The sequence below is a fragment of the Lolium perenne genome, chromosome 2, assembly GCF_019359855.2.
Source record: "Lolium perenne isolate Kyuss_39 chromosome 2, Kyuss_2.0, whole genome shotgun sequence".
In the NCBI taxonomy this organism is placed as follows: Eukaryota; Viridiplantae; Streptophyta; class Magnoliopsida; order Poales; family Poaceae; genus Lolium; species Lolium perenne.
Window position 1 is genome coordinate 232,904,491 of NC_067245.2, and position 72,089 is coordinate 232,976,579.

Here is a 72,089-nt window from a genome sequence, read left to right on the forward strand (position 1 = left end):
GGACCAAGGTGGATTCAAATTTTTTGAGTACTAACCCCTCTAATGAAGTTTATGAGAAGTTTGGTGTGAAGGAAGTTTTCAAGGGTCAAGAGAGGAGAATGATATATGATCAAGAAGAGTGAAACGTCTAAGCTTGGGGATGCCCCCGTGGTTCATCCCTGCATATTTTAAGAAGACTCAAGCGTCTAAGCTTGGGGATGCCCAAGGCATCCCCTTCTTCATCAACTTATCAGGTTTCTTCTATTGAAACTATATTTTTATTCGGTCACATCATATGTGCTTTACTTGGAGCGTCTGTATGATTTTATTTTTATTTTTGTTTGAATAAATTCGGATCCTAGCAATCCTTGTTTGGGAGAGATACACGCTCCGCTTTTTCATATGAACACTTGTTCTTCGTTTTACTTTTAATGTTCAATGATAAAAGTTGAAAGCTACAACACTTATGGTTATTTGGTTGGAAACAGAAAATGCCTCATATGTCTTGGATAATTTGATACTTGGCAATTGTTTTGAGCTCTCAAGTAGATCATGATTAAGTTTTTTTTCATGTAGTTTAAACCTATTAGTGGAGAACTACTGTAAAGCTTGTTGAAATTGGTTTGCATAATTGATCTCTCTTAAGGTCTAGATATTTTCTGGTAAAAGAGTTTGAGCAACAAGGAAGACAGTGTAGAGTATTATAATGCTTGCAATATGTTCTTATGTAAGTTTTGCTGTACCGGTTTATACTTGTGTTTGCTTCAAATAACCTTGCTAGCCCAAAGCCTTGTACTGAGAGGAAATGCTTCTCGTGCATCCAAAACCTTGAGCCAAAACCTATGCCATTTGTGTCCACCATACCTACCTACTACGTGGTATTTCTCCGCCATTCCAAAGTAAATTGCTTGAGTGCTACCTTTAAACAATTCAAAATTTATTACCTCAGATTTGTGTCAATGTTTTATAGCTCATGAGGAAGTATGTGGTGTTTATCTTTCAATCTTGTTGGGCAACTTTCACCAATGGACTAGTGGCTTCATCCACTTATCCAATAATTTTGCAAAAAGAGCTGGCAATGGGATTCCCAGTCCCAAATTAATTAACCAAAATAGACACTCCTCCATGGTATGTGATTGTTGGACGGCACCCGAAGGATTCGGTTAGCCATGGCTTGAGAAAGCAAAGGTGGGGAGGAGTGTCATCATAATGAAACTAAAATAAAAAGGCACTCCTTCATGGTATGAGATTGTTGGCAGGCACCCGAAGGATTTGGTTAGCCATGGTTTGTGAAAGAAAGGTTGGAAGGAGTGCCACCCAAAAATAAAAATAAAATGGGAGCCGCTCTTTGAAGGTTTGTCTGGCAAGGGGGTTAGAGTGCCCACTACCATTCGTTGACAACAACAAACACCTCTCAAAATTTTACTTTTATGCTCTCTTTATGTTTTCAAAACCAAAGCTCTAGCACAAATATAGCAATCAATGCGTCCCTCTGCGAAGGGCCATTCTTTTACTTTATGTTGAGTCAGTTTACCTACTTCCTTCCATCTTAGAAGCAAACACTTGTGTTAACTGTGCATTGATTCTTACATACTTGTATATTTGCATTCATCATATTACTTTATGTTGACAATTATCCATGAGATATGCATGTTGAAAGTTGAAAGCAACTGCTGAAACTTAAATCTTCCTTTGTGTTGCTTCGATACCTTTACTTTGAATCTATTGCTTTATGAGTTAATTCTTGTGCAAGGTTTTTGATACTTTTCTTGAAAGTACTATCCATGAAAAGTTTTGCTATATGTTATCTATTTGTTAGCAACTATAGATCATTGCCTTGAGTCACTTCATTCATTTCATGTGCCTTATAATAGTATGATCAAGGTTATGTAAGTAGCATGTCACTGCAGAAATTATTCTTTTTATCGTTTACCTGCTCGGGACGAGCAGGAACTAAGCTTGGGGATGCTGATACGTCTCCAACGTATCCATAATTTCTGACGTTCCATGCTTGTTTTATGACAATACTTACATGTTTTGCTTGCACTTTATAATGTTTTCATGTGTTTTCCGGAACTAACCTATTAACAAGATGCCACAGTGCCAGTTCCTGTTTTCTGCTGTTTTTGGTTCCAGAAAGGCTGTTCGGGCAATATTCTCGGAATTGGACGAAATCAACGCTAAACATCCTATTTTTCCCGGAAGCATCCAGAACACCGAAGAAGAGTCGGAGAAGAGCCAGGGGGCCACCAGGGGGGTGGGCCGCACGGGCCAGACCCTGGCCGCGCCCCCCTATGGGGAGGCCACCCTGTCGACCCTCCTGCGCCGCCTCTTCGCCTATATAACCCCTTTCGACCTAAAAATGCAGTACCAATTGACGAAACTCCAGAAAGACTCCAGGGGCGCCGCCGCCATCGCGAAACTCCAATTCGGGGGACAGAAGTCTCTGTTCCGGCACCCTGCCGGGACGGGGAAGTGCCCCCGGAAGCCATCTCCATCAACGCCACCGCCTCCATCATGCTCCGTGAGTAGTTCCCCCATGGACTACGGGTTCTAGCAGTAGCTAGTTGGTATACTCTCCTCCATGTACTTCAATACAATGGTCTCATGAGCTGCCTTACATGATTGAGATCTATCTGATGTAATCGGTATTGTGTTTGTTGGGATCCGATGGATGATACATTATGATTAGTCTATCTATAAAGTTTGTGAAGTTATTGTTGCTGCAATCTTGTTATGCTTAATGCTTGTCACTAGGGCCCGAGTGGCATGATCTTAGATTTAAGCTCTATATGAATTGCTTAGATTGTATCTACAAGTTGTATGCACATGTCATTGTCCGAAACCAAAGGCCCCGAAGTGACAGAAATCGGGACAACCGGAGGGGATGGCGGTGATGTGAGGGACACATGTTTTCACCAAGTGTTAATGCTTTGCTCCGGTACTCTATTAAAAGGAGTACCTTAATATCCAGTAGATTCCCTTGAGGCCCGGCTGCCACCGGCTGGTAGGACAAAAGATGTTGTGCAAGTTTCTCATTGCGAGCACGTACGACTATATATGGAAAACATGCCTACATGATTAATGATCTTGATATTCTATCTTAATGCTTTGAATCCTATCAATTGCCCAACTGTAATTTGTTCACCCAACACCTGTCACTTGTTATTGGAGAGTTGCCACTAGTGTAGATCGCTGGGAACCCCGGTCCATATCTCATCATCATATACTCGTTCTACATGTCATTGGAAGTAGTATCAACTATTTTCTGGTGCCATTGCTCTCATATTGCTATTACTGCTGTTGTGTTACTGTTACTACTGCTCTCATATTACTGCTACTTTCACATCACCCCTGTTACTAGTGCTTTTCCAGGTGCAGCTGAATTGAAAACTCAGTTGTTAAGGCTTATAAGTATTCTTTACCTCCCCTTGTGTCGAATCAATAAATTTGGGTTTTACTTCCCTCGAAGACTGCCGCGATCCCCTATACTTGTGGGTTATCAGTCCCTGGGGTTTTCCCGATACAAGGAATAAATAGGCGGAAGGGCGGAGCAATCGAGGCGACGAGGCGCCAGTACATGGGCCAGGCGCGGCCAAGGGTGGGGCCTCGCCTGCCCTATGTACTGCCACGTGGCAGCTCTCCTGCGCGTGTCCTTCTGGCTCCATTTTCGTCCCGGGAAAATAAGACTCTGGGATTTTGTTTCGTCCAATTTCGAGAAACTTTCATGTACAACTTTTCTGAAACACAAAAAACACCAGAAAACAGGAACTGACACTGCTGCACTGCGTTAATAGGTTAGTCCCATAAAATGCTAAAAAGTGTGGAAAAGTGCACATAAAACATATAAGAATTGTAACAAAACAAGCATGGAGCATCAAAAATTATAGATACGTTTGGGACGTATCACGCCACAAGGCGGCCAGACCACCCCATGGTGCGGCCTGTATGTGGCCTGTGCCTAGGGGTGGTGCGAGCCCCCCACGCACCCCACCGACCTAAATCCCCCACCTATTTATTCAGGATCTCGGAAAAAAACTATGGATACCCGAGCCTCCTTCCACGAAAAGTTCCAGTGTGGTCGCCATTGCAGAACCCATCTCGGGGGTTCTGAAGCTCTTCCCGGCACCCTGCACGAGGGGGAAATCATCGACGGAGGTGTCCACATCGCCATGCACGCCTTCGAAGTGATGCGTGAGTAGTTCATCCCTGGACTATGGGTCCATAGCAGTAGCTAGATGGTTGTCTACTCAAATTTGTGCTTCATGTATAGATCTTGTGAGTTGCCCTACATGATCAAGATCATCCTTATGTAATCCTACATGTTCTATTTGCTGGGATTCGATGAATATTGTATACTATGTTGAGGTCGATTATATATTCATGTCATATGTTATTTGTGATCTTGCATGCTCTCGTTGCTAGTAGATATTCTAGCCAAGTAGATGCTTGTGACTCCAAGAGGTGGTATTTATGCTCGATAGTAGGTTCATGACTTTAGTAATTTGAGAGAGTGACAGTAACGTCTAAGATTGTAGATGTGATGTTGTACTAGGAAGAAAACTTATTGTAGATGTGATGTTGTACTAGGAAGAAAACAACAATATTTTATCCAAGGGTAATTCTACTGTTTACTTTACACACATTGCTTAATACGATAATATGTTGCTTGTAACTTAATACTCCAAGGGGTTCGGATGATAACCGAAAGGTGGATTATTAGTCATAGACGCAGTTGGATTACGGTCTATGTATTATGTTGTAATGCCCAAACAAATCTCATAGTAATCATCTTGTCATGTATGATCGATATTCTTTCAATTGCCCAGCTGTAATTTTTTCACCTAACATGCTATTTATCTTTATGGAGAGACACCTCTAGTGAACCGTGGACCTGGTTCTTTCCTTTACATTGATAAATTCAACCACTGCAATCATGTTCTGTTTACTTAATGCAATTCATGTTTTTTTTAATTACTGCAAACATCTCTTTCCACTTGATAAGTCTAATCATTTGTGTTCAGCGAACCGGTGAGATTGACAACCTCGCTGTAAGTTGGGGCAAAGTACTTTGGTTGTGTTATGTGCAGGTTCCACGTTGTTGCTGACGCCGGTAGTGCGCCCTGCCACTAGTCAACCAGCAACACCTTCAGAAGTCACGCCTTTCTCCTACTGATCGATTAAACCTTGGTTTCATACCGAGGGAAAACTTGCTGTTGTGCTCATCACACCTTCCTCTTGGGGTTTCCTAACCGCTTCCACAACAACGCTCATCAAGATTGTTTTGCGCCCCCTGCCCTAGACTCCCTTCGCTCGTATGTGCCCCTATATCCTACTTCCAATCAACACCAGCCCATGGCGGCCATCGTTCCCAAGGAGTCAAGGACGAGCACCTCAACCCACACTTCCTATGCCTCGACCCTACGATCGGCAGGGCGATGGAAAACTCTAGCAGTTGCTGCAAGACTAGATCCCCTCACCATATCCTCATTTTTCCTCCTCTAGGAAGGCTTGCTCGATGTACTATGTACGAGCCTAGTGGTAGTTGTGCTCATTTATTTTCTTTTCAATTTTTTTTTGCATAGTTGGGCTCTTGGTTGCATGTTCATAGCTCGATAACGTAGACTTGGTGGAGATTAAGGGCCGAGATCGGAGAAGATCTCTTTTACCTTGGTCTCCCTGCCGGAGTGCATATAACAAATCATGGAGCTTGACCTACATTATGCAAATCTACTCGAGAAACTATTTCCTTCCGCAACACCTCATATGTTGTTGATTGCATGAAGTGTATGCAAAACACACAGGATGACTGGCTTGCCGCAGAGATGTTTGTTAGAAAGATTTGCTACTCCCTCCCATCCAAAAGAAGAGTAGTCTAACACAATTACATTTTACCATTATACCCTTATAAATTTAGGAAAAGAAGCTAGCGATATTCCTCCTTTCACACCATCAAAATTCAAAAAAGCTTTAGCTCGCTGGTGTCCGCTCTTGCCCGCCTCCATGTTGGAGAACCCGATGTGGATCGGTCTGCACCTCCGCCTAGCTGATCTATTTGCATCTCCGCGAGCAGCTAATCAGCTGCACCTCCTCAATCCTCATAGCTGATCGATTAGCACCTCCGCGCAATAAATCCAACTGACCTCTTGGAAGTTGACCAATTTGTCACATGGAGATGAGGACCATTGTTGAGTTACAAAGTCAACTTATGGATATAAACAGTTATATTACAAATTTCTGGGAGGATTTAAACTCTTGAGTTAACCTGCAAGATGTAGCCTTGTTGTGTTAGTTTGTACCACTCTTAGACAGTCTGTCTTGTACAGTTTTTCCTCCTACTATAATAAATTGCCATAGCTCCTAACTTTAACCGTCAATTTTTATTGCAAATTTCCACATTTATTTTATTTTTGTAAGACATTTTAGCAAGCTAATGAATACGGAACATATTGAGTACTTCTAGTGTATTTTTAAAATTTGTATCCGTATGAAATGTCCGCTTTTGTACATATCCCACCCTAGAATGTATTTAAATGGAAATTTTGATATTTTTTATTCAAAAATCATAACATGTGACTTTCAAAGAAAACATGAATCTCAATGCATAAAAAATAGACCGACGTACAAGATTCGGATGCCCGTCACAAATTACACTCTATTAAAGAAGATCGTGAAAACATTATTTATCAGTACTAATTTACTAAAACTAAAGACAACGTGACATGAAATCTAATCATCAGTGGTGAACTATTAATGACAAGCAACAAATAATTAGGCTATCACTGACAAGATACTAATGATAATTCATACGGAACGAAGTCAGACACAGGAACACTAGAATTGATGGAGTCATGATGTTGTTGTATTGTTTATTGTTACCAGATCTGTAGCACTGCTAACATAAGTAACATTTTTTTATCGCCACTAGAATGTCGCGCCGTTGTGCCCCGATTGCCAGATAAGAAACTACCAGAGTTGGCCGAAACTCTATTCTATCGTCGGCACTGCATCCTACTCATGACGTATCTGGCGCCCGTCAGTGGTGTACATTACCAGTGGATGTATATTGATGATGTCGGACTCTACCTCAGCAGTGCAGTAAACACGTCGGTCACTGGTAAGCCTTTTTTCCTGTATTGACACAAGAGAAATTGGATCAACTTAATAGGAAAAACCCCAAGTCCATGGAGAGAACAGCTCCCTTCTCACGGTGAAGAGCGAAGTGGAGGCGTTGGTGAAGGACGAGAGGCCACCGGAGGCGATTTTGGCAGTGGCTCCCAATCTTCCTCCGACGGCGATTTGTTGTCTCTCTGTTTTGATGTTTTGTATCTCCACGTCCGTACACCGTAAAATAAAATCCGTGAAAGTATATGTATATATATGGGCTTTTAGGGAAAAACAAATCTGATGGCAATGGAATCAACGACATCCGAGCTTAGAGGCTCCAGATCCATGTATGGCGTGCCTAGGGTGGGGGGAGGAGGCAGGCCACGTCATGGCTGGCTTCTAGGCCTTACCTCGAGCATTTTCTCCCCTTCAAGCTCTGTACTTTATCTGCAAAAAGTGATGTGGCAGATACCCTAGCTCTGTTTGAGTTTGAGAAGGTCACTAAAGTTTAAAAATACACAAAACAACGTTTTATGTGCGACAGAGTTAAATCCCATAACTTAGTGAGCACTTTGTAGAAAATCCCCAAAATCAATATAAAACATGTTGGAAACATAATATACCATGCAAATATCATATAAAATCATACTAATATCACGAAAGTTGATGGATACATTTTTTATGTATCATGCCTCCAAAGTAGGGTTTTCCGTCAATATATAGTGTTGGACATTGCCTCTTGACCATGGGATCTAAACCCTTTTGATCCAAGGGTTCTAGGGAACCTCTAGAATCTTCATAGTGCTCCTCTCTTTCCCCACAAGTGCATAGAGTCGTAGCCTAGTTGAATCCGTCATGTATGGCCAGAGTTGCAGTGTCACCAGCTTTTGAAATTCTGAAACTGTTCCATTACTCTTTAGTAAAAAACGTGATTGTGTGAGCGTACGAACACCGATTGGGGCCTTCTTTATATCAAAATGTTGGCCTTGAAATTCCCCACAACTTTCGTCATTAAACCTTGTCCATCTTGGTGCATTTGGCATCTTTAAAAATAATTCTGCATGGACAATTTTTTGGAAACTCCAAATTTCACCACAATGAGGGATTTCTTTCCATATTTACGTAGTTCTTACACAACAAAGTGTAAAAAAAAGAAATTTTGCAATTTTGCAACTACTAATACAAGGTTAATCTCAATAAATATAATAAAATTTCTTAACAATAGGGATTTTAACATAATAAAGACCTAAGTGCATAGATACATTTTATGTGTATCAATGACCACGCACTGCAACAACTTCGAGACGGCGTGAGGTCAAAAAATTTAAATATGGTGAACCGGTAAATTAGAGGTAAATGGGGGAATTGTTATCACCAGAATTTGACCGAGTCAGAGGTGGGCCGCGATCAAGATGGATTTGAAGAATATACATGGTAGAATTACGTGAATCGGCCTGTTATGCTGAGTTTGGGCTAGTTTGCCCTTGTATCTGTAACATATTAGGATATGTGTCGATTAGTTAGAGTTTTGCCCGTGCACGGTTAGGTGCACGCCTACGTTAGAAAGTCCCCTGGACTATAAATATGTATCTAGGGTTTATGGAATAAACAACAACCAACGTTCAACCAAACAAATCAATCTCGGCGCATCGCCAACTCCTTCGTCTCGAGGGTTTCTACCGGTAAGCGACATGCTGCCTAGATCGCATCTTGCGATCTAGGCAGAACAAGCTCCACGTTGTTCATGCGTTGCTCGTACTGAAGCCTTGTTGATGGCGAGCAACGTAGTTATCATAGATGTGTTAGGGTTAGCATAGTTCTTCGCGTAACATGCTATCGTAGTGCAACCCTTGCATGTCTAGCCGCCCTCACACCTATCTTAGGTGTGGGGGCGGCACCCCGCTTGATCATTATTTAGTAGATCTGATCCGTTACGATTGCTCCTTGTTCTACAAGGATTAGTTTAATATCTGCAATAGTTAGGCCTTACAAAGGGGGGAGGATCCAGCGGCGCGTAGGGTGTCGTTCGCTAGTCCTAAACAGGATGTTCCGGGGATCAACTTCGTGTTGTTTTTTAGGCCTTGTTTAGGATCGGCTTACGATCACCGTGCGTGGCCGCGAGGCCCAACCTGGAGTAGGATGATCCGATTATGCGGTGAAAACCCTAAATCGTCGTAGATCTAATTAGCTTTATCTTGATCAAGCAGGACCACCATATATTCGTGCACCCCGTACGAATCATGGGTGGATCGGCTCCTTGAGCCGATTCACAGGATAACCTGAGAGCCGATCGAGGCTCGTATTTAATGTTTACGTGTATGCCATGCAGGAAACTAAGCGAGGCATCTCCATCACCTTCCTGACCAGGTATAGGTCAGGTGGCACGCCCTTGCAATCAGCATCGGACGTGTGACCAGAAGGCTTTGCGGGCCGTCGCTCGGAGGGACCTCAGCCAGCCGCAGCTCTAGGTTGTTCCCGGCTCTACCGTGTTGACCGTCGCTGCCCGCCGGTGGGTTTTGACAGTCAACACATTCTGGCACGTCCGGTGGGACAAGCTTCTACATCAACCACATCGCCATCTACATCTGAGATGGCGGACGGCACGCCAGTCACCTACGAGGAGCTGCCCGGCGAGCTCAAGAAGAGGTAGTGACGAGATCAAAGTCACCCTCGAAGCCGACCTCATCGGCTCTTTTCAGAGAACCCGTTCACATGGCATCAGATGGAAGGGGTTCTCACCGCAAGGTGCACTCGATGGGATAGACCTCTCTGCCCCGTCGGAGGAACGCACCAGGTCCCTGCGGCAGGAGATCAACTACTTGGTGGCTCACTCGCTACACCGTCACTCTGAGAACCTGGTCAACACGTTGGAGCGTGTCGCTCTTCGCGTGATCCAGGAGATCATGAGGCACCAGTACTCGCCGTCAGGACCAGCTCTCGGGACGCATCAAGGAGAGTTGCCACTCCAGTCCCGTCCACCGCTGCCATATGCGTTGGCAGCACCAGAAGTGCCGGCTACACCGGCATTCGTCGTCTACAAGATTGGTGGTGACCCTAGTGACTACCAGTTCTTGCCTGAGGCGCCTAAGGAGATCCCTCACGGGTACACGTGCACGTATGTGCCAGATTGTGGCAACTGGGCACTCACAAACCAGGCCACAACATCAGGGACTTCTGGGAAAACAGCAGGAACGTCAGCGACAGAGATTGAGAGCACACGGGGCTAACTAAGTACGCCACCCCGACGAACCTCCAGAGCTCAGCTCCTGCAGCTGGCACAGAGCTGGAAAAGCAAACATGGCTGGCTAAGTACGCCACCCCGACGAATCTTCGTAGTTCAACTCCTGCAGCCAAGACAATGGATCAGATCAGTACCATACTGAGAGACCAGTTCGGCATAGTGCCGAAAAGGAGGGCCATCGGCTATTCCAAGCCGTACCCCGACGACTACGAGATGATCCCGCTGCCACCTAAATATCGGCTCCCTGATTTCTCCAAATTCAGTGGATCAGATGGTTCCAGCTCCATCGAGCACGTGGGCCGATATTTGGCGCAACTAGGACCGGCTTCAGTGTCGGATCAACTACGCGTGAGGCTCTTCTCACGGTCCCTCACGGGATCGGCTTTCGGATGGTATACCTCTTTGCCACCAGACTCCATCCGGACTTGGAAGCAGCTTGGAAGAGCAGTTCCATATGCAGTACCATTCGTAGGCTTCCGAGTCCGGCATTGCCGATCTAGCACAACTACGTCGAAGCGCGGAGAAACCGTGACAGAATACATCCAGCGCTTCAGAATCTTAGGAACCGATGTTATTCGGTTCGTATAACTGAAAAAGAAGCGATCGAGTTGGCAGTAGCAGGCCTTGCAACACAGCTCAAGGACATGGCCTCCCAAGCAGATTATCCCTCATCAAGCGCACATGGTTCAGAAACTATCGGCATATGAACAGCGCCACCCGGACCTGTACCAAGACAAGTTCAAGCGTGCAGTAGTCCTGGTCGATGCAGAGGAAGACGAAGTTCCTGCGGGAGACCAAGAAGTAGCAGTGGCTGAATGGACTCGGGGAGGAACCCCCGTGTCCTGCAAATGGGTAAAGCCACCAGGCCCACCCAGGGGGTTTGATTTTGACGTGACCAAGACTGAGCAAATCTTCGACCTCCTGCTCAAGGAGAAACAGTTGACGATTCCTGAAGGTCTCAAATTCCCCACGGTGCAAGAGCTGAACGGAAAGCCATACTGCAAATGGCACAACTCGCTCTCCCATGCCACCAACGACTGCAGGGTATGGCGTCAGCACATCCAAGCGGCGATAGAAAAAGGGCGTCTAATTTTCAACCAGTACGCCATGAAGGTCGACACCCAGCCCTTTCCCGCCGTTAACATGGTGGAGTGCACTTACCCTGAAGGTTGCCAGCCAGGATCCTCGTTCAGCATCAACATGGTAGGATCTGGGAACCACTCTGGCAAAGATGGAGACGAGGGTAGCTGCTCTCGTAGCAAGGACACAGAGGAGGCCGCTCCACGTGATCGGCTCCATCATGATGGCAAGCGCTACGTCACAGAGGGAGAGGTGAAGAACATAAGATATCAGCGACCCCTCTCTGATCACCTCCTCAACAAATATGTGAGTCAGTATGACCAACAACGACGGTCTAGCTATGATGATGAAGGAGATCGTCTGGCTAGAGAAGCCAGAAGACATCGTCGGCACGATCGCGATGAGGAGGAGCACGAGCGCCGTGCCACGGAAAAATCAAGGGAGCAAGATGACAACGCCAGGCACTGGGACTGCCCCTTCTTCAGACACTGCTGGGATTCAGGAATGAGCCGATTGCCCACAATCGGCAATTGCCCAGAATGCAACCAGAAGAAGAAGGAGGCAGCCAACGTGTCTGTGTTCAGGCGCTTAGGGCCTCTCCCGCCACAGAGCAAACGCGCTGAGTCCCCTCGCTGGGCAGATCTCGAGGATTCAGAAGACGAGGGACAAGAAGAGGAAGAAGACAGGTACCACCGTCCAAGGTGGTGCCCTGACGGACTCAGCCGTTCACAAAAGCGCAGGGTTCAGCGATTGCGCGGCCTGGAGGAAGCCGAAAGGTTATACCTGCATACTTTAAGGAAGGCACGACCTGATCTGGCTGCGAAAGTTCAGCGGACCCTGAATGAAGAGGGTCGCCCACGGAAAATGGAGTGGCGCCCCAAACAAAGGAAAGCCGATGATGAAACATCGGCTGGCACAAACATGGTGTTCATCCTCCCTTCGGAGTTCAGTGCTCCAGGATTAGACGAGGCACCTGTTGCACAACTTGACTGCGGCCCGAGGCTGGTTATCTTTGAGAAGCCACGAGAAAGAAGCTACAGACATCTGAAGGCCTTGTATTTGCGAGGTTATATCGATGGGAGGCCTGTAAATAAGATGCTGGTGGACACCGGAGCGGCAGTCAACATCATGCCGTACTCTATGCTACGTCGGCTGGGACGCTCTAGCTCAGATCTAATCAAGACCAACGTGACATTGAGCGATTTCAACGGCCAAGCGTCTGACGCACAAGGTGTTCTGAACGTGGATCTGACCGTAGGAAGGAAAACTATCCCTACAACGTTCTTCATCGTCGATAGCACGAGCACTTATGCTGTTCTGCTAGGAAGAGATTGGATCCACGCCAACTGCTGCATTCCCTCCACGATGCACCAATGCATAATACAAAGGATGGAGATGAGGTAGAAGTCGTCCAGGCCGATGATTCAGCCGAAATTTCAACGGCTGGCATGAACGCATGGGAAGCAGTAGGCCAAGAACCCCTCTCAGGTATCAATTTGGACGACTGCGAGCGCATCGACGTGACGAAGGGAAGGGTTAAGCTGGTTTTATCCACTGGCCTGACCATGTAGCTGAGGCAAAGCAATGAGCAAACGGGGCGAGGCTGATCCTTGTGATCGGCCCCAAAAAAATTATGAAGGAGCATTACAGAACCTTCAGACAACACTTCAATAGATATGGAGGCCGATTCCAGCGATCGGCCAAAATTATCCTCACCACATGTTCTGCTTGTGTTCGTCCTTGATCCTATCAGGAGCCGACGTGCGAATTACAGAGCCGATATCTGCCATTCCCTGACAGAATCGGCTCGGGGGGCACCTAAACACGATGAACATGGGAACAGGTGCAGGAGGACATGTATGCAGTGAAATATTGGGGCCGATAGGAGAAAATCGGCCAGTAAAAAAAATTTTAGACAGCCGATGCAAGGGCATCGACTTTAGAATTGAGAAGCAGCCGATGCTCAGCCATCGACTCTAGTGAAATTATGCGAGGTTTACCGAATCTCCACCAAATCCAGGCCAACTGTGGTGCCTTCTGCTTCCTCGCGGGAGTAAAACAATGGGAATTCCTTCAGTTGCTTCGAGCTGATCCGGGTTCCTGAACCTTCTTATCGAGGATTTCCAACCTTTAAATACTAGTTCAGCCGTGTTGACAGAAGGGGTATATCGGCTGTCTAAGGAAGAAAGGGGATCGGCTTTGGCGCGTCCTCTCTGACATTCTCGCCTTGAGTAAGGCTCGGGGGGCAGCAGGCCTGGTGGATGCTCTGTTTTGCTCTGTTCAAGGAGCCGATTGGGATACCATCGGCTGATCTTTCGTTGTAACCTTCTTCACAAATGATGAGTATTAAAGAGGACCATTGGGCTTGGTTGGAAGAATTCGAAGGTTTTCCTGAAGATTCTACATTATCCACCAGATTTAAAAAAAATCATCAGTTGAAGAAGGGAAGGGTGAATTTCAAAGGACCGATGCGTTGCTATCGGCTCATTACGCATTGGCAAAGGGGGTGAATCAGCAAGGTCAGTAGAAGAGGGAATCGGCTAAATTAAACTCAGAGGAAATCGGCAAAATCAAATTGGGAAAGTTCTTCATTGATAGGCGCGATTTCTTACATAAAGAGCTGATTGCTCTCAAAAGGAAGTATCAGGGGATACATTGCCCCATCTACTACTACTGGACCTATACTAGAGGTCCTATCTACGGGCCGTCGCTGCCCTCGTCGTCGCCGTCGTCGCCGCTGTCGGCGCTGCTCCCGGCGGGCTCGTCGTCGCTCCAATGGCCGCCGACTGGGCCCTCATTGTCCTCGTCCTCTTCGTCAGCATCGTCGTCGTCGCTGTCGAAGTCGCTGAGGTTGCCCGGCCAGGGGCAGAACCGCTTGGCCGGCGACTCGTCGGAGGAGGTGTTGTCCTCCTCCTCCTCCTCCTCTTCTTCCTCCTCCTCCTCCTCGGGGGAGGAGAAGTCGCAGGAGAAGCGATCGTCGTCGCTCTCCTCCTCTGTTCCCCCGTCGGCGAGGAAGCAGAGGTCACTCTCCCCGTCGGTCAGGGACTGGTCGTCCTCCGACCAGATGGAGAAGTCATGGCTAGACTCCTCCCCGGCCTCAATGGCGCGGCGGGTGTTGGCTGCGTGGACCTCCGCCGGGTTCGGCTCCGGCGTCGGCTCGCGAGAGGGGGAGGACTGGGTGGAAAGATCCGATGAAGCAGAGGAGGAGGAAGACATGGTAGCACAGGAGGGCTTTTGGAGTGCTAATGCGAAGAAGATGCAGAAATAAACTGTGCGGAACGGTTAAATAAAAGGGGATATAGTGGAAATTCAATGCCACAGCAGTTTCCGAGGAAGTGGTGCCTAAGAAAAAAAAAACTGCCAGGTCACGCGGAGAAGTTGAGAAGGCAAGGCATCATGATGACGGATACTGCAGCGGTTCTGCCACGACATGACCCAACGAAGGGAAAGCAGAGTGATTTTGGAATTACCAATTCCAAAACCAGGGGGGCATGTGTTATCACCAGAATTTGACCGAGTCAGAGGTGGACCGCGATCAAGATGGATTTGAAGAATATACATGGTAGAATTACGTGAATCGGCCTGTTATGCTGAGTTTGGGCTAGTTTGCCCTTGTATCTGTAACATATTAGGATATGTGTCGATTAGTTAGAGTTTTGCCCGTGCACGGTTAGGTGCACGCCTACGTTAGAAAGTCCCCTGGACTATAAATATGTATCTAGGGTTTATGGAATAAACAACAACCAACGTTCAACCAAACAAATCAATCTCGGCGCATCGCCAACTCCTTCGTCTCGAGGGTTTCTACCGGTAAGCGACATGCTGCCTAGATCGCATCTTGCGATCTAGGCCGCACAAGCTCCACGAGGTTCAACCGTTGCTCGTACAGACGCCTTGTTGAGGGCGAGCAACGTAGTTATCATAGATGTGTTAGGGTTAGCATAGTTCTTCGCGTAACATGCTATCGTAGTGCAACCCTTGCATGTCTAGCCGCCCTCACACCTATCTTAGGTGTGGGGGCGGCACCCCGCTTGATCATTATTTAGTAGATCTGATCCGTTACGATTGCTCCTTGTTCTACAAGGATTAGTTTAATATCTGCAATAGTTAGGCCTTACAAAGGGGGGGAGGATCCAGCGGCGCGTAGGGTGTCGTTCGCTAGTCCTAAACAGGATGTTCCGGGGATCAACTTCGTGTTGGTTTTTAGGCCTTGTTTAGGATCGGCTTACGATCACCGTGCGTGGCCGCGAGGCCCAACCTGGAGTAGGATGATCCGATTATGCGGTGAAAACCCTAAATCGTCGTAGATCTAATTAGCTTTATCTTGATCAAGCAGGACCACCATATATTCGTGCACCCCGTACGAATCATGGGTGGATCGGCTCCTTGAGCCGATTCACAGGATAACCTGAGAGCCGATCGAGGCTCGTATTTAATGTTTACGTGTATGCCATGCAGGAAACTAAGCGAGGCATCTCCATCACCTTCCTGACCAGGTATAGGTCAGGTGGCACGCCCTTGCAATCAGCATCGGACGTGTGACCAGAAGGCTTTGCGGGCCGTCGCTCGGAGGGACCTCAGCCAGCCGCAGCTCTAGGTTGTTCCCGGCTCTACCGTGTTGACCGTCGCTGCCCGCCGGTGGGTTTTGACGGTCAACAGGAATTCACTATAACTTTTTGATCACTGATATTTGTGAAAAATTTAGTGACTGGTTAATATATATAGAAAATGAATGTATAATTTTAGACATGCAAGTTTGGACTAAGTGAGGTCAAATATTTAGTGACTATTAGATGATCTTTACGAGTAAATTTTGAATAGTTGCGCATTAGGAAAAGCAGAGCTTCTTCTTCTATAGAATCGGATAAAATTAAACTAGAAGTGTCAGGCCCAAGAGGTACAAATTGATCTGGATAAACTATTCTTGGAATAGGTATTTTACATGGATCTTTGCAGCAAAGACAGTCTATGTAGCGCCATTTATATGTGTTGTACAGTCCGGTTACACTCTTGATATGAGGCTGCTACTTTATTTGACGATCCTTGTACCCAAGAACACCAAGCTTAGGGTCCGCAATTCCAAGAACCCATCGGATCATGTTCTTTCCACCATTTCAGTAATATCAACCGCACAGACGCATGGTTTAAGCATGCTCGGTACTACTACTGACCAAGCAGTGCACGACAGAATTCATCACATTCTTTCCAAGTAATTTGGCAATCTAACATGATGTGTAGTACTACATGCTTCAATCCAATGCAGGAGCCAGAAGGAAGGCACTGAAAACGGTGTGCCATTCCCCGATCGATCCTGCTGTGCAAGAATACAACAACATGCCTGTGTACTCCGTTGTTCATCACCACACCACGGAGGGAGAAAACTAATACTCCCCGTCCCAGATCACATACACGGTAGTGACGTCCATCACAATTTACACTAGAAAAGAAATCTAGAAGAAGAATCTCTCCTGAATGTACATATACTAGCCTAGCTTCTGGCTGATGACGCCCTGGACGGAGCCGACGAGCGCGAAGGCGCTGACGAGGAGGCAGAGGGCGCTGAAGCCCTGGAGGACGACCCAGCGCGTGGACCAGCGGGGCACCTTCCGCTGGATGAAGTACATCTCGACGGGGAAGTAGATGGCGAGCGGCCAGAAGTTGAGCGCGCCCAGCAGCGCCAGCACCTCGTTGAAGTAGGGGACGAAGAGCGCCACGGCCGTGGTGCTCGCCACATAGAGCGTGCGGAAGCAGACGCGCAGCAGGTTCACCCTGAATGCCGGCAGCAGCGGCAGCTTGACGGTGTGGAAATCGTTGACGAAGCCGCTCTCCGGGTACCGCTCCGCGAAGTACCTGTCCGCGAACTGGTAGATCGGCTGGCTGTACACCTGCATTTTGTTTTGTTTTCAGAGCATGCGCCGGTGTCTGCTAGGGGTTATGCATTCTGTGACCACTCGGACTGAACAAGTTTCAGGGTTTTTTGGGAGTACCTGGTAGCCACCCAGGAGGTGGATGATGATGCAGGCGTTGGCGAAGTCGATGAGCCAGTAGGGCTCGTAGAAGCCGAAGCCGGTGAGGAGGTTGCCTGGCGCGTCGCTCCCGAAGGCGGCGTAGCCGAAGCAGCCGCAGCAGAGGTAGAAGAAGGTGGTGACCATGATGGAGATGATGGACGCCTTCTTCATCGTCTTGTTCTCGGCCGGTGGCGACTTGAGGGTGTCCTATGATATTGGCACACACAGGTGAAACAGTGAAGATTCAGTTTATGAATTCAAAAGATACGGGATGCTGCAGCTGGTTGGGCGTACCTGAATTTCCAATAGGATCAAGGAGTACGGGTAGGCGAACGCGATGTCGCCGATGGCCTGCGAGACGCGCCATACCTTGGCGACAGGAGTTTTCATAGGCACACCCGTTATGCTTCCTTTGATAACACCATTAGCTGACGAACAGGAACAGACGTGTGAGCTCAATTATGTGACCTCAAAGTGCATACTATGTCACTCTCAAGCCACACCGCGCTATAATCCAAGTATACATGGCCTGGGAAATGGTCTACTGTTGGTGTACCAGTGTACGACTGACAAGACAATTTCTGTTCACTAGTCACACACGACATGACTTAAATTCAGTGAGTCTAGCTAAGAGCAGAAACCCAAGAAATAAGGAGGACAGCATACGTACAGATGGTGTTGGCGAGGCCAAGCCCGAGGCCGATGAAGGCGTAGGAGAAGGACATGATGGCGGCGACGACGGAGAGCCATGCCATGTCGTGGAAGTCCGGTATGAAGGAGAGGAGGAGCTGCATCCCGCCGAACATGAGCATGTAGTAGCTGCCGTCGTAGGTGCACGGAGCCTGGTGCCCGCGCGCGTGGTAGCAGTTTGCCTTGAGAATCGCCCTGCAGCATGCAAGATGACCGAATTAGAAAAGGAAGGCAGGATCATCTTCATCCAAGGAGTCACATGATACTTGGTCGATCTGGCGCTTCACTGCAGCTAAAGAATGGCTGGCGCGGGGCGGCGACTACCTCATGCTAGTGGCGGTGGTGATGGTGTAGGCGACGCCGCAGCCGTAGAGGCTGAGGAACTGCAGCGAGCCGCACGCCCAGGTGTGCTTCCTGCCTGAGGACGTTATCACAGCACAGTGAAGCGATGATGTACATAGATACAACGCCGATCAAATCACAGCACCAGAGCAGCACAAGCAGAGTACACGTAGCAGCTCAACCATGCCGATGGAATTGCTGATACTAGTAGGTTTCTAGTACGATAGTATACCGAGGTAGAAGCGGACGGCGTCCATGTAGGAGCGGTTCCTGGGACCCTTCTCGGCGTCCTGGGAGCGGTAGCAGTAGGAGAGGAGGGAGGCGGAGACGTAGGTGACGACCGCGAAGCAGATCAGGGTCGCCGGGCCTGCCACCCACCCTAGCTGCGCCACGCTCCACGCCAGCGACAGCACCCCGGACCCGATCACCGCCGTGATGATGTGCGCCGCGCACGTCCACGCCGTCCCTGAAGCAAGCAACGCGATTCGACCCGTCGGCGACAGCACTAGCAACAACGTTGAGGAAACGAAACAACAACGGTGTGTCGAGCCGCCCACGACGCGCGCAAAGATCGGACTCAGAACGTGTACCGGTGCGTGGCGGGCTGCCATCGTCGTCGTCGCAGCGGCCGTCGACCACCTCGAGGGAGTGGTGCACCGCCATTGTCACCAGCACAGAGCTAACCCGTGCCCAAGATTGGCCGCTTTCGAGGAACACAGGAGTGGCAGGGGCAGGCGCGATTTAAGGCCTATACGGCGGCACACGACATCTGCCGCGGGCCCCGCGGCGACGTCTTTCCGTCGGTTTTGACTGTTTGGTTTGCCCGGCGCGCGGGTGGGTCGGCCGGAGACGACGACTACGAGAGGTAACACCGCCGTACCCATGTGTTGCTGCGCGCGCGTGAATCTCTCGAGTTTTTGGCTGTTGCCATCGCGGTTTCGTCCGCTTCCTGTCAACTTTTTCCCTGGGGCGAGAAGCGCGGCCGGGTTCACGCCCCCCTTCCCTCGCGCTGAATTAGTGAGGCTGGACCGCAGGAGATCGCTGGTCAGCTGAGGGAGAAAAATATTTGTGAATCTCAAAAGAGTTTGTCTTCTATCTTTATGATAGAACAAACATGCGGCGGAAATGTGGATGCGGATATGACTAGTTAAAAGTCGGCATCTTGACGGGTGCCTTTGATCACGTTTGGATTTGAAGATAAACAGTGGATTTTGTTTGTAACAGCATCTCCAGAGTGAACTGATTTCCAATCCCAAAAAACTACCACCGTCTCCAAAAATCGTGCTCCAGCAAATTCTCAAAATGGTTCCAAATTCGTTTTTTGGGAGGGAAAAAAACAAATCGAAGAATTCACTCTGTGTTGACCGCCGAGCACGAGCCCTATCGGCGGCAGGGAAAGGAAGCAGTAGTGCGGTGGAGTTAATGTTGGTCGGCCGCCCATATCCTCTGTTGCCGCGGCCGCGAGAAACGCGCGAGTAGCCAGCCACTAGGGTAGCAAAGTGGTCTTGCTCTCGAACCGCGAGTTTGCGGCAAAGCGGTCGTGCCCAAGCGTCGACGCTAGTCCATGGACTAGACGACACGAGTTGCGTTTGTCAACGAATGCGGCCTCCTCCACGCGCAAGGGAGGCGATGGAAAGGGGTAGCTAACGGTGCCGAGCTCTAGCACGAGGCAACGTGGAGGCCTCCGCTTGCAATGGTCTCCTCAGATTCATCGAAGGGAGAGAGATTGGACAAGAAGACGAAAAGATTGAGAGAGAGGGAATGTGAGAGGAGACAAATAGGGGAAACGACTTACATGTGGAGCCACCTCTCACTAAGACAGTGAGTAAGGGAGAGAATGAGAGCAGTGAGAGGTGCCAAAACTGGAAACATACTTTCACCTTCTGCTTAAGCCGAGGAATTGCAGATGGGTTGTTGGAATGAAGGATCCTTGACCGGAAAACTACAGGAGTTAGTGGATGATACGAATACGAGACATGTAAATACTCTTTGCGTACATGAGACTAGATGGGCAGGTCAAAAGGCGAGGAAAGTTGAGAATACCGGTTTTAAGCTTTGGTATTCAGGGTCAGTCGGCACTAAGAACGATATAGGCTTCCTCACAGGCAAGACCCTATGGATTAGTGGACGTTCGGACACAGGGGATAGGATTATCCTAGTCAAGCTACTTGTTGAGAATCTTGTCCTGAACGTTACTAGTGCTTATACCCCACAAGTTGGGCTCGACATGAGCGCTAAGAGACAATTTGTGGACGACTTGGAGAACGTCGTTCGAAGTGTGTCGACAAACAAGAAGCTTTTTATTGGAGAAGATATCAATGAACGTGTGTGTACAACTAACATAGGGTTTGAGGATGTGCATGGAGGCTTCGGGTATGGCGACAGAAACCAGGAGGGTAAAGGCATGTACCGTCGGACAAGATATCAATGGACATGTGTGCACAACTAACATATGGTTTGAGGTGTGCATGGAGGCTTCGGTTATGGAGACAGAAACCAGGAGGTTATGGCGATAGAAACCAGGAGGGTAGAGGCTTTTTATCGGAGAAGATATCAATGGACATGTGTGTACAACTAACATAGGGTTTGAGGGTGTGCATGAAGGCTTCCCTAGACTCTGCACTTGCCTACCACTTATTGGTAGCAAACACCTTATTTGGGAAGAGGCAATCTCACTTAGTGACCATTAGTGCCCAACACTCTAGCCAGATTGACTTTGTCCTTACTAGAGGAATGGATATGAGGGCTTGTATGGATTGCAAGGTGATCTTGGGAAGTGTGTTGTGGCGCAACATAAGCTTGTGGTGGCCTACTTTTGCTTTCACGCTCGTGTAACACGACACAAATGCGACGAAATCACAAGAACAAAGAGGTGGAAGCTCAAAGGCGATGCTCGACAGACCATTAGGAAGAGGATGATCACGGTAATACCATGGGACGAAGAGGGAGCTGCAGATAGCATGTGGTTGAATATGGCAACTTCCATTCGGAAGGTAGCTAGGGAGGTTCTTTGAGTGACAAAGGGGAAGATGCATGAAGCTAAGGACACATGCTGGTGGAACATGGATGTCCAAAATGACATTAAGGAGAAGAAGCAATGCTACAAGAGTTGCACCAACATAGAAGCACAAGCCACATTGTGAAGTACAAAGAGGCAAATAAAAATGCAAGGCGAGACGTGACGTGAGTGAAGCAAGAGCTGGGCCTATGATGATCTATATGAGATACCATGAACAAAGGAAGGCGATAATGATATGTACAAGATGGCGAAAATTGCAAGAGGGAGATGAGGGACCTCAACCAAGTTAAATGCTTCAAGGACGAGGCAAATCGACTTCTAGTGAAAGATGAAGAGATCAAGAATATATGGAGAAAGTACTTTGATGGATTATTCAATGATAGGAATGGGACTAACATGACTGAGCTGGATGACTCCTTTGATGCACCAATAGGCATTTCATGCGGAGGATCCCAGAGCTTGAGGTTAAGGAGGCCTTTAAAAGGATGAAAGGAGGAGAGGTCATGGGTCATGATGATGTCCAAATTGAGGTGTGGAGAAACCTTGTAGACATGGCAATAGTATGGCTAACTAGTATATTCAACCACATTTTTTTAGTCAAACAAGATGCCCAAAGAGTGAAGAAAGAGCATTATTAGTACATATCTTCAAGAATAAAAGAGATATTCAAAGTTATATTAATTACCGATGAATCAAACTTATTAGCCATACTATGAAACTTTGAGAGATTCATTGAGCATCGCTTGAGGATAGTGACAAATGTCACTAAAAACCAATTCGGTTTTATGCCCGGAAGATCAACTAGAAAGGAAATTTTCTTACTTCACCAACTTATGGAGAGATATAGGGAGTAGAAGGAGGACCTACATATGACCTTCATGGACTTGGGGAAGGCATATGACAAGATACCAACGATAGTCATGTGGTCAGCGCAGGAGAAACACAAAGTTCCAACAAAGTACATTACCCATCACAAGAGATATGTACGATAATGTTGTGACAAGTGTTCGCGCAGATGATAGTGATATCGATACCTTTCTAATCACGATAGGATTACATCAAGGGTCAGCCATGAACCCATACATGTTTTCCTCGGTGAATGATGATGGATGAGGTCACAAGGGGTATACAAGGAGATATTCCTTGGTGTATGCTCTTTGCTGATGATGTGGAGCTAGTAGATGAGACCGGGGTTGGGGTAATAGTTGGACCAGGACCGATTACTTGCGATGCGACTTTAGTGGTGTTAGGTGCGAAGACAAAGATGTTAGTTTACAAGGATAAATAGTGCCTAAGAGGGACACCGTCCGGTACTTGCGATCAATGCTGCAAAGCAATGACGATATCGATAAGGATGTTTGCCACAAGATCGAAGTGGGATGGATGAAGTGGCAACAAGTATCTGGCATCCTATGCGAGAAGAAGGTCCCACAAAACATAAAATTTAAGTATTATAGGGAAGCAATCAGATCGTTGATGCTATACGATGCACAATGGTGTCCCACTAAAAGACAACACATCCAACATATGAGTATTGTGGAGATGTGCATGCTATAGTGGATGTGTGGCCATACAAGAAAGGACTGGATTAGGAACGAGGTAAAACGGGAAAAGCTAGTCCAACACTGACTAAGGTGGTTTGTTCATATCCAACAAAGCCGTCCAAAATCATCGGTTAACAATGGAATTTTAAGAAGTATGTAAAATACAAAGAGGGGCAGAGGATGACCAAGTTTAACATAGGTGGAGGCGGTAAAACATACGTAAGGGATTAGAATGTCCCAACAAAATTAGCTCTTGATAGGAACATATAGAAATCAACGATCAATGTGTCGGAATCTTAGTTTACTAGTTTTCTTTTTCTCGTTCTGTTGGGTTTTATGTCTAGCATGCCGGCGACGCAACTTGCTTGAAAAAAAAGGTTTTGATTTTCTTCTTGTTGGTGAAGCTTAGGAAAAACATGCTCCAATATTTTCTTTCCCCTCTCCCAAAATATGTTTTCGAGTCATTTTTTTCTCTTGAGCATGATGTGAGGTCATGCCACTTTGACACTAAAGGCAAGTGGGCTGGCAATGCCCATGGAGATGGTTGAGACATTGGACCTACCGAGCGTAGTACCATGTTAGAACATTGAAGGACTGCAAGTACCAATTCCCATTGGAGCTGGTTGGGCCATTGATTGATCCTAACAAGCGTAGGACCATAGTATACAACATGGAATGATGTTTCGGCCTGGGATTGGATGGCCGACCAACTTGGCAACAACAACAACTGCCCATCCCCCAATCGTTTTTGATCTTTGTCTCCACGCTCGATAGGAAATCTGTCAATTATTGACTGGGTATGACCAAGGAAATACAGCAATGGTGGGCGACATTACAGCGTACCATGAAATGATATTCTCCTGAATTGCTTCGCTTTTGGACACTCGCTCTCTTGCAAGTAGCCTGCTCGGGTACCGGCCAGTGGGGGTGTTTTGGTCAAGAGGAGGCGTCACCTTTAGGCCTCGTTCGTTTACTCCCTGCGAGCCATGGATTGTGGCCGCCTCCTTCTGGTTTTCTAGCCCGGCGTGCTAATTTTTCCAGCCCACTAGAATTAGGTCTTCGTTTATTCCAGATGGGAATATTAGCCCAATTTTTCCCGTTCATCTTGTACTGAGATGGTCTAGAATTTTTTTTACCCCCATCCAACGTGTGGAAAATTTTCCACAACGCGAGACACACCAAAGAACAAGCGAAGGGGTACAGCAACTCGGTGATCCATGTGGTTTAAACGAATATATACATTTGGAAGGGGATAAAGCGGAATTGGTGTTGCATGGATTGGGTGATGGTATGAGATTAACCTAATCCAAGCCTGGATTGGTTCCGTCCTTGGATTGAATCCCGAAGAAACGAACAAGCCCTTAGCCAGATCGAGTTGGAGTTTTTGGTCTTTCGGGAATCTACCTAGAGCAACTTTAGCGGACCCTTTTGAAGTGGTCAAGCCCTTAAATTACATACTTTTACTGTACTGGTAGGAAAAACTGATCCAAACAGACTCCTTAAAATTGCCTGGCCCTTAATTTTTAAAATTGGCGCTATAAGTTCACACCCGAGATCCTTGTATTCTCAGTTTAGGAGGCACAAATGACGGTGCTCTGTATAGCGGTCAATGCTGACGGTTGGGGAGTTTAAGCTTGCGCCTTTGCCCTTCCGCTACAGAACTTGCCGGATCTGGCCAAATTCTGCCGCACCGCCGCAATAACTGACGAACTCTGCTAATTTCCAGTGATTCGTGGAGACTGTATGAATTTGTAGATGTCGTGGAACAACGGCATGGACTTGGCAGCGGCGCATAGTCGCCGGTCATGGATCCTGGAGGTCCCCGAGGTAAGGCAGAACACCTCACAGATGTGGACCACAGAGGTGCCCAAGGTGAGGCGCAACACCTTGTAGACATCGAGGTCAGGCGGGGCGGCACCGGTGAGTTGGGCGCGCGGGGGTGGGGCGGAGCGTGGCGGGAAGAGGCACCACTGTGCGGGACAGGTGTGGGGAAGAAGAGTGGGGTCCCATGTAATTTAAGAGCCAATTTAGCAACTCAAAATACACGTGTTGGGCTGGCGCTGGTAGGCGAGGCTGTGCTGTACGTGATAGGTGTGGAAATCAAGAGGGGGAAAGGAAAGTAATAACATCTGGGTCCTATGTTATACAAGATCCAGTTTTACATTATTTGTAGCTAATCTAGCACGTCAAAATACAATTGCAAGTGCTTTTATTCGTGTTTTTACGGTTCTAGAGTTGCTCTTACGCTAGTGCTGGCTTGCAGCCGGTAGCTCTCTATGAGAGCTGCTTTGTTGACTTGAGACGTTCCTGCTAGCGCGGCTCGAGAAAGGAAAATAATTGAGACCAAATTCGGTACGACATTCTCGCGCATGCTAAGCACCAAGCAGACGATGACAACCCGGAGCCGGAGGCAAACAAGTTGACAATGGCATCTGATCCAGGATCCGAGGGCACAACAGTGATGGCTACGTTAATTTGATATAGTCCAATAGACCGTCACGGACAAATGAAAAGGGAAACATGATATATGACGTCGAATTTTCCCCTAAAAAGGATATATGACGTCGAATTTGGGCAGATATATATTTGGTGACGAGACAGGTTCCCACGTTTTTGTTTTTTTTTAGCAGTAGCCAGGTTCCCACGTCCTATTGGGCCTGGAGGCAGATCCAAGTTTTGGGAACAGCTGGCCTGGGCTGGGCTGGTGCGTAGGGAGAAATTATTGTGGCCTGCATGCGTAGGCCGGGTAAGGAACGGTAACGGCCTTTGCGGGGCAACGAGGCGGCCAGCCAGGAGCCCAGGATTGAACACTCCGCTAGATTACTTCTTTTATTTTCTGGAACATGAAAACACTCCACTAGAAAAAACCAGCGTCTGAACAACACTTGAGCTGAGCTGAGCTGAGTCAGTCTTGTTAACACAAGTCAAAACGGACAGTAATTTCTCGGGAACATTGGAACCATGCGATTCCCCTAGAGAGAGAACTGGTGCAGTTTCGCAGGTTGAAAAAAGGATGCATGTAATGTTACCTGAAGCTGGTGGAGGCAGTGATGGTGTAGGCGATCCCGTAGCCGAACAGTGCCGTTTGCTGCAACAACTGGCACACCCACGCGCTGCTGCTACCTGGCAATAATCATTTTATTTTATTTTTTCAGAAACGATCGGACACTGATAGAGCAGGAGCAAAATAAACATGTTGTTACAATAAAAGAAAATCGTGCAGGCATTTCGCAGCTTAAAATAAGCAGGGTCAGTCCCTCTGTTTTTTTTTAAATCTGCGTTCTAAGATTTATCAAAGTTAGTTGTTGCAATTTTTGATTAAAAAATATAGAAATAATATATCAAAATTATTAATATCAAATATATAAAATATAAAAATATACTTTATGACGATACTAATGCTAGCTCTCTCGAGTTATCTGCTGAGCACATCTCACAATTTTTTGCTCTTTGGGGGAAGATTGACCATGTTCAACTCAACCATGACGAGACATACACTATTGAGTGGAAGTTTATGGGTGATGGTTCCTACTCTTCCAAGCGGTGTCTGCGGTGCAATTTATGGCCCTCACCACCTCGGCCATGCCAAGGTGGGTTTGGAAGCAATGGGCGCCTCCCAAATGCCAATTGTTCGCTTGGTTAATCATTCAAAATAGGGTGTGGATGGCGAATAGGCTCGAGAAAAGAGGGTGGGACAATTGTGGGTGGTGCATGCTTTGCAACCAAGTTCATGAGTCCTCGCGCATCTCCTCTTCAAATGTAGGTTCACTTTAAGAGTGTGGTCAAAGGTCAAGGAGTGGTTTGGCAATCATGACATTAACCCTTCGAATTGGCATACCGCCCGTTCGGTGAGAGCTTGGTGGGCAGATTTTATTCATAGATGAAGTCCTACGAGGAAAGTGATTGCCTCTTTGACAATGCTAATCTCTTGGGATATTCGAAAGGAGAGAAATGCGAGGGTGTTTTGTAACACCTTCTCCGCTTCGATGGTTGTGTTAGAAAATATAAAGACTGGGGCAACATTATGGTCTTTAGCCGGGGCTAAGGCTTTGAGTGTTGTTATGGCGCGAGAGTAGACTTGGTCTTAGCCTTAGGCTTTTTGCCTAGCTATTTGGTTTGTAATATTTCTAAGTCCTTCTTCTTTATCAATGAAAATGACAAGTCTTTTGTCTTGTTACAAATATATATTACCTCTGTTCGTAAAAAGATGTGCATTGTTCGTCTAAATTTAGATGTATCTAGACACTATTTAGTCTATAGATACATTAAAATTTGCACAGAGCTCGAACATTCTTTTATAAAGGGAGGGAGTACAATATATACTAGTCCCTCCGTCCCAGGGAGGTTGTCATCTAGATACATCCAAATTTTGATAAATCTCAGACAACATTCATTGGATGGAGGGAATATATTGAAAATATTAATATTTTGTAAATATTTAATTAAAATCTATAAAGTTTGAGTTTAATCAAACTAAGTACGCGAAGTTATCGTAAATGGATGGAGTATCCAGTACTAAAATGTGTCTAGGTAATTGGGAATCTATAAAATCAGCGACACTTATTTCTAAACGAAGAGAATACCTTTTTTTAATGCTTGTTGAACGTACTGAAAAGTAAGATACAAGTATGTACACGTATGGTGTGTGCGCCACAAATTTTATTTAGAAAGGAAAGTTTTCGGGTCAAATAAATGATTTTATTTCTTTTATACAACCATAAATTTCTTTTTTATTTGCAATCCAAAAATAGAACTTTGTTTTTACCGAAACTTTATATGGAAACCTATGTCTCGAATTACCCTGCATTGCGGGTTTCGTCAAAGCTAAAATTTGTAAAATTTTACTAGGCGTATAAAAACACATCAATATTCGTGATAGTGGATACATATAATCTGAAATTATCTTTTTATGATAATTCCAATACCAATATTTGTTACTTCCTCCGATCCAAATTAATTGACTCCTTTTTGTGTGGATGCGGATGTAACTAGATGCATTTGTTGACTAGATACATCTGGATTCAGATAAAGTAAAGTCAATTGATTTGAATCGGAGGGAGTACATATTATGGATGTTGATATTTTTCTAAACGTTTAGTAAGAGTTTGCTAAATTTTAGTTTTACCAATCTTTTTAAAAATAAAAAAAGAATTATTACAAGCGTCTCGAATACTTTTCTGGAGCGACGTCGAGCTGAAACGAATCAGCTGCTGACCAGTGCCCCTTGCTTGCTTGTCACTCCCGCTAGCCATGGCCAGCTGTCTGTCTACTAATTCTCCGGTGCCAAACACCAACTGGTGTACAAGGACCAGCTGATCAAATTAGCGGCTCTCATCAGTGAGAGAGAGATCGAGTCGGAACGTGCGTGCGTGCGTGCCCACCACGTACCCTCAACCTATTTGACGTGTTCTGCTTCACCTCCACAAAATGCTCGGTCGAGCCGTACTGAACGTGCCGCCGGATTCACGAGCCTTCCATCTCGTGTGTCGCAGTTGTGCTCGTACTATCCATGTGTGTGTGACGACAGACGGACAATCTATATTTTTTCTCATTTGCAATGTAGTGTATGTGCAGAAGTTGCTTCTGTGTTTTTCCAGTTACTTGCACATTATTTTAGCACTACGAACGATCATGATCGGAAACCGTAATTGGAGCTCGAGCTTCATGGTGGCCATGTTTTCGAAAAATTCGAAATCAATATTTGTAAATTTCCAAAAATTTAGTTATATTGCATAATGTTGAACTCTGCCGGTATGCAAAAAATCTCAGTTCAAAGTGAATTGTATTTTAGGCTAAAAAAATGTACTGTAACACATTTCTAAAAATGTGTGTGGTTCGATCACTGCGCCCTGACTTTTTGTCAACCTAAAAAATACAACGAATTTTGGAATGATTTTTTTGCACACTAGTAGATTCATCGTTATCTACATCTAGGGTTTTTGCTTACGATTTTTAAAACTTCGCAATGTTGTTTACGATATTTCTCAGAAAAAAAAACTCCCTGCATGAGCCATTTGTCCACTCTCCTTGATAGATCATCTTCCCAGAAGTAATGAAGCAAGTGTGACAGAGATGTCTGTGGATAAGTACCCTTATACTAGCATAAAAAAGGCAGAACATAAGCGTAATTCTAAATACTACTTCATTTTTCCATTATCGTTATTTTGTTTAGCGACTTGATGCCAAACATCTGACTACTTGTTTGTAGCAGCACTGCTAGAGTATCCCAATTGTACCTGTCACTCAATCGGGTGAACGGATACGAACACTTCTTTTAATTAATTAAAAAGCATATCTTGTGAAGATTACGATCAGGGACAGTCGAACAGAAAAAATGACAAAAATTCTAAAGCGAGGGGAGACGTGGATGCGCGTACCTAGGTTGCGCTCGACGGCGTTGGCGTAGGTGCGGTTGCGGTGCGGGCCGTGCTCGGGGTCCGGCGAGCGGTAGCAGTCGGCGAAGATGGTGGACTGCAGCGCCGTGACGGAGGCGAACACCACCATGGTGCCAGGCCCGGCCACCCACCCCAGCTGCGCCATGCTCCACGCCAGCGACAGCACCCCGGACCCGATCACCGCCGTGATCACGTGCGCCGACGCCGTCCACTCGTTCCCTTCCGTTCCATCGAAATCGCAGAGACAGTCAGGATTCAGGAGGAACACGTCGGTACCAGGAGGAAGACGAAGATCCGAACGAATCGAGAATGGGGAAAAAGAGAGTGGTGCTCACCGTTCCTGACGATCTTCGAGCCATCGGAAGAGATGAGAGGGGCCGAGGCGTCGCCGCCGCCTTGGCCGAACGCCATAGTCGCCTCGTCGGAGGGATTCTACTCTACCTTCTTCCCGGCCCCGGCCCGCCGGACGGTGAAGTGGTTAATCGTGTTCCGGCCGGGGATCGACTCTCTGCACTGGATGGAGTTACTTGGCAAATGGTGGATTGGTGGCTGATAATTCAGAGCCGTGATTCGTCGAGGTAATGATGCGGCGGTGGATTGAGCGGCCGAGAAAGAGGCTTATTTCAATGGTGGACTCGCATCGGGTCTGGCGGCTCTGTTGTGACTGGCTTCCCCCAGCGTGTGCCGCGTGGAAGCCTGCTGCAGACTGGCGAGGTGCTACTTGGCGCTGTCTGATTGAGGAGTGGTCAATTCACAAGAGGTACAGCGGTGCACTGCGCGTAATTGCCGCATATCTTCAGGGCCACAGACTGTATATGCAATCAATTTGCCTTTCGAAATGTTGTGCAATCATTGCACTATGGATATGTTTTGTTCTTCGAACATTCCGGAGAGGGCTAGGGGCTGGGTCCAAGTACAGTATCATGGATCTCCTCTGTAGAAAGGGCCATGGGCACCTGGCCAGGTTGGCCTGACCAAGCCTGGCCCTAAAATCCTGGGCCAAAGCATGCCACTAGGATGGGCCTCGCAAATGGTTGAGATAACACTAAGGCTCGTCCCGAGGCCCGAAGCCCCACGAGCTTTTAACTCTGTGGGTTGGGCCCGGTCCTAAAATTTGAGCATGTCGATCAGGCCGAGCTAGGCCTAGCCCTATTTGGATATGTTTTTTTTTTTGCTAAGGTCTTTATTTAGCCCGGCTTGAGGTATCGCTAGGTATACTCGTGACGAATCTAGATTTCCTTTTAAAGGATAAAAACACATTTACCTCTTTATTAAAATATAATGTTTTTTAATCAAACGAGAATGTAAATTACCACTTTCTGAAGACGCGTGATTTGTTAACAAAAAAGTGTGAACTCTATAATGTGGTGCACAACCATATCACACTTAACTTTTCTGGGGAAAAAAACATTTTAGTTTTCGCTAGAAAGCAAACTAGTAGTAGTCCATGATAAAAGAAAAACTGAGTTCAAAAGTACCAAAACATCGAACTTAAAACAACAGGTGTGATGATGGTGTATTTGGTCAAGTATTTTCCTAGATACTAAATTCATGGTACCCAGTTTTGGAAAATTGCCTTAAGGAAACGGCGGGGTCATAACGCTCCTTTTTGAGTCAGCACCTGACGGGGGCATACCTTATCGGGTACCCACTATAACTATACCTAGTGCAATCCAACTGAAGGCCCACAAAACCCATGACGCATTGGCAACCGAAGCTCGGGAACCTGGCCTGCAACACAAGAACTTGCCGATACAAGGGTATCCTAACATGTAACTGACCCGGAGTCCAGAGACCTGGCCTCCTTTATAAGGACTAGGAGGGATCGATGGGAAGGAGAACTTACAACCTAGCAGATACGGAAGTCCACTGTAGCCATCACGACAAACTTTGAACCCTAATAATCCTCAATCAAGAACAAACAAGCAGCACATAGGGTTTTCCCTCCAGGGCTTAAAACTGGGTAAATTGTGTCCCTCGTGTTGTGTTTTTTGTACATCCACCAGTGCATCCTCTTCCCTAAAACACAAATCCATAACTCATGGGTGTTGCCATGGTACCTCCATGTTAGCACCCGACTGGAATTTTATCCTGAGTCGCGTGAGTCGATTTTTTCTATGGTGGCCTCGATCGTCTATTCGGGACAAACCTTACTATGGCGAGAGTCGCAACAACCACATCATACCATGGTTTTCCTATGAGTAGCATGTAAAGCTAGCTCATTGACAACCTAGTAGCATGAACGGGGGACTCTCCTATTGATGCGACTACCCAGCCCCAAAGTGAGCCGCACTCCTCCTGCTCCTATGTCAATACAACGATGGTGTGGTAGGATACCTTGTATGGCCCTAGTCGGTGAAGACGCGTCGACTTGGCAGGGTCAATGTAGGGGTTGTAGAGAGGTTACAGAGTGGATGAAAACATGATGTCTTGCGCTGGTAGGCAAGGCTCCTAGATGTCATGTCGTAGTGAGTGAGGCGGCCGGGAAAGATAGCACACAAGGTGGTCGATTAGGGTTGGACAAGGCGCTGTGCAAGGTGGTCAACGAGGACCAGGCTTTTAGTTGATCATTTTCTTCCTCCGCCTCTCTTTTTTGTTCCTCGTTCTCTTCATGGAGTTCTTCTTTTGTTATTTATTCTCTTCCTCTATTTTTCTCCCTTTTCACTTTCTAAGAACTACTTTCCTCGATAGCATATTTTTATTCATTCAAAACATTACTAGTATGAAGAGAGATATCACAAGTACTAATGTCACTAGTTTTAAAATATCTCAACAAGGGATGACAGATAGAGATAAGTCCATTCAGAGGCATATCAAATGTTTTTTCTCCTTACTTGGGGTATGTTTGGTTGGTGCCCAAGTTCGCCCTATCAAAATTTTGGCAGCCAATGCTAATATGGCCTTTGTTTGGTTCACTACACGAAAACGACGATGCCGAGGGCCAAAGCTACAACATAGGCCTTCCTTGCCTACAACATTTTTTGTATGCCAAAATTAGCATCGTCTAATATATTAACATTAATCAGGAAAATATTGCATAATCATCCAATAATTTTTTTTTGAGATAATCGTCCAATAATCTAAAAATCTAGTTGTAGTTAATTTCCTGCATCAACGATTTCCTGCCATTTCTTCGCATTTCATGCCTTCATTTATTGTGTATGCCTTGTAAACGTAACTAGGGAAAGAGAGATTGCGCTGACCCGACGTGCCTCGTTGGGTAGGGATCGTTTTATTATATATGAGGTACAAGTACAGAGTCCTATACCTATACGTACACAAGTCATACGTATATTCTAACATCCTCCATCAATCTCAACTAGTGAAAGATTGAGATTGCGTTTACAATGTTCAAACAATGGTAACGGGAGAGGTTTAGTAAAAATGTCAGCAACTTGATCCTTTGAAGAGATGAACCGAATCTGAAGTTGCTTACGAGAAACACGCTCACGGACAAAGTGAAAGTCCACTTCAATATGCTTCGTCCGAGCATGAAAAACTGGATTGGCTGACAAGTATGTAGCACCAATATTGTCACACCACAAAACTGGAGGCCGACCTTGAGGAACACCAAGTTCACGAAGCAAAGACTGTACCCAAACAAGCTCAGCAGTAGCATTAGCAAGGGCCTTGTACTCAGACTCAGTGCTTGACCTGGAAACTGTAGATTGCTTACGAGCACTCCAGGCAATAAGATTTCCTCCATAAAAGATAGCATGTCCCCCGGTGGATCGCCGATCATCAATATTTCCAGCCCAGTCAGCATCAGAGAAGGCTGAAAGTAGAGTAGAGGAGGAGGATCGGAGATGCAATCCAGTGTCCACAGTATACCGCACATAGCGTAGAACATGCTTGACAGCAGACCAATGAGGTGTACGAGGCTCATGAAGATACTGACACACCTTGTTCACCACAAATGACAGATCAGGACGTGTGACTGTAAGATACTGTAGACCACCAACAATACTACGGTACTGAGTAGCCTCCTCAGAAGAGAGTGGATCACCATCAGTGCTGCATAAACGCTCAGAAGACGCCATGGGAGTAGTCACATGTGTACACTTCAACATACCAGCTCGTGCAAGAAGATCAAGAGCATACTTGCGTTGTCGAAGAACCAGACTACCAGAAGTAGGCGAAGATACCTCAATCCCAAGAAAATAGTGCAGAACACCGAGATCCTTGACAGAGAACTCAGACCGGAGTTGACTGATCAGGCGAGGAATAGCAACTGACAGAGAACTGAGAACAATGATGTCATCAACATAGACCAAGAGATAGATCGTAACCTCCTTGCGGCGCAGAATAAACAAAGACGTATCGGCCACTGAAGGAGAGAACCCCAAAGAGACTAACACAGAACTGAGACGAGCATTCCAAGCACGAGGTGCCTGCTTCAGTCCATATAAGGATCTAACAAGCTTGCAGTAATGACCAGGCTTATCAGAATCAACAAAACCAGGAGGTTGTCTCATGTATACCTCCTCATCCAAGAAGCCATTCAGAAAGGCATTCTAAATATCAAGCTGTCGAATGTGCCAGCGCCGAGAGAGAGCCATAGAGAGAAACAAACGAATAGTAGCAGGCTTGACCACGGGGCTGAAAGTCTCATCATAATCCAGACCATAGCGCTGTTTGAAGCCTTTAGCAACAAGTCTTGCTTTGTATCTCTCAACAGAACCATCCGCATGAAGTTTCACCTTGAACACCCACCATGAATCAATCAGGTTAACACCCGCAATAGGAGGTACAAGATTCCATGTACCATTAGCCTGTAACGCAGAAAACTCAGCTTCCATAGCTTCACGCCAATGAGGAGTATGCAGAGCTTCCTTGTAGTCACGAGGTTCATGTGTATGCTTAAGAGCAGCATGAGCAGCAAGTACACAAGACCAGGGCACTGTACCATCAGTTCGTTGTTTAGGTTGCGAAATACCGCGACGCAAACGAGTGATAGGACCAGCTTGAGGAGCTGGTGGTGGCGGCGGAGGTGCTGATGTCGAAGGCGGTGACATAGGCATCCCAAATGGGCCTGCCGAAGATAGTACCCGGGGTTTACTGAAGGCCCACTACCCGAAGAATAAGAAGATTCGGGAGCCCAAGATGTATTTAAGGAAAGATAGAATTGTAATAGGAAGTGTTATTTGTAATCTTGCGGGATGAGTTAGAAACCTTCCCGGACTATGTAACTTGTATTACACGAATCCCTCGGCTCCGCCTCCTATATAAGGGGGAGTCGAGGGACACAGAGATCATCGAATCATTGTTTACAAACCCTAGTTTTCATAATCATCGAGTACTTTTCAGCTGAAACCTTCGAGATCTACTTGCCCTCTACTTCCAACTAAACCCTAGCCTACAATCCATAGGCATTGACAAGTTAATACCTTGTCAATTGGCGCCGACCGTGGGGACTAGAGGCGTAAGGATCTAATCTCGATGGCACGTTCAAGATCTTCGACATCATCAACTGCAAGCAACGCAATGGATCGAGGTAAACAGATCGCTGCTGGTCCTGTCGATTTTGTTCCTCACCCACCCTCCCGTTTGGATGCATATGCGTATCTGGAGGAGCCTATGGAGATGACGTTCGGAAGGTTTCGCTTTCGCGTCGAGAAGGAAGGATCGTATCGTGTCGAAATTCCGATTTCGTCGGGATCGTCGGCGGTCGATTCTGATTTTTCAAGCTATACATCGTCAACCGAATCAGGAGAAGAAGAAACTTCGTCGACACGCTACGTCAGCACCAGGGCAAGAGAGAAACTCGCCAAGATCTTCAGCGACATGTCGTTTGAGTCATCTGCGGACTCATATATAAGCGATGGCTCAAGCGATGTCGACAGTTATGACTTCATCGACAAATCTATTACAGTGGGCAAGGTCTTCATCAATCTCAACGATGGTGTCACCAAACCCAACATAGATCTGAATACAAAATATCATCAGATTTATGCCATTGAAGATCAAGAGGAAACATCTGAGGCTTTCGACGATCTGGGAAATCCATACGTCGATCCCTCCGATCTGCGACGAGGCCTGGGCAATAAATACGTCGGGCCACAGCCGCGACACAGAGTTCAACTCTCGCAAGCAGCGTGGGATAGGGCTGCGAGAGCTATGGACGGCTCAGAACCAATGGCCACCACAGCTACGCCAGAGGAATTGCAAGCATATCAATATAGGCTCGCACGAGCTGCAAGAGAACTGGAAAAACAGACAGCTGAGTTAAACAGAAGAAAGGAGGCAGCTTCGGCATCCAGCAGGAGAAGGGCAGATCTGAGTCGACAATCTAGAACTTCGGGTGATAGCCACAGGGAGGCTCGGAACAGAGCAAGATCAAGGTTACAACGCATACCCGAAGCAGAAAGAGAGGACTTGGTCCAAAACCTCGACATGTCTTTTATGTCGATAGATACAAGAGGAAATATCATCCCTAAGACACCAGAGGCTGGGTATATGGCGACACACGCTTTTATCCTCGCATCTAAACCACCTCCAGGCGATCCAAGGGAAACACTATACAATATGGCGGTAGCAGGAGTTGGAGCTATGGGGACAGCGTTTGTATCAACGCCTCCCGAAGGAGCGGCAAGGCAAAATAGTCCACGACCTGCAGCAGCAACAGCGGCAGCCCCTGAAGGACCAAGCGGAGCAAGAGACACGGCAGCACAAGCAAGGGTCGACAGAGCGCGGCAAAGCAGAAGGGAACATCGGCAATCCCCGGAGCTTAACGACGAAGATATGTGCGGTTTGCCATGCTTCACGAGGAGAGTCCGAAAAACTCGAGTTCCTTCAGGATTCAAGTTACCCGACAACTTCAAGAAATTCGATGGCCTTCAAGATCCAGAGGATTGGCTAGTTGATTATCTCGAGACAGTAAAGCTCACAGGAGGAACCAGAGCAACAGCTATGCAAAGCATCCAGGTGCATCTGAGTGGAGCCGCACGATCTTGGATAAAGAAACTTACCCCAAGATCTATCGACAGCTGGGAAAGCTTCGAGGATGTGTTCGTCAAGAACTTCTGGTCCACATGCAAGAAACCTGCGTCGTTGGAGGAGTTGAGAGCATGTCGACAAAAGCCAGATGAGCCAATGAGAAAATACATCCAAAGGTGGAACATCATCAAAAACTCGGCAGAAAATATATCTGACGAGAGAGCGATAGATGCGTTTGTCGCAGGAATCAGGCGTGGAGATTTCGTCGAGGACTTGGGAAGGACCAACCCAAAGACAGTATCCGCGTTAATGGAAATAGCAAACAGATGGGCAGATGGAGAAGATGCTGTCCACAACAAAAGGCACAGGTCGCCAGAGGAGGATCGTGGTCGAAATTATCAACCGAGGCGACGATTTCCTCGGCAGTACCCGAACTATGACGCTCCAGGACAAATTTCGGCAGGTTTTCGGGCAAACACAGGAGGAAACAATAGAGATGATTATCAGAGAAGCAGTGAGCAGCGAGGCGATAACAGGGACGATTCTCGCAACAACAGGCAAAATAGCGGGCCTAGGTTCTCGAGGCCTTTCGTTTCCCCCGAAGAAATGATGAATGGGCCGTGTCAGATGCACTTTTTCCTCGACAGCAACGGAAAAAGACAGTCAGGGCACCTGCAGAAAGAATGTCGCAATTTCCAGGGAATGCTAAGGTATGTAGAGCACGCTAACGCTCGGGCAGCACAGAGAAATCCTCGAGAACCCAGGAGCGAGATTCACCTGCCACCACCTCCCGCGATTACAGAAGACAATCGACATCAACTCAGAATAGCGGCAGCACCTCCACCACCACCTTATGTTGATCCTAACTCTGACGGAGCAGTGTCGATGATTCAGAAGGGAAGGCCATCCAATAGAGCTCAGAAAGTAATCTCACGACAGGTGTTTATGGCAGAAAAAATGCCTCCACCAACTGTCGAGTATCTTAATTGGTCAGGGCAAGATATTGGCTTCACCATAGCAGATCATCCGCAGCAAGTTCCTCGACCAGGGCAGTCAAGACTTATTTTGCCGCTATTATTGCGGGATTTGATGTCTCTCGAGTGTTCATAGACGGCGGCAGCAGCTTAAACCTTATGTATGCAGATACATTGAGGAAGATGAACATATCCTTAGCAAACTTGAAGCCAACAGACACAAGGTTCCACGGTATCACACCGGAGAAACCAAGTTATCCATTGGGGAAGATCAATCTCGACGTTCAGTTTGGAACCCGAGAGAATTATAGAATCGAGCGGCTGGAATTTGAAGTCGTGGATTTTCCGTCGCAATATCACGCTCTGTTGGGACGACCAGCATATGCTAGATTTATGGCGGTGCCACATTATACATACCTGTTGTGGAGGTTGCCTGGACCAAAGGGACCAATCACAGTCAAAGGAAGCTTCGCCTTAGCCGATAAATGCGATAAAGATTTTCACCGGATATCAGAAACTTTCGGGATGCAAGCTGAGTATCAGCGCCAAGGAGTATGACCGACTATGACGTGCTGCCGACGTTGGAAGGCCAAACAAAGAATCAACTTTCAACACCGAGAAAAATTCTAAGGAGGTGCAGATTCACCCGACAGACCCGAAAAAGACGACATCCATCGCAAACGACATGGACCTCGCATAGGAAAGCGCGCTCGTCGAGTTCCTCCGTGAGAACTGGAAAATCTTCGCATGGTGTCCAGCTGACATGCCAGGAGTACCCAGGGAACTTGCCGAGCACCACCTAAACTTGGATCCATTAGCGAGACCAATCAAACAACCTCTGCGGCGTTTTTCGGAACCAAACCGCAAAGCTATGCTATCAGAAGTAAATCGACTTAAGGATGCTGGTTTTATCAAAGAGATATCTACAGAAGCCACATGGGTAGCTAACCCAGTGATGGTGCCGAAGAAACACACGACAGTCCTTCGCATGTGCGTCGACTTTACGTGTCTCAATAAACATTGTCCTAAGGATCACTTTCCCCTCCCAAGGATCGATCAAATCATCGACTCCACGGCAGGATGTGAACGTCTTTCCTTCTTGGATGCATACTCTGGTTATAACCAGATCAGACTAAAATAAGACGATGAGGCCAAAACAGCGTTCATAACACCTTACGGCGTGTTTTGCTACAGAACAATGCCTTTTGGTTTAAAAAACGCGGGAGCAACATATCAGAGGATGATGCAGAAGTGTTTAGCGACACAGATTGGGAAAAACGTGCAAGTATACATCGACGATGTCGTCATAACGTCAAAAAAGGGGGCAACGCTGATCGAGGATCTCAAAGAAACCTTTGACAACCTCAACAAATTCTGCCTCAAGCTGAACCCGACGAAGTGTTCCTTTGGCGTCCCAAATAGAGAACTTCTCGGGGTTTCTAGTTTCAGCAAGAGGGATTGAAGCAAATCCCGACAAAATACAAGCTATCGTCACAATGAGGAAGCCAACAAAGTTGAAAGAAATACAGCAGCTTAATCAAGCGAGTCGCAGCTTTGAGCAGATTCGTAGCCAGGCTGGGAGAAAAAGCGTTACCATTTTACGCACTGATAAAGCAAGAAGATAAATTCCAATGGAACGAAGAGGCCGACAGAGCTTTCGAGGATTTGAAACGCACAATCTCGACACCACCAATTTTAGTGGCGCCGAAGGAAAAGGAACCGCTCCTGCTGTATATTGCAGCCACGCCCCAAGTGGTTAGCACGGTGTTAGTCGTTGAAAGAGAAGAGGAAGGAAAACTCCATGGAGTGCAAAGGCCAGTATATTTCATCAGTGAAGTTCTGTCGCCTTCCAAACAGCGGTACCCGCAGTACCAAAAGCTAGCATATGGAGTAATTGCAACGGCAAGGAAGTTGCGCCACTATTTTTCGGCACACCCGATAATAGTAGTCAATGAAGCACCTCTCTCAAATATACTGAACAATCCAGAAGCTATAGGGCGTGTCTCCCTTTGGGGAATAGAACTTTCCCCTCGGGACATCACGTATGAAAAAAGAAAGGCAATCAAGTCGCAAGTTCTCGCGCATTTCATTGCAGAGTGGATGGAGCTACAAAACACGGGACCCCCAGATTTGTCGAGAACCTGGACCATGAACTTCGATGGGTCCAAGAGAGTAGAAGGAGCTGGCGCAGGAGTAGTACTTATATCACCTGAAGGCGACAAGTTGAAATACGTCCTTCGGATGACGTTCCCTAACGCATCTAACAATGAAGCAGAATATGAAGCCCTCATACACGGGATGAAGATGGCGAAAGCTTGCGATGCAACTCGACTAAAAATCTTTGGCAACTCACAATTGGTGGCTCAGCAAGTTATGAACCAATGTGACGCAGTCAATGATAGCATGATGGCATACAAGGAGGTGTACAATGAGCTCGAGAAGCTGTTTGATGGATGCGAAGTAAACCACATCAGCCGATTGAGCAATGATGAAGCTGACGTTCTCGCAAACATCGGGTCGCAGTGCCTCCCAATCCCGCCAGGAGTATTTTGGGAAGAAATAGCGGAGAGATCCACGAAGCCAAAAAAGGTGCAGAAAAAAGCAAAAGAAGAGAAAACTCCGACGCCCCTCAAAGAAACCACGGAGGATGAAGAGGACCAAGAGCTTGTGATGATGGTACAAATTCCTTGGATGCAAGCATATATATCATACATCCTCAGGAAAGAAATACCAGATGATCCAGTGGAGGCAAGGCGAGTTATTCGACGATCCAAAGCGTTCACAGTGATCAAAGGGGAATTATACAAGCAAAGTATTTCAGGCGTCCTGCAAAGGTGTGTCACACCCGAAGAAGGAAGAATAATTCTGAAGGATGTACACGAAGGAATATGTGGCCATCACGCAAGTAGTCGAGCTATTGCAGCCAAAGTTTTTCGGGCAGGATTCTATTGGTTGACAGCAATTGAGGATGCCAAGGAAATAGTAAGAACTTGCGACGCGTGTCAGAGATTCGCCGCCAAACCTCACTCTCCAGCGGCGGAATTAACACCAATACCATTGTCATGGCCCTTTGCCCAATGGGGACTTGATATGGTGGGTAAGTTACACAAAGCTTCGCCAGGAGGATATGAGTACTTGCTGGTTGCTGTCGACAAATTCACCAAGTGGATAGAAGCAAAGCCGATAAATTCACCAGATGCAGCATCAGCAATAAAATTCGTGAAGGACATCGTTTTTCGATTTGGAGTACCTCATAGCATTGTCACAGACAATGGCAGCAACTTCACGTCAAAGGAGTTCAAGGCGTACTGTGCGGAGGTAGGCATCAAATTGCACTTCGCGTCAGTTGCACATCCTCAAACCAATGGTCAAGTCGAGAAAGCCAATGACATCATCTGCAATGGCATCAAGAAACGCCTATTAGGACCACTGGAAAAAGCTCGACATACCTGGCCAGAAGAACTACCAAGTGTGTTATGGAGCATCCGAACAACACCAAATACAGCGACACAGGAGACCCCGTTTTTCCTTGTCCATGGAGCAGAGGCAGTACTACCAATAGAAATAGAGCACAACTCCCCCAGAGTCACAGAGTATAATGAAGATGCTTCCAGGAAAGCATTGGAAGACGACGTCGACGCACTTGACGAAGCTCGAGACGAAGTATTATCAAGGGTAACCAAATATCAGCAGGACCTGAAAAATTACCACAGTCGACGTTTGAGACCAAGATCCTTTCAAGTCGGAGACTTAGTTTTTCTACTCAATCAAGAGCGCACTGAAAAACTCGAGTCGCCATGGCTTGGCCCCTACGTCATAACGGAAGTAATTGAAGGAGGAGCGTACAGGATAAAGGACAAGAAGACAGGGGTTCCCGAGAAAAACCCCTGGAACGTAGCACAGCTTAGGCGGTTCTACGCCTAGAGTTGAAATATAGTCCTTCTCTGTAAAAATACAATGTACTGAAACGCCCGCGAGTTTTCAGACGCACTCTTTTCCTTTTCGGGGCACCGAGTGGGGCCGGAAAGGTTTTTAATGAGGCGGGCTCGCGGTGCTGCAATATAATAAAGATAGTGGAGATATATTTCTTATTTTTTGACACGCTCGGGGGCTCAACGCCTTCAAGTTTCAAAATACGTACAATATAGACATATTAGACTTACCAAAATATTTCGCCTTGGTACACTAAATACCTCGCCAAATATCGGAAGCTAATAAAATCATAAACATAGCGTATGCGCCAAAGAAACTTACTGCCTTGGTCTAAGAACCTCGCAACAAAAATATAGAACTATAACACCACGACATTCGGGGGCTTCCAACCCATCAATGAAAAAACAGAGATATCTTATTATGACAGGAGGGAATACCTCCAAGATAGAAAAACAGTATAGACTCCAGCCAAAAGCTCGGGGGCTCAGTGATCAAAAACACAGCTTGACAATATAGATTGTATTTACAAATACACAAAAATGTATCAATGATAGAAATACAGCAAAGGAGAGGAAAAAGTTTTCAAGGGAAACCTAGCACATGATCTATGGTTATCCGCTCAGTAGAAGGGCGAGTACTATGTTCAGCATAGCTTCCCTTCACGAAGAACTCAGAATCCATCCGAAGAAGTTCATCCATCATATCTTCGGCAACAGGAGTCACCAAATCATCAATCTTGCCCACATTTCTCTTTTTCTTTGCCATCTTCGCCAAACAAGTAGGAACAATTTGATCTATGGGCAATTTTGGATGACAAATTTTTATCATCATCATGGCAAATCTTGCGCCAGCAGAAAGTTGAGCTCGCACAAAGCCATGGATTCGAGGAGCATCTCGAAATTTCTCCATTAAAGCTGGAAGAGTTTCTGGCATTTTGTTCCGAGGGAACATGGTCCCATAAACTAAGAATAAAGTCTTCGTACAGAAGTCAAGGAAATCGCGGACTTGAGCCGCGCGATCTTGAAATCTGACGATTTGACGGGTGCGCTCAGGAGTAACCCAAAAATTAGACCCATGTTGCGCAGCCAGTCTCAGCAAAACAGTGGTTCGAGCTTCAACACGTTGGTCTTCGGCAGCAACATCCAGAAACGAGCCTGACACATCAAACAAAAAATCAAGCAAAGAAGGGTGGAGAATAATATCCAATATGGTTACGAGCGGGAAACATACCTGTCATGTCCAAACTGGCATCAGTCATTAGCTGAAGCATATAATTCTCGCGAGAAGAAGCTTCAGCAGCTTCAGCAACAGCGGCATCCTTCGCAGCGATGGCTTCCTTTGCCTGTTGAAGAGCAATTTCCTCTCTCTCGGACGCTTGTCGAGATTTTTCCATCATCGCAAGAGTTTGTTTCTTCATGGATTGAAGCTGTTGTCGAAGTTCTTGCAAATCTTCCGACAAATGTTTGCTTGAAGAACCTTCGAGAGGGTTATCGTCGATTAGCATTTTCTTCGAGAAGGAAGAAGCAGGTGAAGCATCGGCAGAGCAAGGATTGGTCGAATAGTTGTCAAATATTAACTGGAAAAGAAAGCGCCAGGATCAATGATAATGCCAGAGGGAATTTCATTAATTTCTAGACAAATTTACATAGGCATTACAAAAGAAGTTTCTCCAAAAGGACTACCAGGATAATTGTCGCCACAGCTAATTTGGCGACAGGGGCAAAAGAGACAGAAAAAGCAAAAAACAAAGAGGCATGCAACTAGACCTCCGGCCTTGATGAGCTAGGAGTTGAAGCTGGTTTGATCCCGAGATAGGCCAGGATTTTCTTCGTGTTGGGCTTGGCTGCCTTAATCAACGACCTCCATCTTGACTGCTCTATCTGATCGGTGTCGCCAACCTTCATCCAATCAACAGTTTGTTGGCTGTCAGCGACCAGGGCAACAGTACTCTCGACAGCAATCTTCATGTTTTCCTGGCGCATCTTCAGTCCAAGGTCCTCTGATGAATTGAAGCTCTGGGCAAGGGCAAGGAAAGTCTTGGGCTCCTCTTTCTTCGGGAAGAAGTAGGGGAACAGCGCCGACAGTCCCGCATCAGCATTCGCCACGCCTTCACGAATTTCGGATCCATGAAGCTCCAGATAAGAAAGTGCGTCAAGGAGAGGATCATTGTCGGGATTCTCCAGCTCAAATTCTTGGTTTGTTTGACCTGCAATAGGGAATCAACATCGGTCAAGAGCAAGAAAAAACAGGTCCCATAAAAAATAGAAGGGACCGATAACATTACCCTGAATGCGTCGACTTTGCGATTTCAGGCGCTTGAGGATCCCTTGCTCACGAGTGGCTTGTGCGGCTTTGTGCTCGTTTAAAGCAGTTTCAGCATCTTCAATTTTCTTCTGCAGTTCCTCGACACTAGCAGCTTTTGCTTTGGCTTCATCAGCCTCTGCTTTGGCTTTGGTAGCAACAAGTTCGGCTTTCTTACGGGCCGCTTCACTTTGCTCCAGTTTTTGAGCAAGTACCTCGGCACGTTTGTTGGCCTCTGCAAGTTTCTCTGTCGAAATAAAAAAGAAAGGTCAAAAATTGCGACAAACGACAGGAGCAAGAAGTCAGAAACAACAACAACAAAAAAAGTTATCACCTTCAGTTTTGCTGGCATACTCACGGTACCCAATGAATTGGGACCCGATGCGGATAAGCTCTTTGATCATGGGCTGTCAAAGAAGAACAAAGAAAGAGAAACATCGGTATGAAAAAAGAGTGATGGCGTGAAAAAGCAAAATAGAGGAAATATAGATATCGGCAAGAAAGTAAAAAAAAAAAAAACTTACATCATCCAAGAGCAGAGTAGAAGAGCTACCCAATTGAGGGGCAGGCTCAATAATCATTTCAATCCTTGCCCTTTTTGGTGAAGGAGCAAGGGGGCTTGATGGCGGAGTAGTGGTGACGACGTTTTGTTGAGGAGGCGAGGATTCTTCTCCTTCAACTAGCGTCTCCGAAACAAGTAAAGTACGTGACGCGCTCGTTCGAGGAGCCACGTCACGAGCTGGTATTTCCTCCTTGTCATCACTGCGATTACAAATCGACAGCATAAAAAGCAAGACAAAACAAAAATTTCGAGTACAGAAATGAGGAGAAATAAGAATGACTTACGAAATGACGAGGGATCCAAGATAAGGATCATAAGCTGCCTTCTGACATGAAGGATCAACTTCTTCGGCTTTGGAAGTGCCGGAATCTTCGACGTCATTCCTCTTCCTTTTGCTTTTTGGAGAAACAGCGGGAGGAGGAGATAACGCCGAAGCAGTGCCTTCGGAAGATCCCGCAGATTTTCGAGAATCCACAGGTTCATTCACAAAAGACGGAGCTTCTTGATTGTCATCAGTGACAATGGCCCTTTCTTCGACTTCTCCACCTTCAGGAAGAGGAGGAAGCGAGACAAGGTCTGGATGATTCTGTGCAAAATAAAACAGGGAGGGATATCAGAAATAAAGTTACAAAAAAGATAGCAAAGCAACACCAGGACAATAGACAAAAATTACCTCGGGAAGTGGATTGGCGGCGCTGAATGGCGTCACATGGCAAGAAGAAGGGACAAGTTTTTCTAAATCCTTGACCTCCAAATTCACCGACAGCCGATCTACGTCCTTATCGCCGGCATATTTCCAGAGAGGATGCTTGCGAGCCTGAAGCGGCTGCACCCTAGTCCTAAGAAAGTATGCAGTGATTTGGATACCCGATAACTCCTTGCCGCGAGTATTTTGCAACTCGTGGATACGAGCCATCAAGGCTTCTGTCGACGCCCTTTCTTCTTCGGTGGCCTCCGTGTCCCATGAGCGGCGGCGAAAGATTTTTTCGGCGCCATCAAAAGGAGGGATGTTGTCCTCCGCACATCCGTGGTTTTCCTCCTGAATGTACAACCACTTCTTGCGCCATCCTTGAACTGAGTCAGGCAGCTTGACGTCGAAGTAGTCGACAGTGGGCCGAACAGAAATCACAACGCCGCCTATATTATAGGCGACATTGGGCGAGCCATTACGGGGCAGAAGAAAATGCGCTTCCATAGCGCCCAGTTAGGCTGGACGCCAAGGAAGGCCTCGCACAGAGTGATGAAAATAGAAATATGGAGGACTGAATTTGGCGTGAGATGGTGGAGTTGCAGACCGTAGACAAAAAGAAGTCCACGGAGAAAAGGATGAATGGGGGCAGAAAGACCGCGGATGAGGTGGTCGACAAAACTTACCCGGTACCCCATTGGAGGGGTTGGGTAGCTTTCCTCACTGGGGAAGCGCAATGCCTGGGATTTCTTGCTGATCCCCAGCTTCTTCAGCATGTTGACGTCCTGAGCGGAAATCTTCGATCTTTCCCACTCCGCCGTTCCGAGATCCACGGCGGCCATGGAGGACTCCGGCGTGCTATGCCTTGTCAAGCGACGAGGTGGCATCAACAATGGCGTAGGATTCACAGCAGGGAGGCAAAGAGCTTAGGAAACCGTGAATCGCAGGAGAAATTTGCAGCTGAGAGAAGGAAGATGGCGCGGGCGGAAGTGCCCAAGGAAGAAGAAGACGGATTTATATAGGGGTGCGGTGAAACGACGAACCGTTGGATAAGGAAAATGTGTGACAGATGATAGCCACGTGGCAACAAGGGTAAAAAAGTAATTCAACGATACGGAAGTTACGGTGACTGCGCCAGAAAAAGTGGAGGACGTGTGTCCCCCACCTGCACGACGTGTCAAGAAAGTGGATCAATTGGGCCCGCATGGCAGCGAGAACAAACTTGTCGCAAAATTCTGACTAGCAATCGTGGCTATCGTTAGCAATAACGTCACCTTGGCAGAAGGAAAAATTCGACTACACAACTTCATAAAAGGTGACATGGAAAAAATAATGCTGAGCCTTTGATCAAATACAAGTTTCTGATCAAATGCTCGGGGGCTACTTTGGAAAAAAGGAAAAGAGATCTAGACAGACAAAATAGAAATGGCGTGAGCCTATGACCAAATACAAATATTTGTTCATAGCCTCGGGGGCTACTCCCATCGGGAGCGCTGTTCGCGCACCCGAGAAATTATAAAACTTCGGGAGATAAAAAGAAAATATAGCGGCATAAGGCGTGGAGCCTACAACCAAGTACAAGTCCTTGGCTGTAGCCTCGGGGGCTACTCCCATCGGGAACGCTGTTCGCGTGCCCGATAAAATCATAAAGAGGAAAAAAGAAAGATAGCAGAGTATATTTCGAGTTATAAATAACTCTGCATATACTCCCATCGGGAAAGCAATATAAGTCATCTTTGACTCGATAAAATGTGCCATTCCAACAGCCGAAATAGCACTCGACAATATATTCTCAGAACGCCGAAGTTGCGATCAATTTCTGAATGCCGCAAAATTGCGAAGGTAAGACCCCAGATCCGTTCTGCCGGGCGTGGCATCGCCGAAGACTGCGCTCTGCTACTTTTATCCGTATCAACAGATACGAAGAAAAATCCTAACGGACGCGTTAGGTACCCGATAAATTTTACTGGGACTCGACAGAATGGTAAGACCTTAAGCGGCACCTGTCGAAGTTTACACCAGTATCCCGAGGTCATGTCCAGGGACGTGATCTTGAAGTAGGTTTTTGCGGATTGCCACGAGAGCAGTTAACTAGTACCTGGTCCGTCAGATGAACTAGCCCCAACTACCATTATCCCTGTACAATATAGAAGTTTATGAGAAGAAATATAAAGAAGTTGAGTTTGTCGAATAAAAATAAAACAGTGGAGATTTTCCTTAACTCTGCGATTCAAGCAAAATCTTCGGGGGCTACTGACATAGGCATCCCAAATGGGCCTGCCGAAGATAGTACCCGGGGTTTACTGAAGGCCCACTACCCGAAGAATAAGAAGATTCGGGAGCCCAAGATGTATTTAAGGAAAGATAGAATTGTAATAGGAAGTGTTATTTGTAATCTTGCGGGATGAGTTAGAAACCTTCCCGGACTATGTAACTTGTATTACACGAATCCCTCGGCTCCGCCTCCTATATAAGGGGGAGTCGAGGGACACAGAGATCATCGAATCATTGTTTACAAACCCTAGTTTTCATAATCATCGAGTACTTTTCGGCTGAAACCTTCGAGATCTACTTGCCCTCTACTTCCAACTAAACCCTAGCCTACAATCCATAGGCATTGACAAGTTAATACCTTGTCAGGCGGCGATGGTGTCGGAGCAGGCGAGGCAGGTGGTGAGGCTATCGGAGCTGGGGACACAGCAGGGGACAGCAGCGGCGATGTACTGCCCGATGGAGCAGCAGCGACAGGGGACAGCAAGGGTCCCTCGCTGCATGCAGGAGGCGCGGGTGTGCGAGGCGAGCCCGGCGTGGCGTCCTGGCGCGTGGCGTCCACACTGTCGGGGCCAAAGCCCGAGACGGAGGCAGCCGGCAGCTCTGTGAATGGCTCAAGCCGAACGGAGCCCGAGGCCGAAGGAGCAAGAGGCTGCCACGACGGCTCGCTGCATGGCTGCCCGCAGCCCGAGGCAGAGCCATGCACAGGCTGCATGATACGTCCCCGACGTATCCATAATTTCTGTCGTTCCATGCTTGTTTTATGACAATACTTACATGTTTTGCTTGCACTTTATGATGATTTCATGCATTTTCCGGAACTAACCTATTAACAAGATGCCACAGTGCGGTTCTGTTCTCTCTGCTGTTTTTGGTTCCAGAAAGGCTGTTCGGGCAATATTCTCGGAATTGGACGAAATCAACGCCAAACCTCCTATTTTTCCCGGAAGCATCCAGAACACCGAAGGGGAGTCGGAGAGGGGCCAGAGGGCCACCAGACCATAAGGCGGCGCGGCCTGGCCTGGGCCCGCGCCACCCTATGGTGTGGAGCCCCCAGGCACCCTCCTGCGCCGCCTCTTCGCCTATAAAATCCCTTTCGACCTAAAAACGCAGTACCAATTGACGAAACTCCAGAAAGACTCCAGGGGCGCCGCCACCGTCGCGAAACTCCAATTCGGGGGACAGAACTCTCTGTTCCGGCACCCTGCCGGGACGGGGAAGTGCCCCCGGAAGCCATCTCCATCAACGCCACCGCCTCCATCATGCTCCGTGAGTAGTTCCCCCATGGACTACGGGTTCTAGCAGTAGCTATGTCGGTATACTCTCCCCCATGTACTTCAATACAATGGTCTCATGAGCTGCCTTACATGATTGAGATTCATCTGATGTAATCGGTGTTGTGTTTGTTGGGATCCGATGGATGATACATTATGATTAGTCTATCTATAAAGTTTGTGAAGTTATTGTTGCTGCAATCTTGTTATGCTTAATGCTTGTCACTAGGGCCCGAGTGGCATGATCTTAGATTTAAGCTCTATATTGTTGCTTAGATTGTATCTACAAGTTGTATGCACATGTCACTGTCCGGAACCAAAGGCCCCGAAGTGACAGAAATCGGGACAACCGGAGGGGATGGTAGTGATGTGAGGATCACATGTTTTCATGGAGTGTTAATGCTTTGCTCCGGTACTCTATTAAAAGGAGTACCTTAATATCCAGTAGTTTCCCTTGAGGCCCGGCTGCCACCGGCTGGTAGGACAGAAGATGTTGTGCAAGTTTCTCATTGCGAGCACGTACGACTATATACGGAAAACATGCCTACATAATTAATAATCTGGATGTTCTGTCTTAATGCTTTGATTCCTATCAATTGCCCAACTGTAATTTGTTCACCCAACACTTGTTACTTGTTATTGGAGAGTTACCACTAGTGTAGATCGCTGGGAACCCCGGTCCATCTCTCATCATTATATACTCGTTCTATATGTCATTGGAAGTAGTATCAACTATCTTCTGGTGCCATTGCTCTCATATTGTCATATTCTTTAACTGTGTTACTGTTACTACTGCTCTCATATTACTGCTGCTTTCACATCACCCCTGTTACTAGTGCTTTTCCAGGTGCAGCTGAATTGACAACTCAGTTGTTAAGGCTTATAAGTATTCTTTACCTCCCCTTGTGTCGAATCAATAAATTTGGGTTATACTACCCTCGAAGACTGCCGCGATCCCCTATACTTGTGGGTCATCAAGACTGTTTTCTGGCGCCGTTGCCGGGGAGGCATAGCTCTACTCATAAGTTCACCTGGGGAGTACACTCTACCTCTCTCTCTGTTTTATTTTATTTTGTTTTGCTTAGTTTAATTTCGTCTAGTTTATTTGTGCTTAGTTTATTTCTGTCTAGTATTACTTTGCTTAGTTTATTTTTTTCTTGTTTTATTTGTCTCATATACCCAAAAATCCATAAAAATTTGAAAAACCGAAAAATTAAAAACTGCTGTTATGGGAGAACCAACAACCTACTTGGGGCTTATGGAATGTTATAATTGTTATAGAGAATCAAGAACTGGTAAAATAATGAGTGCTATGATAGAAAAATTGAATACAATGGCTAGAATCTTGCTTAGACGCCATGATATAAACTGTTGCTCTCGACAGGATACTAAACATTTTAAATTTCAATGTGGCTTTAGTGAGGAATATTTTATTAAGAGTTATAATCGGAATTGCTATATTCATTATGGGTTCGAAGAGGTAGAACAATTTGTCTTATTTATGGGAGCCTCTGAGATAGAATCCTTCATGGTTGAGAATTATGAAACTTGCGTTATTTGTAAGGACCTTAAAGATTATGTCTCTACTATCCTTAATTCTTGCATAGAATGCTACAGTAGGAATCCTTATATCCTTGATTATAAAGAGAGACACATTAATGCACAAGAATGCACTCACAATTTGCAGGAACCGGTGGAAGAAGAAACTGATGAACCTGAAAGCTCATTGGATGAAAAAGAGGAGGAAATTGATGAACCTGAAAGCTCATTGGATGAAAAAGAAGAGGAGAGCGACGAACAAAAGGAGGAAGAATGGATTAGCTACCCATGCCAACCTTCTAATGAGAGTAACTCTTTATCTCTTACACTATTTGATTGTCCTCCATGCTTACCGAAAAAGGTTGAATGTTATGTTCCTGTGGATTTTCTTGAAATAGTACCTATGAGTAATACTTGTGAGAATAATTATGCTACTGTTAATTATGATAATCCATGCTACTTTGATAAATCTTATGATAGTGCTTTGTTTGTGCCTGATGTCGAAATGCATGGTACTAAAGAATTTTGTTTAGCAAATGTTTATGATAAAGCTCTAGATGATGGTCCTATGTTACTTGAGAATATTAATTGTACTACTAATGAAAATGGGATTGGAGAGTTCTTGACTTATTCTATGAGTCCCATATCTCTTGATATTGATCAACTACCTTGTTATATTATTAATAAAAGTAAGTTTGAAAGTTTTAAATCCACTATTCTTGAACTTGATAAAAAATATATGTTTGTGGATCATGAAAAGTATGCTGCATGTGATAGTTATATTGTTGAGTTTGTTCATGAAGCTACTGAAAATTATTATGAGAGAGGAAAATATGGTTGTAGAAATTTGCATGGTACTAAAACACCTCTCTATGTGCTTAAAATTTTGAAGCTACACTTGTTTTATCTTCGTATGCTTGTCACTTTGTTCTTCATGAATTTATTTGTGTACAAGATTCCTATGCATAGGAAGCATGTTAGGCTTAAATGTGTTATGGATTTGCTTCTTGATGCTCTCTTTTGCTTCAAATACTATTTCTTGCGAGTGCATCATTAAAACTGCTGAGCCCATCTTAATGGCTATAAAGAAAGCAACTTCTTGGGAGATAACCCATGTGTTATTTTGCTACAGTACTTTGTTTTATATTTGCGTTTTGGAAGTTGTTTACTACTGTAGCAACCTCTCCTTATCTTAGTTTTGTGTTTTGTTGTGCCAAGTGAAGCCTCTAATCGAAGGTTGATACTAGATTTGGATTTCTGCGCAGAAACAGATTTCTATCTGTCACGAATCTGGGCTGTTTTCTCTGTAGGTAACTCAGAAAAATATGCCAATTTACGTGCGTATTCCTCAGATATGTACGCAACTTTCATTAGTTTTGAGTTTTCTGATTTGAGCAACGGAAGTATTTATTTCAAATTCGTCTTTACTGGCTGTTCTGTTTTGGCAGATTCTGTCTCTGTTTTTTGCATTGTCTCTTGTGGACTTTAAGCAAGGCTTTCTAGACGTAGAGGGCTGTAGCTAATGTTTTATTGAGTTCTTGCAATGTGCCACTACAGGACCAAGGTGGATTCAAATTTTTTGAGTACTAACCCCTCTAATGAAGTTTATGAGAAGTTTGGTGTGAAGAAAGTTTTCAAGGGTCAAGAGAGGAGGATGATATATGATCAAGAAGAGTGAAAAGTCTAAGCTTGGGGATGCCCCCGTGGTTCATCCCTGCATATTTCAAGAAGACTCAAGCGTCTAAGCTTGGGGATGCCCAAGGCATCCCCTTCTTCATCAACTTATCAGGTTCCTCCCCTGAAACTATATTTTTATTCAGTCACATCATATGTGCTTTACTTGGAGCTTCTGTGTGTTTATTTTTTCGTTTTGTTTATGTTTGAATAAATTCGGATCCTAGCAATCCATGTTTGGGAGAGAGACACGCTCCGCTTTTTCATATGAACACTTGTTCTTCGTTTTACTTTTAATGTTCAATGAATAAAAGTTGGAAGCTACAATATTTATCTTTATTTGGTTGGGAAAAGAAAATGCCTCATATGTCTTGGATAATTTGACACTTGGCAATTGTTTTGAGCTCTCAAGTATGATTAAGTTTTTTTCATGTAGTTTAAACCTATTAGTGGAGAACTATTGTAGAGCTTGTTAAAATTGGTTTGCATAATTGATCTCTCTTAAGGTCTAGATATTTTCTGGTAAAAGTGTTTGAGCAACGAGGAAGACAGTGTAGAGTATTATAATGCTTGCAATATGTTCTTATGTAAGTTTTGCTGTACCGGTTCATACTTGTGTTTGCTTCAAACAACCTTGCTAGCCTAAACCTTGTATTGAGAGGGAATACTTCTCATGCATCCAAAATACTTGAACCAACCACTATGCCATTTGTGTCCACCATACCTACCTACTATGTGGTATTTTCTGCCATTCCAAAGTAAATTGCTTGAGTGCTACCTTTAAACAATTCAAAATGCTTCTCAATTTGTGTCAATGTTTTATAGCTCATGAGGAAGTATGTGGTGTTTATCTTTCAATCTTGTTGGGCAACTTTCACCAATGGACTAGTGGCTTCATCCGCTTATCCAATAATTTTGCAAAAAGAGCTGGCAATGGGATTCCCAGTCCCGAATTAATTAACCAAAATAGACACTCCTCCATGGTATGTGATTGTTGGACGGCACCCGAAGGATTCGGTTAGCCATGGCTTGTGTAAGCAAAGGTTGGGAGGAGTGTCATCATAATAAAACTAAAATAAAAAGGCACTCCTTCATGGTATGAGATTGTTGGCAGGCACCCGAGGATTCGGTTAGCCATGGTTTGTGAAAGAAAGGTTGGAAGGAGTGCCACCCAAAAATAAAAATAATTCATGGGAGCCGCTCTTTGAAGGTTTGTCTGGCAAGGGGGTTAGGGTGCCCACTACCATTCGTTGACAACAACAAACACCTCTCAAAATTTTACTTTTTATGCTCTCTTTATGTTTTCAAAACAAAAGCTCTAACACAAATATAGCAATCGATGCTTCCCTCTGTGAAGGGCCTTTCTTTTATTTTATGTTGAGTCAGTTTACCTACTTCCTTCCATCTTAGAAGCAAACACTTGTGTTAACTGTGCATTGATTCTTACATACTTGCATATTTGCATTCATCATATTACTTTATGTTGACAATTATCCATAAGATATACATGTTGAAAGTTGAAAGCAACCGCTGAAACTTATATCTTCCTTTGTGTTGCTTCGATGCCTTTACTTTGAATTTATTGCTTTATGAGTTAACTCTTGTGCAAGACTTTTGATACTTGTCTTGAAAGTATTATTCATGAAAAGTTTTGCTATATGTTATCTACTTGTTAGCAACTATAGATCATTGCCTTGAGTCACTTCATTCATTTCATATGCTTTGTAATAGTATGATCAAGGTTATGTAAGTAGCATGTCACTACAGAAATTATTCTTTTTATCGTTTACCTGCTCGGGACGAGCAGGAACTAAGCTTGGGGATGCTGATACGTCCCCGACGTATCCATAAGTTCTGTCGTTCCATGCTTGTTTTATGACAATACTTACATGTTTTGCTTGCACTTTATGATGATTTCATGCATTTTCTGGAACTAACCTATTAACAAGATGCCACAGTGCCAGTTCCTGTTCTCTGCTGTTTTTGGTTCCAGAAAGGCTGTTCGGGCAATATTCTCGGAATTGGACGAAATCAACGCCAAACCTCCTATTTTTCCCGGAAGCATCCAGAACACCGAAGGGGAGTCGGAGAGGGGCCAGAGGGCCACCAGACCATAAGGCGGCGCGGCCTGGCCTGGGCCCGCGCCACCCTATGGTGTGGAGCCCCCAGGCACCCTCCTGCGCCGCCTCTTCGCCTATAAAACCCCTTTCGACCTAAAAATGCAGTACCAATTGACGAAACTCCAGAAAGACTCCAGGGGCGCCGCCACCGTCGCGAAACTCCAATTCGGGGGACAGAACTCTCTGTTCCGGCACCCTGCCGGGACGGGGAAGTGCCCCCGGAAGCCATCTCCATCAACGCCACCGCCTCCATCATGCTCCGTGAGTAGTTCCCCCATGGACTACGGGTTCTAGCAGTAGCTATGTCGGTATACTCTCCCCCATGTACTTCAATACAATGGTCTCATGAGCTACCTTACATGATTGAGATTCATCTGATGTAATCGGTGTTGTGTTTGTTGGGATCCGATGGATGATACATTATGATTAGTCTATCTATAAAGTTTGTGAAGTTATTGTTGCTGCAATCTTGTTATGCTTAATGCTTGTCACTAGGGCCCGAGTGGCATGATCTTAGATTTAAGCTCCATATTGTTGCTTAGATTGTATCTACAAGTTGTATGCACATGTCACTGTCCGGAACCAAAGGCCCCGAAGTGACAGAAATCGGGACAACCGGAGGGGATGGTAGTGATGTGAGGATCACATGTTTTCATGGAGTGTTAATGCTTTGCTCCGGTACTCTATTAAAAGGAGTACCTTAATATCCAGTAGTTTCCCTTGAGGCCCGGCTGCCACCGGCTGGTAGGACAGAAGATGTTGTGCAAGTTTCTCATTGCGAGCACGTACGACTATATACGGAAAACATGCCTACATAATTAATAATCTGGATGTTCTGTCTTAATGCTTTGATTCCTATCAATTGCCCAACTGTAATTTGTTCACCCAACACTTGTTACTTGTTATTGGAGAGTTACCACTAGTGTAGATCGCTGGGAACCCCGGTCCATCTCTCATCATTATATACTCGTTCTATATGTCATTGGAAGTAGTATCAACTATCTTCTGGTGCCATTGCTCTCATATTGCTGTTACTGCTGCTGTGTTATTCTTTACTCTTTGCTCTCATATTACTGCTGCTTTCACATCACCCCTGTTACTAGTGCTTTTCCAGGTGCAGCTGAATTGACAACTCAGTTGTTAAGGCTTATAAGTATTCTTTACCTCCCCTTGTGTCGAATCAATAAATTTGGGTTATACTACCCTCGAAGACTGCCGCGATCCCCTATACTTGTGGGTCATCACTGCACCGGATCGACGTACACTTCAAGACGACTACCGCGACCGATACCTACACCATGGTTAGCAAGCAAATGCGAGGAATTTGCAACATCCATAAACTGGTCAGCTAGAAGTAAGGATGACTCCGAGACAGGTGGTAGATTATGAGAGTTTGGCATATTAACAAAGGGAAAGACATGTTCATCAAAGACAACATCCCTAGAGATATAGACACAATTAGATGGAACATGTAGACATTTGCATCCCTTGTGAAGAGAACTATAGCCCAGAAACACACACTTCTTCGAGCGGAAATGAAGTTTATGATTATTATAGGGTCGAAGGTGTGGCCAGCAAGCGCACCCAAAAACCATAAAAAAGGTGTAGTCAGGTGTTTCATTAAGGAGCCGCTGAAGAGGAGTCTTCATATTAATGATGCGACTAGGAAGCCTGTTAATGAGAAAACAAGCTGTAGCAAAGGCATCATTCCAGTAGCATAGAGGAACAGATGCATGGGCAAGCAAAGTAAGACCAGTTTCAACAATATGCCGGTGCTTACGTTCGACAGTACCATTCTGTTGATGTGTGTGAGGACAGGACACACGATGTGAGACACCCAAGTTGTGAAAGAAGGGATGAAGTTTTTCATATTATCCACCCCAATCATTTTGGGCATGAATAATCTTACAATTTAGGAGGCGTTCAACATGTTTCTGAAACTGAATAAACACATCATAGACATCAGATTTATGTTTGAGCAAGTAGAGCCAAGTAAAACGACTATAAGCATCAACAAAACTGACATAAAAACGATGTCCACTGACAGAAGTTTGGGCAGGGCCCCACACATCAGAGTAAATGATCTCTAATGGGAATTTTGTTACACGAGTAGACAAGGAAAAGGGTAACTGATGACTCTTTCCTTGTTGACAAGCATCACAAACTGACTCAATTTTATTGGACTCATGTGCAGATGGTAACTCATGACTACGAAGAACATGCTGAACGACTTGTAATGCTGGATGTCTGATGTCTATGCACGCTTCTTTTCCTGTAGACAGTGTTGGGCCTCCAAGAGCAGAGGTTTGTAGAACAGCAGCAAGTTTTCCCTTAAGTGGATCACCCAAGGTTTATCGAACTCAGGGAGGAAGAGGTCAAAGATATCCCTCTCAAGCAACCCTGCAATCACGATACAAGAAGTCTCTTGTGTCCCCAACACACCCAATACACTTGTCAGATGTATAGGTGCACTAGTTCGGCGAAGAGATAGTGAAATACAAGTGGTATGAATGAATATGAGCAGTAGTAACGGCGCCAGAAAATAGCTTGCTGGCGTGCAGTTGATGACAGTAATATTGCAGGAAGTAAAGATGCAGTAGAACAGTAAATAAGCGATGATTGCAGTATTTGGAAACAAGGCCTAGGGATCATACTTTCACTAGTGGACACTCTCAACATTGATCACATAATAAAACCACTCTACACTCTCTTGTTGGATGATGAACACCATTAATTGTGTAGGGCTACAAGAGCACCTCAATGCCGGAGTTAACAAGCTCCACAACATTCGATGTTCATATTTAAATAACCTTAGAGTGCATGATAGACCAACGCAATTATACCGAGTACTAACATAGCATGCACACTGTCACCGTCAGGCTATGAAAGGGGGAATAGATCACATCAATACTATCATAGTAATAGTTAACTTCATAATCTACAAGAGATTACAATCATAAACTACGCCAAGTACTACATGATGCATACACTGTCACCATTACATCATGGAGGAGGAATAGAGTACTTTAATAACATCACTAGAGTAGCACATAGATTAATAGTGATACAAAGCTCATCATATGAATCTCAATCATGTAAGGCAGCTCATGAGATCATTGTACTGAAGTACATGGGAGAGAGATGAACCACATAGCTACCGGTACAGCCCCTTAGCCTCGATGGAGAACTACTTCCTCCTCATGGGAGACAGCAGCGGTGATGAAGATGGCGGTGGTGTCGATGGAGATGCCTTCCGGGGGCACTTCCCCGTCCCGGCGGCGTGCCGGAACAGAGACTCCTGTCCCCCAGATCTTGGCTTCGCGATGGCGGCGGCTCTGGAAGGTTTCTCGTATCGTGGCTTATTCGTCTAGGGTTTTCGCGACGGAGTCCTTAAGTAGGCGGAAGGGCAGCCTCGGAGGGGTCCTGGTGGGACCACACAATAGGGTGGCGTGACCCCCCTCTGGCCGCGCCGACCTGGTGTGTGGGGCCCCCAGGGCTCCCCTCTGGTCCCTCTCTGGCTCTCTGGAAGCTTCCGTGAAATATAAGATGTTGGGCGTTGATTTCATCCAATTCCGAGAATATTTCCTTACTAGGATTTCTGAAACCAAAAACAGCAGAAAACAGGAACTGGCACTTCGGCATCTTGTCAATAGGTTAGTTCCGGAAAACGCATAAAATCATTATAATGTGTGAACAAAACATGTAGGTATTGTCATAAAACAAGCATGGAACATCAGAAATTATAGATACGTTGGAGACGTATCAGCATCCCCAAGCTTAGTTCCTACTCGTCCTCGAGTAGGTAAACGATAAAAGAATAATTTCTGAAGTGACATGCTACCAACATAATCTTGATCATACTATTGTAAAGCATATGAGATGAATGAAGCGATTCAAAGCAATGGTAAAGACAATGAGTAAACAACTGAATCATATAACAAAGACTTTTCATGAATAGTACTTTCAAGACAAGCATCAATAAGTCTTGCATAAGAGTTAACTCATAAAGCAATAAATTCAAAGTAAAGGCATTGAAGCAACACAAAGGAAGATATAAGTTTCAGCGGTTGCTTTCAACTTGTAACATGTATATCTCATGGATAATTGTCAATGCAAAGTAATATGATGAATGCAAATATGCAAACATGTAAGAATCAATGCACAGTTAACACAAGTGTTTGCTTCTAAGATAGAAGGAAATAGGTGAACTGACTCAACAATAAAGTAGAAGAATGGCCCTTCGAAGAGGGAAGCATGGATTGCTATTTTTTTGCTAGAGCTTTTATTTTGAAAACAAGAAACAATTTTGTCAACGGTAGTAATAAAGCATATGTGTTATGTATAAGATATCTTATAAGTTGCAAGCCTCATGCATAGATTACCAATAGTGCCCGCACCTTGTCCTAATTAGCTTGAATTTTCATGGATTATCATTGCATAACATATGTTTTAACCAAGTATCACAAAGGGGTACCTCTATGCCGCCTGTACAAAGGTCTAAGGAGAAAGCTCGCATTGGATTTCTCGCTTTTGATTATTCTCAACTTAGACATCCATACCGGGACAACAGAGACAACAGATAATGGACTCCTCTTTAATGCATAAGCATTCAACAACAAATAATATTCTCATAAGAGATTGAGGATTGTTGTCCCAAACTGAAACTTCCACCATGGATCATGGCTTTAGTTAGCGGCCCAATGTTCTTCTCTAACAATATGCATGCTCAAACCATTCAACTCATGATAAATCATCCTTACTTCAGACAAGACGAACATGCATAGTAACTCACATGATATTCAACAAAGGATAGTTGATGGCGTCCCCTGGAACATGGTTATCGCTCAACAAGCAACTTAATAAGAAATAAGATACATAAGTAAATATTCAATACCACAATATTTTTTAGGCTATTTTTCCCATGAGCTATATATTGTAAAGACAAAGAATGGAATTTTAAAGGTAGCACTCAAGCAATTTACTTTGGAATGTGATACGTCCAAAACGTATCTACTTTCCCGAACACTTTTGCTATTGTTTTGCCTCTAATTTGTGTATTTTGGATACAACTAACACGGACTAACGCTGTTTTCAGCAGAATTGCTCTGGTGTCTTGTTTTTGTGCAGAAATTCAACTTTCGGGAAAATCCTCGGAATTTATACCAAAGGGCCTATTTTACCAGAAGAATCACGGAGCCAGAAGGGCAGGCCTGGGGGAGGCCCAGGGCCCCCAGACGCTAGGCCGACGCGGCCTGGAGGGGGGCGCGCCGCCCTAGCGTGTGGCCCCCCCGGCTGCCCCCTGACGCCCTCCTCTGGACTACTTAAAGGTTTCGATCTAAAAACGCGAGAAGAGAAGTCGAAGTCGCCAGAAACCCTCCAGAACGCCGCCATATCGCGAAACTCCGTCTCGGGACCAGAAACTCTGTTCTGGCACTCCGTCGGGACGGGGAATTGGAGGAGACCATCGCCATCATCACCACCGACGCCTCTCCATCGACCAGCCATGTTTCCCCCATCCATGTGTGAGTAATTCCCCCGCTGTAGGCTGAAGGGGATGGTAGGGATTGGATGAGATTGGTCATGTAATAGCATAAGATTGTTAGGGCATAGTGCCTAGTGTCCGTAATTGGTACTTTGATGATATTGTTGCAACTTGTTATGCTTAATGCTTGTCACTAGGGCCCGAGTGCCATGATCTCAGATCTGAACATGTTATTGTTTCATGATGATATGCATTGTTTTATGATCTTACCTGCAAGTTGTATACACATGTCGCTGTCCGGAACCCGAGGCCCCGAAGTGACAGAAATCGGGACAACCGGAGGGGAAGGCGGTGATGTGAGGATCACATGTGTTCACGGAGTGTTAATGCTTTGCTCCGGTACTTTATTAAAAGGAGTACCTTAATATCCAGTAGATTCCCTAGAGGCCCGGCTGCCACCGGCTGGTAGGACAAAAGATGTTGTGCAAGTTTCTCATTGCGAGCACATACGACTATATACGGAACACATGCCTATGGATTGCTTAGTACTTGGATACTGTTTTATTATTATCTGCAAATGCCCTGCTTTGATTGTTACATGAGTTTCTCTCATCCATGCAACGCCCGTCATCCATCCCTGTGCCTACAGTATTTTAATCCTGCTGTTTACTATAATCACTACTGCTGTCTTTGTTCCACTGCTGCTGTTATTTCACTACTGCTACTGCTATAAAACTGTTACTACTGATAAACTCTTGTGAGCAAGTCTGTTTCCAGGTGCAGCTGAATTGACAACTCCGCTGTTAAGGCTTTCAAGTATTCTTTGGCTCCCCTTGTGTCGAATCAATAAATTGGGTTTTACGTCCCGCGAAGACTGTTGCGATCCCCTATACTTGTGGGTCAGCAAGACTATTTTCTGGCGCCGTTGCCGGGGAGCATAGCTTTATTTGGAGGTTCACTTGGATTGATATTGTTCGCTGCAAATTCTCCATCATGGGTAAATCTCGCGATTCTAAAGTCACCATATTACCATCCACTACGACAAAAGGTACAACTCTGAGTACCTCTGCTGCTCTTGATTCACCATCTGTGATAAGTCAACTTGTTTCACCACCGCAAGCTTCACTTGCTGGTACTTCTGCTGAATCTGAAAATTCTCATAATATTGATGATGTTTCTGCTGTGCTTGATGATAGTGGTTCATTGGGTTCTTTTCTAGATGCTACAATTGCTAGGTCTAGACAAATTGAAAATACTTAAACTCCTAATGAAAATTCTGCTACACCTGTTAATTCACCTGAGTCTGTTGATTATTCTAGTGATGATCCCGATGAGGATTATGTGGAGCTTAATTATGATTTTATTGACAAATGCAATGCTATTACTGATGCAAGAAAAATTAAAAAGTTTCTCGCACAACATACTGTTAGATATAAGCTGTCTCCTGATCCTAAATTTGCCACATCTCCTATAAACATTAAGGATAAAGATTATGATTTTTCTCTTGATCTATCTCATATAGCTATTGTTGAGAAAACACCCTTTTGTGGTATGATACGTCTCCAACGTATCGATAATTTCTTATGTTCCATGCCACATTATTGATGTTATCTACATGTTTTATGCACACTTTATGTCATATTCGTGCATTTTCTGGAACTAACCTATTAACAAGATGCCGAAGTGCCGATTCTTTGTTTCTGCTGTTTTTGGTTTCAGAAATCCTAGTAACGAAATATTCTCGGAATTGGACGAAATCAACGCCCAGGGTCCTATTTTGCCACGAAGCTTCCAGAAGACCGAAGAGAAGACGAAGTGGGGCCATGAGGTGGCGATACCATAGGGCGGCGCAGCCCAAGCCCTGGCCGCGCCGACCTAGGGTGTGGGCCCCTCGTGCCGCCTCCTGACCTGCCCTTCCGCCTACTTAAAGCCTCCGTCGCGAAACCCCCAGTACCGAGAGCCACGATACGGAAAACCTTACTGAGACGCCGCCGCCTCCAATCCCATCTCGGGGGATTCAGGAGATTGCCTCCGGCACCCTGCCGGAGAGGGGATTCATCTCCCGGAGGACTCTACGCCGCCATGGTCGCCTCCGGAGTGATGTGTGAGTAGTCTACCCCTGGACTATGGGTCCATAGCAGTAGCTAGATGGTTGTCTTCTCCCCATTGTGCTTAATTGTCGGATCTTGTGAGCTGCCTAACATGATCAAGATCATCTATCTGTAATTCTATATGTTGCGTTTGTTGGGATCCGATGAATAGAGAATACTTGTTATGTTGATTATCAAAGTTATGTCTATGTGTTGTTTATGATCTTGCATGCTCTCCGTTATTAGTAGATGCTCTGGCCAAGTTGATGCTAGTAACTCCAAGAGGGAGTATTTATGCTCGATAGTGGGTTCATGTCTCCGTGAATCTGGAGGAGTGACAAGAACCACTAAGGTTACTGAGATGTCTTTGTTGCCACTAGGGATAAAACATTGGTGCTATGTTCAAGGATGTAGTCACTGATTACATTACGCGCAATACTTAATGCAATTGTCTGTTGTTAGCAACTTAATACTGGAGGGGGTTCGGATGATAACCTGAAGGTGGACTTTTTAGGCATAGATGCATGCTGGATAGCGGTCTATGTACTTTGTCGTAATGCCCAATTAAATCTCACAATACTCATCATAATATGTATGTGCATGGTCATGCCCTCTTTATTTGTCAATTGCCCAACTGTAATTTGTTCACCCAACATGCTGTTTATCTTATGGGAGAGACACCTCTAGTGAACTGTGGACCCCGGTCCAATTCTCTATACTGAAATACAATCTACCGCAATATCTTGTTCTACTGTTTTCTGCAAACAATCATCTTCCACACAATACGGTTAATCCTTTGTTACAGCAAGCCGGTGAGATTGACAACCTCACTGTTTCGTTGGGGCAAAGTACTTTGGTTGTGTTGTTCAGGTTCCACGTTGGCGCCGGAATCTCTGGTGTTGCGCCGCACTACATCCCGCCGCCATCAACCTTCAACGTGCTTCTTGGCTCCTACTGGTTAGATAAACCTTGGTTTCATACTGAGGGAAAACTTGCCGCTGTACGCATCACACCTTCCTCTTGGGGTTCCCAACGGACGCGTGTTGTACGCGTATCAAGCAGCTTTTTTCTGGCGCCGTTGCCGGGGAGATCAAGACACGCTGCAAGGGGAGTCTCCACTTCCCAATCTCTTTACTTTGTTTTTGTCTTGCTTAGTTTTATTTACTACTTTGTTTGCTGCACTAAATAAAAATACAAAAAAATTAGTTGCTAGTTTTACTTTATTTGCTATCTTGTTTACTATATCAAAAACACAAAAAAATTACTCCCTCCGACCCGAAAAACTGGGCGGACGGGTAATTTTACGAAAACGCCCCCGCACTTTTTCACCTGAAGAAATCAATTCCCCTCGTCTCATCCCGTTCCCCATTTCCCCGCCGCCCATTCCCCATTTCCCCGCCGCCGGCGCCAGGCCATCTCCGGTCGCCCACCACCTTCGCCGCGCGACCACAGTCGACCGGTGAGCTACCGCATCCTTCCCATGGCCTGGAAGCTTGGCTACGCAGCCCCTCCACAAACCCTAGCCGAGGCTCATCAAGGCCCCTGTTTTTCGATCCAATTTCGATTCTTTTCGACGGCGGCTGCACAAATCCTCGCCGGCGCCGTCGTCCAGCTCACCGGAGGAGGAGGGTCTGCCGGTCGCCGCGCTCGTGGCCGGCAGCTGCCCAGCGCAGCACCCGAGCCCAGCGCAGCGCCCGCGTCCGCCTCAGTCTGGCTTCCTGCGTGCTCCCGGTCGCTGCGGTCCCTCCCCGATGTTGGTTCTCCGTTCTCGCGCCTGCAGGAGCCCGCGTGAGCGTCCGCTCCTTCCTCTCCGCGCGAGTGCGCCTCCTCCACAACAGCCTGGGAGCTGCTGCTCCCTGTCCAATCCGTCGCCAAGGCCCGAGCCTGCCACGGAGGAGCCAGGGGAGTTCGCCTCGTCTGCCTCACGGGATTCATTCACCGGGCTTCCCTCAACAGGTGAGCACACGTCTTCTCCTCTTCCTCTGCTTCTTCTCCCAAGCAGATGCCGGATTAAAGCTTGAGTTGTGACATGTGATGACCTAGTTGACCACTGGTTAGTTGCCTAGCTAGCTCTAGTTGTTAGAGATACTAACAGGGCACATTTGTAATGTCATGGAACTTGGACATCACATCAGTGCAATTTGTTCGAGATATTAGTGGAAATGTTTCAGGGGCAGTTCATACTTCTGGCTGGACCTGCGGGTAGGCAGGGAAGGAGCTTGATGAATTCGTATTGTAGTTGTCTGACTGCGACATTGCGTTTCTACAGTTTAAACTTGCTTGTGAGCTTGATGGTGCATGCCATTTCTAAGCATTATATTTTTCCTGTTCGTGATTGCAAACATTTGTAGTCAGCACAATCCAGCAAACCATGACTTCAGCCCTCATATTTCTCCTTTCTTGTGCTTTTGCAGGCAAGGCAAATGGGTCCCTGGAAGCAGCTACACGGACTGCACTTGCTAGCTCCCAGACAAGGTGGTAATCGTAAGCCTAACATTCACATGGAGTACTAAAAACTTGTGGTTTCTTGGAGCATGCAACTGTTGATGTCCCTGATTCTTTATTCTTCCTATCCATCTTGTTAACCTTTTTGAAATTGAACTAAAAAAAGCTACCAAGGAAACCAGTGCTAACATATCAGAAAATACTTGCTGATTTTATGGCCACACAGTTTGAAAGTAGACGGTACATCCTGGCCTAACTGTGCAGTCAATTTGTCAGTTTGTGATTTTATGGCCACACAGTTTGAAAATGGTAACCACTCAATTTGTTTTTTATCATTCAACATTTTCTGAGAGCTTCTATAAATTTGAAAACACTGAAAATGGTAACCACTCAATGTACAGTACTCAATTGCTTCCAACCTTTTCTAATAAGCTGATGTCACTGCCGATTTATTTTTACATTCAGATATATGGACAATATGAGTAACTCTACCTGTTGGGTTTGCATCTGGCACTGTCTGATAAACTATGGATACATGATAAACTATGGATACCTATTTTCTATTGCTTGCTTGCTTGATACTACTCTGTGTGATAGTCCAGTACTAGTTGATACCTTGTAAGTATCATAGGTTGAAAGCTAGAAGAAGGCCTTCAAATAGCGCAACAATGTTGAACTGTATTTTCCTCAATGTTGAACAAATTGCTGTTTAGGATGCCATGGTGTTTGTTTTATGCCTTCCTTGGCCTCTTGTTTGCTCTAGTATCTTCTATTATCGGTTGTTTTCTTGTTTTGCTCACCTTCTTCTCCTCAGGCTTCTCTTGTATTATTGGTTGTTTTCCCTTCCGCTTCTCCTCCTCGGGCTTCTCTTCTTGTATTGCAACTTCAAATTCGCTTACTTGTCTTTCCCGGATGAGATCAAGTTTTTTCTGTAAATAGTAACAGGTAGAGTTACTCATATTGTCCATACTATCTTAAAACAGAAATTACAAGCAATAAGACATGGACATACAATCTTGACTCGTCGCTTTGGACGGACAATGCTTGATGAGTCCTCCAACCATGTGGCATATTCTTTTCCTGTGATAACTAGGTCATCATCCACAATTAATTGGGATCTTCCTTTTATCTTTGATGCTTTCTTTGCTTGTGTAGCCTTGATCTCTTCCTCCTTTAGTTGCATCTCATATTCCTCTATCAACTTTAAGGTTTCTTCATATAGTTCGCTATCAACCTCTAGTGTGTCAGGCAAGTTTCCCTCCTTTATCAGTCTGTCCTTGCCCATGTGAATTAGCTTGTATGTATTTCCACCCTGGTTTTTCATAATCTGCACAAGAACAGACTGCAAGGTGACATACACTTTGGCAAGTGTATTCACGTCATATGCATCGTAAGCTTGTTCTATTGATTCTATCAGTTCTTTGAGAGTATTAGGTGCACTCTCAAATGCCAAGGATTGGATTGAACTGAAGAAGCAGAGATCTAGAACATTCACATCCGGGGAGTTAGGAGGTTGAAAAGTCAACCTAATATCCAATCCTGAAGCTTTTACGGCGGCTTGAAAAATAGGATCATCAGGCGGAACATGTGTTCTTGCATTGTCCTGTTGTATCCATATGGTTCCCACGTCTCCATCGTCGGGCCATACTTCAACAATTGCTGGAATTACCTTCTCACAGAGGTATTCCCGCATCACGTCTCTAGTAACATTGAGATTCTTTAGCATCAAATCGCCTTTTGTCTGAAACTTTGAGTTGTACTTGGCCACATCCTCCATGACGAATGCCCAAATTCCGACCTTTCCGTCAAATGTCATGTTACCTTGTGCATCAAATCTTGGTCTTGCAACCAGAGTTAGGAACATCACCTTACTGATGTTGTTATGGTTACGGATAGTGCGAACTGGATCCGGTTCTTCTGGAGTTAGGTAATATGTTCGATTACGCTTTGTCATATCAAACCATTTTTCATCCATATGCATTATGTTCCCCATCATTTTGAAGATAAGCTTTGCATCTGTTATTGATGGTTCATCTATCATTGAGATGCAATATAGAAGTCTTTTGAGTCTGTTTTCCAAAGATAGATATGGCTTGAGACTATTAGTATGGCGCCTTAAATCGCCCCATGCCAACCGTCTTTGTAGTGTTGAGAAAGGGACACCAAGGGACCTTGCCAGCGCCCTTAGTGTACCCCTTTGGTTCAGTGGAACTTGAGGAACCCTTTCATCCAGATTAAGCTCTCTCCTCTTTCTTCCACACATCTTCCGATTATTGGAGAAATTAACCACTTCATTCCTGGCCTCTTGATCCATTGCCTTCTTCCATGTCTTCTCGACTAACCGAAGACTTATTCCCAAGAGTTGAGCCACATTTTCTTTATCTGCCTTCACAACAGGTCTATCTTTGCTTAAAGCTTTCAATGCAATATATGAGGCAAATTTGCTTCTCTCTGGCACATCCTTACGGCTCCGCTGCAAATTACGTTCTTCTTGTTCTTGTTCTTGTTCTGGATTCTGTTCTAGCTCCGCAGCTTGTTCTTGTTCTTGTTCGTCTGAAATGTGACCTGGCTGAGCAGCTTGTTCTTGTTCTTGTGGAGTATGTGGACTGAAGTTCAGATCCAGAACCCTCCCTACATCATCCTCCTCTTCTGGAGGAGTTGAGTTGATATCAATGAGTAGGACCATTTTCGCCTATTATGGACCAGCTGCAGAAAAGAAATCCATGTCATTACAATGTTCCATATTATAAGCATGACTGTAGCATACTACTGATGGTTATTATTGTGTAAGCTCATCTAATCTTCTTGTTCCACTTCAGGTCCGAGGAGGAGCAGTTAGTGGAGAAGCACACAAACATCGCCGCAACTGGTACGACAACTAATCTGATTGTTACCTTACTGTCCATTGCATGAACATCTGCGGTGTTCATCGAAACTAATGGCGCAGTATGACCATGACTATTCCTAGAGCATCGATAAATGCTTTACATACAGTGAGATTCTGGCATGATAATAATGATTCATGGCAGCTACCTAAACTAAGCATTACATGATTACATGGTCTGCAGGATTTTACACTAACTGTTACTTCCTTTGATGCAGATGGAAACTATATTGGAAACTTGCTTTAAGGGAAACTATATTGGAAACTTGCTTTAACTGTGGGGAGGAAGGTCATCAACACCCTCTTGCTGTTGTTGTCATCAAGGCGCCATTTTTCTTCTCTGTTTGCTGAAGTTACTATGTATTGGTTGATGATGACATGGTCACTGTGGTTCTTGTTGGTTGATGATGTACCTGTTCTTAGACTACTTTTTAACAGGCATGTTTGGTCCTTCTTCTTACATGACCATCCTGCTGTTTGTGCACTCCTTGCAGAACATCTCACTTTCAGTCAATGACCTGATGTCTGTGGTTTTCTGTGTGGTCAAGGCTGTAATGGAGGATACCCTATCAGTGCATGGCGCTACTTCCGTCGGAGTGGTGTTGTGACTGACGAGGTATATGTTACTCTTCTACTTGGTACCTCTTGAATGTTCTGATCCTCCAAGAATAACTTTTCTGTGTTACTACAATGATACTCCGAAGTTGTAATGAAATTCTGCAATGAAAACTGATCCTCGGAGTAGTTATTTGGTGTTAAAATATGCAATGAAAACTGGATATATCATCAGTTATTAATTCAAGTTGTAATGAAATTCTGCAGTTTGTGAAGGAAGTTTACAGTTGATATATCTCTAGCTCCGAGGAATTATCGCTCGGTGACTTGGGTATGTCCACTCAAGTTGTAATGAAATTCTGCAGTTTGTGAAGGAAGTTTACAGGTAAACAATTTTCCTCCATTTGTCTCTGAACATGGACCGTGAGCTTCAGTGCTAATCAGTTTTGTGGTGTCATCTTTTGCCTTGAGATGACCTTGGGAGAAGATCAGCCCGGAAGTTACCTGAGATGCATAAGAAGAGCCTGAGCACTGATCACGACTCGGTGATTCGTGAAGTTACCGAGTACCGGAACCAGAGCTATCCGCGCGGATCCCAGAGAGTGCTCCTTGCTCTCTCAGAAAGAAGATGACAGACAAGATGCAAAATGGAAATGACAGACAAGATGTGCAATGGTAAGCTTCCTGTAGCTTCTTCTCCTTCTGCCAGGTGCAACTTGTAATACTGTTGATACATGCCTAGTAAGGAAGGCTAGTAAGGAGTATTATGGATTGCTTATGGATTTTGGTGCCAAGTTACCCACCTGCTCCCACTGGCAATCTATTCCAGTGTATTTCTGATGTTTTGAGTTTTTTTAACACTGACAAGTTTTTACCTCAGCAAGGAAATGACACTGCTCCCAACTGCAGAAACATCTCCATTGCCATATGAGGAGTTGGACCTCGAGCTCGAGGGTGAGGAAAACTTGGGAACATGCATGACAGTTATCAACGAATTCAAGATATGAAGTCGTCAATCAGTACATGGGTTTATCACCCGGGACGACGACAGAGCCAGCGCAGGTTTGCAATAGCTACTGTACTACAAAAGCATCGATGGACGATGGTCGATCTGCACACGGCCGGTGAAACAGAAACATGGTGACGATCAGATCCGGCAAGCGTCCCCTCAATTTGCAGGTGCGTTCGCTTGCAAAGCACCTGCTGTTTGTTTTTTTTTAGATTAGGCTGTGCTCAGCAATGAAATGACAGACTGGTTGGCAGTCATGAATGTAGATTAGGCTGCGCATGACTTCTTGGTTCCAGGGTGCAGGTGGTGGGCTGGCCGCCGGTAGGCGCGTACAGGAAACCAGCGGGCGGTGGGCTATACGTCAAGGTGAGTATGGACGGCGCGTCGTACCTGTGCGCGGTCGCCGGGCAGCAGCGGCGCGCGGTCGCCGGGGAGCAGCGGCGCGCGGTCGCCGGGGAGCAGGTCGCCGGGGAGCAGCGGCGCAAAGGTCACCGGGGAGCAGGTCGCCGGGGAGCAGCGGTCGCCGGGGAACAGCGGTCGCCGGTCCGCCGGGGAGCAGCGGCGCGTGGCGCGGTCGCCAGATGCGAGGAACAGGACGGGAGGACCTGATTGCAAAAGTTTTTAAAATTCTAAGGGGTTTTCTGTAAAATCGAATTAAAACACCCGCCCGCCCAGTTTTTCGGGTCGGAGGGAGTAGTTACTTGCATTTACTTTATCTAGTTTGCTTTATTTACTGTTGCTAAAATGGCCAACCCTGAAAATACTATGTTTTGTGACTTCACAACCACAAATAATAATGATTTCTTATGCACACCTATTGCTCCACCTGCTACTACAGCAGAATTCTTTGAAATTAAACCTGCTTTACTGAATCTTGTTATGCGAGAGCAATTTTCTGGTGTTAGTTCTGATGATGCTGCTGCCCATCTTAATAATTTTGTTGAATTGTGTGAGATGCAAAAGTATAAAGATGTAGATGGTGACATTATAAAATTAAAATTGTTCCCTTTCTCATTAAGAGGAAGAGCTAAAGATTGGTTGCTATCTCTGCCGAAGAATAGTATTTATTCATGGGCTAAATGCAAGGATGCTTTTATTGGTAGATATTATCCCCCTGCTAAAATTATATCTTTGAGGAGTAGCATAATGAATTTTAAACAATTAGATAATGAACATGTTGCTCAAGCTTGGGAAAGAATGAAATCTCTGGTTAAAAATTGCCCAACCCATGGACTGACTACTTGGATGATCATCCAAACCTTTTATGCAGGACTAAATTTTTCTTCGCGGAATTTATTGGATTCAGCTGCTGGAGGTACCTTTATGTCCATCACTCTTGGTGAAGCAACAAAGCTCCTTGATAATATGATGATTAATTACTCTGAATGGCACACGGAAAGAGCTCCACAAGGTAAGAAGGTAAATTCTATCGAAGAAACCTCTTCCTTGAGTGATAAGATTGATACTATTATGTCTATGCTTATGAATGGTAGGCCTAATGTTAATTCTAATAATGTTCCGTTAGCATCATTGGTTGCTCAAAAAGAATATGTTGATGTGAATTTCATTAAAAATAACAATTACAATGATTCTAGGCCATATCCTGCTAATGGTAACTCTTATGGTAGATATGTTTCACCTAATGAAGAAAATATGCTAGAAATTGAAAGATCCACCAAGAGCTTTATGCAATCACAATATGAGCAAAATAAATTGTTTACTAAAACTATGAATGAGCAATCTACCTTGTTGAAGAATATAGGGAATCAACTTGAAAATCTGAATAGGGAGATCTCGGGGTTGCAAACTAAACTTGCTAATGCTGAAAACCAAATCTCATACATGTCTGCATCACAATCTTATTTAATTAATAAAATGGCTGCTAAACCTGAGGATATAGAAAATAAAATTACTACTACAGCAAATGCCATCCAAGTTAGAATTAATGAGAATATAAGATTGATGGCTGAACTGCGTGCTAGGTGGGATAGAGAAGAAAATGAAAAACTAGCTAAAGAGAAGAATGTAGCTAAAGTTTGGACTATTACCAAGACTAGTAATGCTAATGCTACACATGTTGCTGCACCTCCTACTATTAATAATAAAAGAATTGGTGTTAGCAATGTTTCCTCTTCTAATGCAAAGCGCGAGAAACTGCCCGAAACTGCTAAAACTGCTGAAACTGCCTGTGATAAAACTGCTGAAATTTTTTCCAACATTGGGGATGATGGTACCATTGCTTTAGATTATAATGGTTTGAATTTTGATGATTGCCACATCTCTGAAGTTATAAAGTTCTTGCAAAAACTTGCTAAAAGTCCTAATGCTAGTGCTATAAATTTGGCTTTCACGCAACATATTACAAATGCTCTCATAAAAGCTAGAGAAGAGAAACTAGAGCGCGAAGCCTCTATTCCTAGAAAGCTAAAGGATGGTTGGGAGCCCATCATTAAGATGAAGGTTAAAGATTTTGATTGTAATGCTTTATGTGATCTTGGTGCAAGTATTTCCGTTATGCCTAAGAAAATTTATAATATGCTTGACTTGCCACCGCTGAAAAATTGTTATTTGGATGTTAATCTTGCTGATCATTCTACAAAGAAACCTTTGGGGAAAGTTGATAATGTTCGCATTACCGTTAACAATAACCTTATCCCCGTTGATTTTGTTGTCTTGGATATTGAATGCAATGCATCTTGTCCCATCATATTGGGAAGACCTTTTCTTCGAACTGTTGGTGCTATCATTGATATGAAGGAAGGTAATATTAAATATCAATTTCCTCTCAAGAAAGGTATGGAACACTTCCCTAGAAACAGAATGAAGTTACCTTTTGATTCTATTATTAGAACAAATTATGATGTTGACACTTCGTCTCTTGATAATACTTGATACACACCTTCTGTGGCTAGCTGAAAGGCGTTAAAGAAAAGCGCTTATGGGAGACAACCCATGGTTTTTACTACAGTACTTTGTTTTTATTTTGTGTCTTGGAAGTTTTTTACTACTGTAGCAACCTCTCCTTATCTTAGTTTAGTGTTTTGTTGTGCCAAGTAAAGTCATTGATAGTAAAGTTCATACTAGATTTGGATTACTGCGCAGAAACAGATTTCTTTGCTGTCACGAATCTGGACTGTTTTGTCTGTAGGTAACTCAGAAAATTATGCCAATTTACGTGAGTGATCCTCAGATATGTACGCAACTTTCATTCAATTTGAGCATTTTCATTTGAGCAAGTCTGGTTCCTCGATAAAATTCGTCAATACGAACTGTTCTGTTTTGACAGATTCTGCCTTTTATTTCGCATTGCCTCTTTTGCTATGTTGGATGAATTTCTTTGATCCATTAATGTCCAGTAGCTTTATGCAATGTCCAGAAGTGTTAAGAATGATTGTGTCACCTCTGAACATGTTAATTTTTATTGTCGCTAACCCTCTAATGAGTTGTTCTAAGTTTGGTGTGGAGGAAGTTTTCAAGGATCAAGAGAGGAGTATGATGCAACATGATCAAGGAGAGTGAAAGCTCTAAGCTTGGGGATGCCCCGGTGGTTCACCCCTGCATATTCTAAGAAGACTCAAGCGTCTAAGCTTGGGGATGCCCAAGGCATCCCCTTCTTCATCGACAACATTATCAGGTTCCTCCCCTGAAACTATATTTTTATTCCGTCACATCTTATGTGCTTTACTTGGAGCGTCGGTTTGTTTTTGTTTTTGTTTTGTTTGAATAAAATGGATCCTAGCATTCACTTTGTGGGAGAGAGACACGCTCCGCTGTAGCATATGGACAAGTATGTCCTTAGTTTCTACTCATAGTATTCATGGCGAAGTTTCTTCTTCGTTAAATTGTTATATGGTTGGAATTGGAAAATGATACATGTAGTAATTGCTATAAATGTCTTGGGTAATGTGATACTTGGCAATTGTTGTGCTCATGTTTAAGCTCTTGCA

General features: G+C 45.2%; 2 protein-coding genes and 1 long non-coding RNA gene across 4 annotated transcripts; 1 reads left to right on the forward strand and 2 right to left on the reverse strand.

Moving 5' to 3' along the window:
• Positions 1 to 16,665: 16,665 nt before the first annotated feature.
• Positions 16,666 to 30,099, reverse strand: LOC127335216 (probable amino acid permease 7). 2 transcript variants are annotated; one of them, XM_051361823.2, is made up of 7 exons: positions 29,741 to 30,099; positions 29,388 to 29,624; positions 26,040 to 26,133; positions 18,086 to 18,300; positions 17,710 to 17,843; positions 17,395 to 17,622; positions 16,666 to 17,292 (listed from the first exon to the last, which is right to left on the reverse strand). In XM_051361823.2, the coding sequence occupies exons 1-7, from the start codon at positions 29,814 to 29,816 to the stop codon at positions 16,891 to 16,893; spliced, it is 1,386 nt and encodes a 461-aa protein (XP_051217783.1). In that variant the 5' UTR covers positions 29,817 to 30,099; the 3' UTR covers positions 16,666 to 16,890. The 2 variants fall into 2 exon arrangements, with proteins under 2 accessions (XP_051217783.1, XP_051217784.1); XM_051361824.2 differs by lacking the exons at positions 26,040 to 26,133; positions 29,388 to 29,624; positions 29,741 to 30,099 and adding exons at positions 18,430 to 18,523; positions 18,680 to 18,913; positions 19,038 to 19,512.
• Positions 30,100 to 65,107: 35,008 nt separating this feature from the next.
• LOC139835755 (uncharacterized) lies at positions 65,108 to 66,380 on the reverse strand. The gene is made up of 2 exons (XM_071825618.1): positions 65,364 to 66,380; positions 65,108 to 65,176 (listed from the first exon to the last, which is right to left on the reverse strand). Exons 1-2 carry the CDS (start codon positions 66,378 to 66,380, stop codon positions 65,108 to 65,110), a joined length of 1,086 nt encoding a protein of 361 aa, XP_071681719.1.
• A 457-nt stretch (positions 66,381 to 66,837) lies between these two features.
• LOC127330508 (uncharacterized) lies at positions 66,838 to 68,297 on the forward strand. Its single transcript, XR_007869303.2, has 3 exons — positions 66,838 to 67,194; positions 67,401 to 67,808; positions 68,043 to 68,297. It is a non-coding gene; the product is annotated as an uncharacterized lncRNA (long non-coding RNA).
• The last annotated feature ends 3,792 nt before the right edge of the window (positions 68,298 to 72,089 follow it).

What these genes read in the sequence shown, in the direction of transcription:
- LOC127335216 (XM_051361823.2), bottom strand. Translation starts at nt 29,816, where the DNA reads ATGGCGTTCGGCCAAGGCGGCGGCGACGCCTCGGCCCCTCTCATCTCT. An exon ending in ACTGCCTCCACCAGCTTCAG is followed by an intron (nt 18,301 to 26,039) that starts GTAACATTACAT and finishes TGCATGCTGCAG; the next exon opens with GGCGATTCTCAAGGCAAACT. An exon ending in TGGCCTCGCCAACACCATCT is followed by an intron (nt 17,844 to 18,085) that starts GTACGTATGCTG and finishes CCTGTTCGTCAG; the next exon opens with CTAATGGTGTTATCAAAGGA.
- LOC139835755 (XM_071825618.1), bottom strand. Translation starts at nt 66,380, where the DNA reads ATGGTCCTACTCATTGATATCAACTCAACTCCTCCAGAAGAGGAGGAT. An exon ending in GGGAATACCTCTGTGAGAAG is followed by an intron (nt 65,177 to 65,363) that starts GTAATTCCAGCA and finishes TGAATGTTCTAG; the next exon opens with ATCTCTGCTTCTTCAGTTCA.